The sequence below is a fragment of the Vicia villosa genome, linkage group LG7, assembly GCF_029867415.1.
Source record: "Vicia villosa cultivar HV-30 ecotype Madison, WI linkage group LG7, Vvil1.0, whole genome shotgun sequence".
Classification (NCBI taxonomy): Eukaryota; Viridiplantae; Streptophyta; class Magnoliopsida; order Fabales; family Fabaceae; genus Vicia; species Vicia villosa.
In genome coordinates this window covers 64,539,344-64,609,050 of record NC_081186.1, presented here as the reverse complement: position 1 = coordinate 64,609,050, position 69,707 = coordinate 64,539,344, and the positions used below count along the sequence as shown (strand labels likewise).

The following is a 69,707-nucleotide window of genomic DNA, read 5'->3' as shown; positions in this document are numbered from 1 at the left end:
TTAAGCATATAATGTGTATAGAGCTTTTCTTTTTTTATGCCATAAATAATATCTAATTTAACTCACTTTTTTTAGGTACTCCCTTCTTTATATCAAGATAATAAAACTCATCTTTATATCCATTGGTTGGTAAGTATTTTTAATATGTATTTTGTATTTAGCTCATACTTGATAGCTTATTTATTTGTTAGCACAAATAAAAATATATGTTTTTAGTATATGAGGTTTTAAACAATTTATTTTAAATTATTTTCTTTTCTTATATATTTTTAAATTTTTTATTTATAAATATCAATAATTTGTTTATATTAATAGATAAATATAACAAAATTCTATTCCTTTTAAATTTAATGTAATTTTATTCAATTTGACAGAGTCGCAATTTGAATAATGAGAAAGGATGTGCAAATTTACAATGTCCAGGTTTTATTCAAACCGACCGATCAGTTATTATTGGTCAATCGTTCAATCAAACATCAGTTATTGATGGATTCTCTGTCGAAATTTCCATGGCTATCTTACAGGTAATTTCAAAATTATATCAATAATGTACTCACAAAAGTTAAATTATTAACCAACTATTAGCTTAACAATAACAATATTATACTCACAAAAGTTTATTGATACGAGCAGAATTCAAGCACAAAAGATTGGTGGATTTATATAAATGAGAAGAAAATTGGATACTATCCTTCATCATTATTTTCCAACATGACTTCGGCTAATCAAATAGTGTGGATAGGCAAAACAACAAATCCCACAAATACTACTAGCCCTCCCATGGGATCTGGAGTAAAACCTAATGGTGTTTTTGGCCATGCATGTCATTTTAAGAAGCTTGCATTTGTCAATAATTCTCGAATGCAACAATCAGTTACAAAAGATATGGGAGAAGTAAAAAGTTCCAATAGTCAATGCTACGATGCACGATACTATGAAGATGATACAAATGGATTAACACTTCAGTTTGGAGGACCGGGTGGAAATAATTGTGTGGTTTAAATCGATTATTATTGCTTTATTCATATTCTTTTAATGTAATTTTTTTATCTTACTTTTCTTTTAAGTTATTTGTTATGCAAAGAAAAATTATTCTTAATAAATTTCTCAAAATTTATCATTGAATCTTAACAAATACTCACATCTACAAGAAGCACGTGATAATGATTGTGTTGTGTATTTTAAATATTTCACACTATGTCTTTGTTTTTTTAATTAAAAAATAATATTGTGAATATTAGTTAAAATATAATAATAAAATCATTTTTATTATTTATTATTAAATTTTAATATTATTTTATTTAAATACGACATCCAATGGTTGATTGATGCTTCAAAGAGATTTGATGTAGAGTTGTCACATAATTTTTTAGATGAATTTTGGTTTTTTTTAATAAAACAACTTGTATTAATTCAAAAATATAGCAAAAAAAAAAAACAAGGCGATTGCTAAGATCCAACTGTCACAAAAGACAAAAAGGCTCGCTATGTGTTTTCTAAGTTTTCTTCTATACCAACCCCTATAGACTATCATATCAACAATATTGTCAACTATTTTTGTTTTATCAATAGTATTACCGTAACTCATATCATTACGGTATTTCTAGACTCCATATAAGGTTTCGGCAGCAATCAATTTCAAAATTGCAGGTGTCCATCCCTTCCCTTTTGTAGAGGAGATTAATCAAACTAATTCTCTTTCCCAGTCCAAAGAAACTCTCTTGATATGGATCCATTCAAGGATCGTAGCCCATATTTTCTTAAGGTCAAAGCATTCATAAAATAAATGATTCATAGTTTCATCAGCAGAACAAAAACAACAGCAACTGTCATTAACCATACCAAACTTTTTCAGACGATGCTTGGTGGCTAGTCTCCCATGGCAAGCAACACAAAGAGTCATCAAACTTTTTCCTTTTTAATTTTTCTTTCTCTTGCTTCAAATTCTTCCAGCATCCTTTCCTCGTCATGTTCTTGTAAATCACTTCTCAGCTCCAAACCTGCATCAATAGAACCCAAAGTGATTCGATTTGCTTCACAACTTGAACTAAACTTATAAAGTTCAATTCTTACTGAAAATCCCATACAACTATCACAATTTGCTTAAGTTTAAAACCGAAATTAGTCATACTAACACATGAAAATACCATAAATTTACTCCTACCAAACTCTCCCCAACTTAGAGTTTTATTTGTCCCTAAATAAAAGTACTCACCTAAGTGAAGTCAATGATATTCTTCAACAATCATGCAACAAGTTTTCATTTAAACACATTCGAATGGTTCAATTCAAAGGTCAATTCAAGGAAAATTCATCACACCATACACTCAGGATACGCATATGAAACAAACTTCAAAAATAAATTGCCACGGGAAGGTTCAAAACACTACATAATAACAATTAGACCATCACTAACACTCTCATCAAAAGATATGATGAATAGAAGAGGGGTTGAACACTCATCCAAACAATTAAATCCACAATTATTCATATCATACGTTCATCAAAAGTAGCATCGAATCTTGTGAAATCTGAAAATCGAAAGGTCTTTCTAGGGTTGTAATATGGTTTAGATTCAAAGAAGAAGAAGATATTTAAAGGGTATCCTATTCTAGGGAAGCATTCTACTCATCTCTTTTGTCATCTTCATTTTCTTTACCTTTGCAGTTCATTTTTCTCACCACTTTCACAGTTTGATTTTTTTTTAGTTTTTCCCTTTTTTTTTCTTGGAACTTCTTCTTGTTCAATTTCATTCAAACTGTCAAGCTTTTCTCTTTTCTTGCCCTTTTTCAACTTGTCCTATTTTTTTAGATTTCCTCTCCCCAACTTGGATTTCAACCTCTTATCTGATTTATGAATGCTCCCCTACTTTCTAAGAAGGTTTAAGGAAGAAAACACATCCCCAAAGATTGTGGTTAATGTTTTAACAACAAAATTTTCATTGAGACCAAGATTCAATTCTTTTGTCTTTTGAATTCCATCTCTTCTTTCTTGATCTCACGCTCAAAGAACGGTTGGCAAAGGATCAATTCACACAAAAGAAAATTAAGAACAGATTGGGATAAGCAAACTCTCAATTTGAAACAATTGTCTTAGTCACTTTAACAGATTTTCACAAGATAATGCACACATATGGTTTAGCATGATACAAAAATGTCAAAAAGATTGTTGGTCTCCTGCATTTTGTAAAAGATGGAAGGCTTTCCTCACAATGGTTAAAGGGCTAAACTGATCCAACCTTAATGTGTACCATACATAAACTTCCAATGGAATTTACTTGCAACTTAAGTTTCATATTCATATCAAGAGTTTGGGAATGACAGAATTTTACCTTTTTTATCGCTTTTCAAACAAAATATATCATTACCATTCAAATGCATGTTGCTCCATTGTTGATTATTTTCATTGCTCTCCACTTGAACTTGTCTTTGTGTTTTAGGTACTACTCATTCTAAATTGGGGCAAATAAAATTGCGAAACTGAAATACGAAATTTAAATAAAAGAGTTACGGTGACAATAAATACCACCCGAGTATAAACATCATAAATAAAAAGTGAAAAGAAATAACAACATAACATCAGTCAATAAAATAATAACAAATCTCCCATCCATATCACATCACCACATCGGGTCCATGTCTTCATCAAGGTTCTCCTCTAGCTGCTCCTGAGTCTGGTCGAGCTCATTTGGTTGATTTTCTTGGGCACCTGCACCCCCTTCGGAATAAGGGTTGGAATCCGGCCAACCACAATAAGTGAAGTAACTTTCCCTGGTTGGAAAAATTCTCTCCTCAAGAGTAACAAACATGTTCATGTATTGCAATTGCATAACATCATGCAGAAAAATATGATACTTCTGGTTGGCCTCAAACATAACAGAGTAGTAATGATGATCCACCAAAGGATCAAATGCAGGCGTGGCACTAGCGGCGGGGGTTGCAGAGGCAGACGGGCCAACATGAGAAGAAGCACCCGAGCTTGTTGTTCTTTCCAAAAGGGTTTTTCACAAAACCTGTCAATAAAAATACCATCAATAAAAGTGTTAGTAACATGATGTCTCTCACCGGAGCAATCTTCACCCGCAGCCTTACACAGTCCCATGATCAGACCAGGTAGGGGTAACACACATTTGGCATTAATGCCATGTTGTGTATCACTCAATGCTGCTCGCCATAATTCATTCGAAAGAATGAATGCAACATCAATAGTGTGGCTGGACATGATAACTCTGAGCAAAAATGCCACCTCTAGAGGGATAGTGGTCACATGTGTCCTAGGTCGGATGCTGTAGAGAATGATTGATAGTACTGCCCTGATGTTAATGTTCAAATCCTTCCTGTTATAATGCGAAGGATTTCCTTGTTTGCTGAGTTCCGGCCCTCTTCCTGGTATGCAGATCTTTCTTGTAATCTCATCCAGGTGTGGAGCACTCAAACATGTGTTGCCTGTATTAAAACCTCTCCTCCTTCGTCAGCTGTAGCGGTTCCCCCAAAAAATCATTAATGAATTCCTGGTCAAACAGTATAGTTCGGCCTCGCACATACATTTGATACGTGTATGCAACGGTCTCATATGTGAGCTTGATTGCATTTGCATAGAACTCTTTCACAATGTCGTAGTTGATTTCTTTATGCGGGTCTCACACGCGCTGCTAATTCTTGTGTGCAATATATGCCCATATGTTATTGTATGGACTCCCTCTTGTGTCTCTGATAACAGAGATCAAATTTTCCGCAAGGATGGTTTGGGGTCCCAAATCCTTGAACCGTTCAGCTTGGGCTGACCAAAACTGGAGTTTGATGGTGACTTTTGTGAGAGAAGCCTCAGAAACTTAGGGTTTCCATTGGAGTGGCCAAGTTCTGAGATGGAGTTCCAAATTTGAAAAAGACACAAATGAGAGTGGTTGTGAGAGGTTTTAATTTAAAAGGGCATCACTTTCCGTGCATCCGCGGCACGCCTTATAACTCCTGTGTCGCGCCAACTCTCTGTTTGGCTCTCGCGGCGTGGCCATAGACTCCCGCGGCGCGACTCTGCGAAGCTGAATGAAAGGTTTTTAAAAGTTGGGGTATTTCACCCCCTCATTTGTGCTTGATTCAAATTTTTCTATCAAAATAATTATACTGATGAAATGAAAATAAAATATATGCCCATATGGGCATATATTGCGAGGAAAAAGAAACAAGAGATAACCATCAACTCTGGGTTTAGTGCGAAAGAGATATAAGATAACCGTCAACTCTGGGTTGAGTGGGAAAAGATAACCGTCAACTCTGGGTTGAGAGGGAGAGAACAAAGATGTTCGTCGACTCGGGGTTGAGTGGGAAAGGATAAGAAATAACCGTCTACTCTGGGTTGAGTGGGAAAAGAAATTAACAAGGAATAACCGTCAACTCTGGGTTGAGTGGGAAAAGGATAAAGGATAACCGTCAACGCTGGGTTGAGTGGGAAAAGGAATCAATTCTGAATTGAGTGAAAGATAACCGTCAACTCTGGGTTGAGTTGGAAAGGAAAAAATAACCGTCAACTCTGGGTTGAGTGGGAAAAATAAAAGATAACCGTCAACTCTGGGTTGAGTGGGAAGGAGAAAAGATAACCGTCAACTCTGGGTTGAGTGGGAAAGGACAACGGATAACTGTCAACTCTGGGTTGAGTGGAAAAAGACAAAAGATAACCGTCAACTCTGGGTGAGAGGGAAAAGACGAGAGATAACCGTCAACTCTAGGTTGAGTGGGAAAAGACAAAACATACCGTCAACTCTGGGTGAGAGGGAAAAGGATAAAAGATAACCGTCAACTCTGGGTTGAGTGGGGAAAGAAACAAGATAACCGACAACTCTGGGTCGAGTGGGAAAGACAAAAGATAACCGTCAACTCTGGGTTGAGTGGGAAAAGATAAAAGAGAACCGTCAACTCTGGGTTGAGTGGGAAAAGGATAAAGGATAACCGTCAACTCTGGGTTGAGTGGGAAAAGACAAAAGATGACCGTCAACTCTGGGTTGAGTGGGAAAAAGAAAAGATAACCGTCAACTCTGGATTGAGTGGGAAAAGACAAAAGATAATCGTCAACTCTGGGTTGAGTGGGAGAGACAAGAAATAACCGTCAACTCTGGGTTGAGTGGGAAGGGAGAAAAGATAACCGTCAACTCTGAGTTGAGAGGGAAAAAGAAATCAACAAGGAATAACCGTCAACTCTGGGTTGAGTGGGAAAGACAAGACATAACCGTCAACTCTGGGTTGAGTGGGAAAGACAAGACATAACCGTCAACTCTGGGTTGAGTGGGAAAGACATAAAAATAACTGTCAACTCTGGGTTGAGTGGGAAAGAGAAATCAATAAGAAGTATCCGTCAACTCTGGGTGAGAAGGAAACAACAAAAGATAATCGTCAACTCTGGGTTGAGAGGGAAAGAAAGTCAAAAGATAACCGTCAACTCTGGGTTGAGTGGGAAAAGATAATTAACTCGGGGTTAAAACATGAAAGGAAAATCAACTCTGGGTTGAACACAAAACATCAACTCTGGGTTGAAAGAGAGGCAATAGTCTGAGCCAGGTAGGAAAACATGAGATACCAGTCTGACATGGGCTTGGAGAAAGATGAACATGATTGATTTTGGAAGATGACACCATAATGGTAACTCTGAATGATCCAGTGTAATATCAATTGAATGCTTGTAGGGAACTCATCTGATGAATAATTTGGCTTATGCTTCGCATGCACGGTTTGATTTTTTTATGCACTTATAGAGATGAAATGCAATGAATTCTATATGTAGTGTACTGATTGATTAGGGTTTCTGCTTTGATGTGGAATAGATTAGGTGGAGTTCTGAAACTCTGTTTGAGAATCAAGGTGGGGTGGATGCCCCTGATTTGTTGATGATTGGATCATGTGGGAGAAATGATAATGAAAATGCAATGATATGCATGATATATGTATGATTATGAATGGAATGATTGTTTCCAAGATACCAGGGATGGATAATAGGTACCCTTGTGGGAAGGTTATTACTTGTGGATAGTATTGGTGAAGGTGTTTGGCTCGACTCCTCGACACCTGTCTTGATATCTGACACTTGATTGAAGATGAAGAAAGGCATTGTTACTAGCCTGCCCCAGCTTGTATGCTTGAATCATGGAGATTGGCAATGGTCTGCCCCCGTGTTGATCATGGGATGAATGCCCCAGATTGAAATGAACTTTTCCACCAGATGGATGCTTCGGGTATTTTCTTTGTGGATGACCAACCTTTGCCTTTGTAAGACTACTAGATGGAATTTCAATGTCGAACTTTCCTTGGTATCGAGTACTTACTTTCTGATTAGAGACAATTCTGTTTTGAAAAAGATAATGAGAATGCGATGCACATGTTAATCTTAAAAGAAAAGTTTTATTTGTCAAAATGTTGCACTGATACTAACACAAATGACAAGCAACATTAGGAGTCAGTTTTGACATGATTTTACAGTTTGTATGCTTTCGGAACGAACCCTGCTTCAATTAGGACTTTTGAGGGTTGTAACATGGCCGGGTTCACGGTTTAAGAAACGAAGGATAAAGGCTCAAGTTCTACTTAACCCACCCCTTCTTCGTGATGTTCTCCAATCCTATGTTCAGCTAGTTCGACACGAGTATTCGCCTTTCAGGAAGGATTGTGATGGATAAGGATCCTTTGTGGCTTTGATGGAGGTGGCAGTCACCCTTTGGTGCTCTCGTTGATGGTTAAAACAACTTGTCTCTCGGAGGATTTTTATTTTGCTTTTGCCTTTTGCTTTCCCTAATTTTTTCCTGGACAAAAAGTTTCTTTTGATTGTCGTTTTCGTTGCCACTTGCTTCAAAGCTTTTCCTTCTTTTTGACTTAGCGGGCTATTGTTTCTTTCTTTTTTTTGATCATAATTCATAATTTTCTTTTCATTCTCTTTTTGTCTCGTTCGGGAACAAGTTGTATGGCTTTTATGATTGACTTGATGAAAAGGTTGTGACTGCCTTATTCTAAGTGAATGAGAGACATCCATTGTGGATTGTGCTATTCTTCTTTGTTGCGAGAGATAGAATATGATTGATCCTCTGATGGAATACTTGAAAGTTGAGCGCTCGGTCGCACTAACTGAAGACTACCCTGCCCCTGGTTAAGATTGAGGGTTTTGTATTTTTGACAAGAAACTCCTACTCCTTAGGCTCAAAGGGGTTGACGAGGGTTTCACTCCCTTATAACTCCAGTGTTTGGGAATTGAAACAATGCCTGTACATCGTCAGCAGGATCTTTTTTCTAAAAGCATACAGTTAGTAGTTCATGTATTTTGATTTTCATCATTCTCCTTTTTTAGTTGCTTTAGACAAATGAGTTGAATATCATTGAACATAATGACAAAAATGAAATGATTTGCGAAAAACATGTATATTGCATTATTTTTATTTATTCAAACAGAATGAGTTTGTTACAATGAAAAGTACTTGATAACAACAAAAGTAATACAAGTGAGAATCCTTGAGAAATCCGAACAATGACAAGATTGGCCTTATTATGATGTAAATGAGATGTTCTTTGTCAAACACAAAGTCTTTAGGCTCCATTGGTGGAAGGTGCTCCCATGAGGAGGCATGGGTTTGTTTGATAATAGCTTGATCTTGTTTGTAATTCCCCATGATTCTTTGCCTGTTGTCTCTTGTCATGTATCAGTATCGAGGAATCGTCTTGACTGATCTGATGGAGAGAAAGGATGTAAGAGTCTTGGTAACCATGGATGCACATGCATGAATGCAAAATGTTAATGATGATGCAAATGCAACATAAATCAGGATCAAGGATCAAGGCCTCTTGGATAACATCTTCTCATGGTCAATAAGATATGGTCGAATCCTCCAGATTCAGAGGTTCGACGTTGCTTTCTGGATAAATAGCCTGTGCATAAGTCAAAGATGGTCGAATCCTCTAGATTCAGAGGTTCGACGTTGATTTTGGTAGATAACTGATGTAGAACTTCCGTATAAGTCAAATGAGGTTGAATCCTCCAGATTCAGAGGTTCAACGTTGATTCTGATAGATAACTGATGTAGAACTTCTGTATAAGTCAAATGTCCCAGGATCAAAGGTTCGACGCCTTTTTGAATACCAGGAGAACCAATAGTCACCAACAGAACATGTACCTGCACCTGTATAGAATATGATTCCCTCCCCACTCACATGTGTAGTCTAGGTCAGGGTAAGGTCATGAAATGCAGTATACGGTCCTCCCGAAGGTAAGCACCGTCACAGCGCGGATGCGGGTGACGAGAATACCTCCGTTTGAAACCACTACTCTGCTCGTAGTTACATAATTCATCCTGAGGCGTACACCTCGAGACAAACCATGCTCCCACTCTATCCTAGTGTTCCTATGGTTCACGCATAGCCTGGGTATTGGACCTTTTACCTCATAGAACATCCCACCCAACCTGCAAACAGAGAAAATATGTGGTCCCCACGGGGACCCATAATATAGTCCAAAATGCGAGAAAATAAACATGATATGCAAGCATAAAGTAAACAATGCAAAACATAAACAATATATAAGCACACCCAATAAATAAACAACAAACAAAGGCTGGGATCGACTTGCTAAGAATGGACCAACACAGGTCTATCACATCCCCAGCAGAGTCGCCAGCTGTCGCACGCTCACGAAATGATGAACAAAGTCGCCACCAATATATTTATCCCATCGAGGGAAAGGAATATCAGAAAACCTAGAATAAAGAAAGGATAAGAAAAGGTCTTGCGACCAGAGATAGGGTACGGGAGTCGGTTACGCGAGGGGAAGGTACTAGCACCCTGTTAGGAGTGAATTAATGGTATTTTCATGTGTTACATTAACTACCTTTTGAGCTAAAAGTGAATAGATCTTATGATTTTTAAGGATTTTATAGTTAGAATTGAACTTTCGAGGTTCGATGTTAATTGTAGAACGACTTGCGTCACTTTGGGTGTTATTTGTGCAGATATTGAAGTTAAGAAGCAAAGACGAAGGAACACGCAAGCGTAGAAGTTCTGAAGAAATGGAATCACAAAGAATTGAGTTAAAGCAAGTGGCAAGCCGCGCTAAATCAGAGGCGAGACGCGAAACCCTTCTGTCTTGGGTTCGCGTCGCGCCAGCCCGTGTTGCGCCGCGGTGACTACGTTATAAAGAAAAAGGCTATAAATACAAGCCCTAATCTTCATTAACCATAACTTTTGATAACTTTTAGAGGAGAGACTTTTGTGAGCAAAATTCAGAGAGCAATCCTAATCCAGAACAGCAAACAACATCCGACGGAGAATTCAACATCAATTGAAGACATTCCCTTGATGAGGATGAATCCATCCATGAAACCTTGTTTGTTCTTCATGTCTATGGAGAGCTAAATCATTCTTGTTGAGTTTAAGGTAGTAGTTAACTTATGAATATACAATACCGTTGATTAATTCTTATGAACAATTGTTTGAATTTATTATCAATAAGAAACCTTGTTTTTATCTTAAATCATTGTGGAGTCTTTGATCGAAAGAAAGGACTCTAACTTTTGCCCTAGGTTACTATATTGATTCAATCCCAATTTGTAGAGATGGAATTGTGATTGGGTTTTCATAATTATCGTTCTTCATTACTATTATCGATATTGATATTTAGAGAGATCGAATCTCATACCGGTAAAATTTTATCTAATTTGATTTGCACACATGGAATCATATTTGAGGATAAGTGAAGATAATATTTCAAATGATTGTTCGAATAAGGATTAATTAATAAATTGTATAGGAATAGGTTGATGAACCCTAGAACTCAACATATTCGTTTACCATTGTTAATCATCTTTAAGCTTTTTATCAGTCAATTATTATTCTGTTAGATGCAATTTGAGAACAAACAAACAAACTCAACTATTTTTCTCACTCAAAATAAACAACTATAGAACGGCAGTAATATTAAACCAATCTCTGTGGATACGATATATACCGAAAATATTTACCCAAAAATACTTTCAACAAATTGGCGCCGTCCCTCACGCCCATCGTACTCGATGGTATCCACCTATGTTTGTTGCTATCTAAAGGGTGTGTAAATCTATAGCTTAATGCAGAAGGAATGCATGCAAATGAAAGAAGAGGAAATACGGGGAAAAAAGGTTTTTAAATAGTTGTGCTCGCTTAGGCCCCGCGACCTAATGCCTACGTATTCTTTTCAGGAATCAAAGCGTCGTAGTTCGGCTCACATGTTTTTGTTTGTTTTTGTGTTTTTTAGTGGACGGAGTTACATTCGCAATCTAGCGTCAGGATAGCAGCTCGTTGAGTGGAGTCTTATGCGTTACTAGTCTGCGATTGAATGGAAGCAACATTTCCGATTAAAGGGAAAGAATGCCCTAAAGGCAAGAGAGAGAAGAGATGATTGGTTTGTGTTTTTTAGGTGTAATTCCATGATGGACAAAACCCACTACAAGGCTTCGCATCACTTCCTTACTTTGTTTAGGCCTGAGCCTTTAATAAATGTTTTAAAATGTTTTTGGTTGGGTGTCTTATAGGGGAAATTTATTTGTGACTTGAATCATGCCTTAAAAGTTTAAGTGTTTAGAAATTAGAGAAATACATCAAAGCCTACGTCTCAATCATTTCTCTAAATAGTGGGTAAGAACATACATCGAGGCCTATGCCTTAATCATTTCTCCCACTAAGTAGAAAAGAACATGCATCGGGGCCTATGCCCCAATCATTTCTTTCCCACTATGAAAAAAATAGTTATGATTATACCTTTTTTTAGATGTTTTAAAGTTGAAAAGAAAAAGGGAAGACAAACTAGCCTAAAACGAAGTAACTAACCTAAGGTTATGATTATACCTAAGTGTTAGGATTTTAAGGGAAAGAAGACTAAGCCTAATATGATGGAGATTACAAGACCTAAAATCTAATGGAATGAGATTACAAGTGAGAGATCAAAATTACAAGCAAAAATCAAGTAATACAATGCTACAAAAAATTACACACAAGCATGAAATCACAAGTCTAAAATATAGTACAAAAATGGACTAGCAATACTATTATTTTTTATGACTTTTTTATGGAAGAGAATGAAGAATTCTAATTAAGCAAAGAGAATTAAAAGAATTAGCCTAAACTAATATTTTTTTTATGAGCATTTTTACGTCAAAAATTGTATTAAAGCCTAGAAACTAATAGGAGAAAATATGATTTTATTGGATTTTATTATGAAAAGAAAACTAATTCTAATAAGAAATTACATTGGCTCAGGGGGTGCAAAACTGAATCATGGTGGTGAATAGCAATGGCGCTGGGCCCAGCCAGAGGAGGCTCAAAGGGCGTTTTTGTTGCTCGTTTGCATTCTGATTTGCCAAAAATGGTTGTAACGGGCCTAAGGGGGTGCGCTGGTATGCTGGCCCAAAGATTGATCCATGTTCAGATTTTACTATTAACAAATTAATTATTTTCTATATCATATTTTTTTTTGATTTAATCAATTAAGACCCTTAAATTCGATTAATCTCAATTAATATCAATTTAAGCTCAACTAATACTGATTAATTCAATTAACCACCTTGATTAAAAAACAAAAATGAAAGGGGATAAGTTAGAGTTGTGTGAGTGTCGTTTCAGCTTCTACGAGCTCGTCTTTCTCTTACTCTCGTATCTTCTCTCTCGCCGGAAACCGCTCCGCCGCGTCGGAGGCGGCGGAGCTCGACCAAATCCCTAATTGGAGCCCTATCCTCACTCTATGGTCTACCCTGAACCTTAATTCAACCTCAATTTCACTCGTACACGGCTTCAACAATCTCAAATCAGAAAAGGGATCAAGAACCCTAAATGTAAAAAATCGTGCATAGAAGTATAGGAACGAGTGAAGATTGCGTTCAAACATGTATCGAGTATCACGAATCAATTATCAAGCAACCTATGAAGACGCAGCAAGTTAAGGCTTACCTGGATGTGAGCTGAAGATGATTGTTGAGGAAACCCAGAGACGAGGTAATAACGTGCATCCAATTATCTTCTTCTTCTTCTTCTTCTTGCTTCCAATTCTGAGTTTTGTTGCGACACGCGGATGATTGATTGTTGCAGTGATATTGTTGTGATGATGAAGATCGAAATGTTGTCACGAGATTGAAGAAGATTGATGACCATGTATAGAACGCTGAAGATTTGCGGTTGAAGAAGATCGCTGTGTGAAGCTTGTTGATTTGTTACGATACCAAGATGAATTGAAGATTTTGTTCTGGTTTTCTGGTGAATTGAATGGAGAGTAGAATGAGAGAGGTTCTTTGTTTGATTTCTGTTATTGCAGGTGCAGAGAATCGGTTGAAGATAATGGATTGTGATGAATCTGATAGATGAAGAAAGTGGTGAAAATGAGGTCGTGAATGAAGCAGAGAAATGGTGGAGGATTGAAGGTGGTGGAGATGAATGAGAATGGTGGAGAAGATGGTGTCCAAGCTCAAAAATGGTGGAGCAATGAGAGTTCAGTGAAGAATGGTGTGAGGATTGAAGAGATTGAGAGGTGGTAATGGAGAGTAAAATCGTGGAGAGCCTGCATTTGAAGGAGGGAATTGCTTATATAACATTAGAGTAACTGGTTTCCAATTTAGTTAAGCTTCTCTTTTTTCTGTTAGATTTCAGTTAGGTGGTTGGAATTCTGTTATGAATCTGTTAGGTGGTTGAAAGTTAGTTAGAAATTGGTTAGAAGTTAGTACTAGGTTGTTGGATGTTAGAAGTTTCTGTTATGGTTAGTTTGAAATGGTTAGGAATTAAGTTAGTAAGTGAGTCTAAATATATGTTGAAGCAACTGTTTTCTTTTTTTGTTTTATGATGTTTGTGTATGGATGTGGTTTGAAGCCAACTGTTTATGGAATGAACTTGATTGGTTTTTGCTCTGATTTTATGGAATGAACTTGATTGGTTTTTGCTCTGATTTTATGGAATGCAGTATGGACATAGAGTCTTTGGTATGAATTGAACTGATTTGTGATGTTGGTTTATTGCAGGGATGAATATGATTTTATGGAGCAAGGTTGAGGATGCATGGCTGAATCTTGGGTTGTTACACTTATCACGACATGAGGTTGCATACAGAATGTGGGCAGTTCGGAGAAGATACGAAGACATGTCGTAGTGAAGATGAATGATCATGAAGAGGACATTGAAGCATATAGAAAACACTAGGTTTTTAGGGAGAAAAGTCTAGGATTCAACTTTGGTAAAACAATGTTGGTTTTGATGAAACTTTGTAATTTTTTCTTTTTGTAATTTAATGAACATGGATTGTGTAGACTCTTGAACAAAGGATTTTGATGAAACCTTGTAAAATTTTTCCTTTGTAATTTAATGAGCAAAGTATTTTGAATTTTGGGGTTGGAAATGGAGAGTATTTGTGGTAGAATCTTAAATTTTGCAATGAGGAATGGGCTTTGATGGATGCATATGTTTTTTTGTGTCTCTTGAACCATAAGTTGAATGCTTTGCAATTCACTCCACAAAATAACTTGACTTCACCCTTCCTCCCTTAATTCATGATCTCTATACCATACCAAGGCCTTGAGGTATCATTGCCAATGAACATGGAAATAAAGAAAGAAGTAGGATTAGGATAATCTTGAAATAAAAATCCAATGAACCTCAACAAACTCGAATACCATGGATGAGAAACCCTAATTCAATTATCCCTGATCTCATGCCAAATTTAATGATTAATGAATGCATGAATCATGTTAATTCCCTAATGAGATGTATAGAGATGGATGCGAAGCTTAAGCCCTATATAAGTAAAATTAGATGGACAAATTCTGAGGTGCAGCACTAGCAACTCTTTTTCAGTGGTAGCATATTTGATTTGAGCATCATTTAAAACTTTGCTCGCATAGTGTATGACATGAAAAAATTTGTCCTTTCTTTGTCCTAGCACCGCACCTATGGCATAATCACTTGCATCACACATAAGTTCAAAATCACTTTTCTAGCTGGATGCAACGATCACAGGTGCGGTTACTAGCTTATCTTTCAATTCATTAAAAACTTTTAAACAAGATTCATCAAAAAGAAAACACGTACCTTTGTTGAGTAAGTTACTCAAGGGCTTGGCAATCTTTGAAAAGTCTTTGATGAATCGCCTATAGAATCCAGCATGACCCAAAAAGCTCCTTATTTCTTTGATGTTTATTGGAGGTGGAGGGTTTGAGATGACCTTCACATTGGCTTGGTCCACTTCAAGTCCTCTTGAAGATACCTTATGACCTAATACAATTCCTTTTGTCACCATGAAATGACATTTCTCCCAATTTAAAATCAAATTGGTCTCAATGCACCTTCCAAGTGCCACATCCAGATTGTTCAAGCATAATGACTCTCTGAATACCGAAAAATCATACATAAACACTTCAATACTCTTTTCAATGAGATTTGAGAATATGGCTTGCATGCAACGTTGAAAGGTTGCAGAGGCCTTACATAATTCAAATGACATTCTCCTGTAAGAAAAAAATTCCGAACGGACATGTAAAAGCTGTTTTTCATGGTCTTCTGGGTTCACCACAATCTGATTATACCCCGAATAGCCATCCAAGAAACAATAACAATTCTCCACTAATAATCTCTCAATCATTTGATCCATGAATGGTAAAGGAAAATGATTTTTTTTTCTTGTAGCTTTGTTGAGTCTACAATAATCAATACACATTCTCCACCCTATGACAATTCTTGCAGGTATCAGTTCATTCTTCTCGTTACGAATGACAGTCACTCCACCTTTCTTTGGAACAACTTGCACTGGACTTACCCAAGTACTGTCAGAGATTGGATATATAATTTTGTCCTCCAATAGTTTCACAACTTATTTTCTCACTACCTCTTTCATAGTGGGGTTTAATCTTCGTTGCGGTTGAGCTAGCGACTTGAATTCTTCTTCTAACATGATCTCGTGCATGCAATAGGCGGGACTTATACCTTTTAGATCAGCTAAGACCCACCCAATTTCTTCTTTGTTTTTCTTGAGAACTTGGATAAATCTTTATTCTTCTTGTGTTGTCAACTTGGTGCCAATGACGATCGGCTTTTGAACTTCCTCATCTAAAAAGACATATTTCAGATGAGATGGGAGCATCTTCAACTAAATTTTCGGCTCCTTGACTTCTTTATTTACTTGTAACTCTTCAATCTTCTCCTTTTTAGTATTCGTTCCTCCACCTTTTTCAAGCTCTTTTTAGAATACCTCAATTTCTTTTTCTTCTTCTTGAGTGAGCACATTAAAAGAGTCGACAAGAGATCTTTCTAATGGGCTAGAGATATGAATTTTATTTGCAACTTCCATAACAGCTTCTTCGGTAACATCTAGTCTAAAACAGTAATGTTTGTCTTTAGGTTATTTCACTGCCTCGAAAAGATTAAAGCACACCTCTTCATCTTGCACTCTCAACTTCATTATACCATCATCAATATCTATCATCATTCTCGCGGTTTTCATGAACGGTCTTCCAGGAATTATCGGTGACTCATTATCTTCTTCCATATCAATCACAACAAAATCTATCAAAAACAAAAGTTTGTTAACTTCCACTAACATGTCTTGCACAACTCCGCGAGGGAGAGTAGTAGACTTGTCGGCCAATTGTAAAGTCATTCTTGTTGACTTCATCTCGATGTTACCCAATCTCTTCACTATTGACAATGGAATTAGATATGGAATTAGATTGATACTTGAACCTAGGTCGATCAATCCATTACCAATATATTGATTACCAATTGTAACGGGTAAAGTGACTCTACCCGGATCTCTTACCTTTTGAGAGTGTGTGACACTCTGGCGCTACATTATGCGTCGAGGAAAACGACTTCTTCCTCCGCTGGTCTTTTCTTCTTAGTCAAGATATCCTTCATAAACTTTGCATACTTTCGCATTTGAGCAATTGCTTTGGAGAATGGAATATTAATATGTAATTGCCTAAAAATTTCCATAAAACTTGCATATTTCCTAGCATTATCCTTCTTTGACCGGGCGTAGGGATATGGTAGACTTTGAATTGGGACCACATTATCCGCAATCTTCTCCGTAGCACTTTTTCTTCTTACCTTATTCCTTTTCTCCAGTTCCTCCATTTTCTTCTTAGTAGTTTCTTTTTCTTCTTCTTCAATAATTTCATCTTCCTCATCTTCCTTCTCTTGGTTTTCAACTATAACCTCTGTTTCATCCTCACACCCATCTTTTTCAACTTCCCCATTACTTCCTTCAGGCCCGGTCCTAGTCACCACTGCTTTGCAATGTTCTTTAGGATTAGCTTGAGTATTGGCGAAGAAAGATGAACTCGATTGGTTCGCCGCAATTTGTTTAGCAAGTTGGACTACTTGAGTCTCAAGATTTTTTATGGACGCTTCTTATTTTTTGGCTGGTCATTGACATCTGCATGAATTGTGTCATAGTTTCTGAAACTCTGGTATGATAGAACCCGGATGTCGTATATGATGTCAAGACAACTGGTCTTTTATAAAAGCTGCAATTGTAGGATAGGATGATCTTCCATTTTAGTTTAACACTAGTGTGCTAAAGATCATAAGAATACTGAAACCATTTATGCATAATGATAGCTCAGTTACACAAACAGGTTTTGATATGGGGTGGTTCCGTAAAAGCACAACCTATGGAAGTATTCCCTGATGTCGTATTAGATGTTACGACATCTTATAACAGATTAATAAACCATTACAGAAAATAAATAACACACATAATTATTTACCCATTTTGGCATACAACAATACCTACTCTGGGGGCTACCAAGCCAAGAATGAGATTCACTATCAGTAGTCTTAATTTAAAGTTGAACTTCTCCATTCACGACTTCTCACTTAAACCCTACCCAATGAAATCTCTACCTAGGTTTGTCCTAGATATAGAATATCTCCATTCCACTCCCTATCACCTCAATGATGTTGTACAGTCTTCCTACCCAAGGATCTGTACCCACAAACTTATAACCTAGATTGTAATCATAATTCCACCACAATTCTAAATACCTATAATGGAGTTGCTTACAAGATTTCTCCAAGAACAAAACTGCACTCATTGCTTCACAACTTCTGAGTGAGTAAAATAAACCTCTTGCCTACAAGCTTCGAGGCACAAACCAGTGACCATCCCACAATCTGGGTGTTTCACTTACATGGTTAACCCTAAAGACTTCATCTTTCTAAAACCGGCTAGCTCGCTAAACTAGGTTACAAAGCTTCCTATTTATAACCTATTCCCAACTGGAATTGGGCCTTCAATCACAGCCTTATTTGCTGTGACAAATCAGCAGAAAACTTTTTCTAAAAGAAAGGTCTTCAATCATAAGTTTCCTAAATTATCTCCATAATTAGAAACTGCATAATCTTTAATATTATGACTTGATTCTCTTGAACTTTAAACCTCCACCACATAGGATTGCATAGTATTCCATAGAATATTCTGCATCTGTTGAGTACATACTGAATCTTCATATTCCAACTCAGCAGGCGGGATGTCATGAGTTTCTGCATATGAAATCTCATAAGACATGTTGTCACAGAACATGTCTCAATATTCCATAGAACATCTTGCTGTTGTACCTGTTTTGTACCTGTTTATATTTGTAAGTTCTATACATCCTATTACATATTGCTGCTAATACATTTTAGCCAAACATAAATGTCAGTCACATAATTCAGAGAATCAACAGTTTCATCCAACTTGGAAGGCCCCCCTGTTTACCCAGAAAAATGGTAAACAAGCGCTAGTTTCCTTTTTAAAGGTTACTTTTGCGGAGTCAACTAGAATACTCCAGGACTGATTGCTTTATTTGTTATATTATGTGTATCTGGTTTGTATTAAATGCAAATAGTGACTTTAACGTAAAAGTAAACACTGAAATTAAAGGCTTTAAAGTAAATCAAAGCAATAAAAAAGGCAGTAAATGTGCACTGAAAGATAAAATGTAATGTAAAATGATTGCATTAATTAAACTGGTACGCATACGTACATTCCAAACTTGCACTCGTTACTCGTTATTGCGCAGAGATTTGAGTTTACTTGTGTTTATGTAGAAAATGCGGACCTATTCCTATGGAACTTACTTAAATAGTAAAAATAAAATAACTACTACTAACGGTCGACTAGTTATCAGTCAACACGTGTCTTCGACATGCAAGATCTTCAATTGTGAGACCTCCACGCGTCCTGTGAGAACTGCCAGAAAACTGCTTGAAACTGCCTCTTAACTTCTAAAACCTCTCGACTTCCACTTCAGTTTCTGCAGCAAAATTCTTAAGTCTTCGCATACTTTTGGTCGAACGCTGAAGCCTCTGATAATCTTCCTAGTCGAACAACTTCGACTACTAAGCATTACTTAGTCGAACCGCTTCGACCCAAATGGCAATGTAGATATTTGACTGAGGCCCAATTACCAATTTAGGGCCTTTTACCAAATTGAGGCCCAATTACCAATTTTGGGCCCCAGTTGCCCATTTATTGGTAAGTCGAAATCCTAGGGTAACAAATTGCCCCCCAAGCGACTTCTTTCGGCTGACTTTAGGAAAGAGAAAAGATGGCGTTTCAGTTCTTTCTTGGGTTTCGACTTTTGTTAATTCCCATTACGCCATGATTACATTTCATTTTCCCAGGCGCTAATTATGACCTAAACGCTAGGTAATGGGCTATTAACTGCTCCCACTTTCTGAACCCAGTTTTCAAAGCGTTTCTTTGACATGACCTTTGATTTTACAACTTCTTTTTTGCACGATTTCTAATGACGTCACCACTAGCTTATATATATACAGCTTCTTTCTCCCTTTTCTTTCTTTCTCCTCGTTTTACTTCTCTTCTCATACGTTTCAGAAAGAATCGCCTCTTTTTCTTTAACCTTTACCCATTTCCTTCTTCTTCTTTCGCACACAACAATGGCAGCTACAACCACCAAAGCCATCATTTGGCAAAACCAAATGTTAATCCCTTTTCAGATTACTGATAAACTAATGGCTTTCTCAGGGCCATTACCAGACCACCGTTACCACCCAGAGCAAACCGCTGGTTTCTTTCCTTGTTTCCAAACCACCATGCCTGTGGCTTTCGACAAGCCACGTCCCCTCGACTTGAAGTTTATGGATCCTTCGCTTAGGGTGTTTCGTTCAACTCCAGCTCCTGGTAACAAGGAATACTTGGCTTGGCTTAACAAAGTTCAAGCGAAAAAACAACAAAGATGGGAAGAATTGGGCATTTTCGACGTCATACAATTATCCAGGACTGGTCATAGAGTTTGTCCTCCCATGCTACTTGCTTCGGTTTTCTTCTGGGAAGGTTCGACTAACACCTTCCACTTACCTTGTGGGATGATGACTCCCACTCTCTTCGACGTGGCTGCCATCACAGGACTTTCGCCATTGGGTGAGATCTTCGACCCAACTCTTCCCACAGAAATGAATTTCAACTTCACCAACGCTACCATTACCAAGTACAACAGAAGAAGTTTCTGACGAAGAGCATGTTGCTTTCCTCACCTACTGGTTATCATACTATCTGTTCTGTCCAGGATCAGTTCAGATTGCTAAAGCTTACATACCTTTGGCTATTCAAATTCATGAAGGTCGAAGAGTCTCTTTAGGTAAGCTTCTTCTCGCTTATCTTTACCATACTTTAAGCATAGCATCTCTAAGGATCAAACATCTTCATGAAACCCCAAAACAACTATCTCTGTTGGAACCTTATTGGCTCTTACAACATTGGTTGAATGCCACCTTCGAGTCACATGTTGGCTATACCGTCTCCCGCTCTGTTCTGGAGATCATGTATGATAGGAGGGTCGAAGGTATCAAACTTGCTTTTCAAACTCCTCAAGATGAATCTAACAGGCCTAACCTTCTCAAATATGTGAGATTGTTTTCTGAATGTAAAACATTCATAGCTTCTATGGCCCCTTTCTCCAACAGATGTTTTGGGCAAACTTGGTTTAAAGCTGTTTTCCCTGGAAGTACTCCAACCCTTCGAGCTCACTTAAATGCTATTTGGGCTGCTTTTCTGACTCCAACGCTTCTCTCTCACCGCATTGAGTCGACAGGCAAGTGCTATGGGTTTGTAAGCTACCAACCAAATTTGGTCTCTCGACAATTTGGTTTGAGCCAGATGCTACCCAAAATCCTGTATTCCCATGACAAAGACATTTGTTATTCTGGTCGACTGTTCACGGCTCGTCAACATCTTGACTGTTTAAAGTTTCATAATAAACAATCTCTGGAACATCCAACTTTCACCTTTCAAAACTCCTACTTCACAACTAAAGAGTTTAATGAGTGGTGGTCTGAATACTACCAACTATTTGATGTAGATTCTTTTACCAAGAAACTAAATATTGCATTCGACAAGTTGGAGAATCAACTCACGATAAGTAAGTACTTTTTCGTTTGCTTTCGTTTCCTTATTGTTAATAGCAATGTTCTAATTTCGAGCTTAGACCTTTCAGGGCCTGACCCTACCACTCAAATCGAAGTCTCTGCTCCTAAATCAGGTCGAAAACGTCCCAGTACATCAAGCAACACCACCACCAAGAAGAATAAAACTGTTAGAAAGGTATTTGTCTTGACCTTTACTCTTTCATCAATACTATTTCAACCTTTGTTGATTTTTCCTCTTTAGTTGATAGTCTCTGCTGACTCAGAGGAAACTACCTCTCCACCAAATCATGAAAGTGACATTTTTTCACAACCCCCGCTTCCGACTCCACCAAAGCAACGGAAAATTATTAAAAACATTCCCAACGTGGTCGTCGAACCTCAAACAGCTCCAACAATTTCTTCGTCTCAAATTCTTACTGAGGTAACTTAACATTCTTTTCCAATATATTGCTTTCAATATCTCTGTTTTCTAACACTTTTCTTGAATAGAATGCACCAACTGTCGACCATACTCAGGAGAAAATTGTCGAGGTTGCTGAAAAGATTGCTGAAGCTACTCCTGACTCCAATCCTTTTAGCCCTCAAAGGACTGATGCTTTTGGAAGCAACACTGATTCGGCTAACACTCCAGGTCAAAGTCGAACAGATCCTCAGGACAAACCCATTGTCGAACAGGCTCCTGCCACAAAAATTGCTGAAGATGTCCCTCGACCAGAACACAATGCAGCTTCTCAGTCAAAACATCATTCTATTGCTGACGATACTAACTCCATTAGTTCTCTTAGTCAGGAAGAGATTCTAGACTTGAAGAAGACTAATCCTTTGGAGGCTCTCTTTCGACTCCAGAAGCTGCGACCAAGCTCTTTTGAGATTCCGGCTCAATCGACCAATCCTGATGCTGAGATTGATGCTTCCCTTGTCGAAACTATATGCCAGCTGAAAGCCCATCTGAACGAACCTGAGTTTCTCGTTGTTCTTGAGAGTTCTGAACATCTTGGTGGAGAAATTCGTAAGATCCTAGATTTATTGATCAAAGCTTCTCTTCCACCAGTTGTTGTTCAATTCTTCTTTGATTTTGAGGCGTACTTCGACCAACTTTGAAGGGACCTTATGACGAAGAAGAACCTCACCCTTCAGGCAAAGAACAAAGAGCGTGAACTGGAGAGAGAATGGGATGCCAGCGCAGCTTCGACCAAAAAGGTTGAAGAATTTCAGGAGAAAACTTTAAAGTTTTCTGATAAGCAGGGAGAGATCAACAACAAGATTGTTGATTACAAAGCTCAAATTGATGACCTTAACAAAAAAATTCAAAGTCTTGAGCGAGAGAAAATCAGTTTGGCTCAAACTGAAAAGGTCCCTTCGCCTGAAATTATTAACCAAGAAGTCTTGAAAGGACTTGGTCATGGTGAAAATGCACTCAAGTTAGAAAGTAACATTCGACAGCATAAACAAAACCTGTCTCGACTTGACTCTAAAATTGATTTTGAGTCAATGAAGTTAGCCTATTTTAGGAACAATTTCCCTGCTTTGTAATTTCGTTCTTTGACTGACTGGCTATAATTTTGTAATGACCGCCAATATGCTTTGTAAGAACCTTTGTAATGATTGGCTAAATTTTAGCCATTTTAATATAGTCTCTTAGTTTTTTATTCTCTTATGTGAATTTCTTGAAGTGTGAGTTTATATCTTTTCAAAAAATATGCTTCAGCTTCACTTAAGCATTTCAACGACACACCTAATATCACATAGTTTAGAGCTCTGTATTTAATCTTTCGATCAGTCCCTCCGACTGGATTATTTAGGTATTGGACCAATGTGTTTCTCCAATCAGCATCAGTCATGTTGTCGATGGCAAAAATTTCCAAGGCATACAAATCTTTACTTTCAACATTATCATCTACCCCCTCGAATTTTGACGTCGACAATTGACCTAATTTGTCTAATACTTCATGGGTTTCTTTGTTCTTGATCTCGACCATATCTTCTAACTTGTCTTTAGACACTCTATACCCAGAAGCAATTTGTGCCAATTCATTGGCAATGTAATTGTTAAATCTTGGTACATGCAAGATCTCAACATGTTCGAATTTTTCTAATAAGCGTATCACAATTGCATAATACATTATTAGATTTTCTTTGATGCATTTATACTCTTTTTTGATTTGTCGAATCACTAGCTCAGAGTCACCTCGAATCTCAACTCGTTTTGCCCCTAAATCTATTAAGGCTTTCAAACCAGTTATCAAGGCTTCATATTCGACCTCATTGTTAGAGCATACTTCTTTCATTTTGTAATGGAACTTTGTTGGAAGTCCTTTGGGAGAAATAAGCAAGACTCCAATGCCTGAACCATTTTTGTGACTAGAACCATCAAAAAACAGTTTCCAGTTAGTTCGTTCGACTTGATTTACAGACAATTCGACTAACCCATGGTCGACTATAAAATCAGCCACAACTTGTCCTTTCATAACTTTTAATGGAACATATGTCAAGGAAAACTCATTTAGCGCTAAGGCCCACTTACCAATTCGACTATGCAAAATTGGTTTAGACAACATATGTTTAATGATATCAAAATTAGAGGACACATACACATCAACAGGCTTTATATATTGCTTAAGTTTGCTACATGAAAAATACAAGCATAAGCATAATTTTTCAATATCATTATACCTAGTTTCAGCATCTACTAGGGTTCGACTTAGATAATATATAGCTCTTTCGACGCCATTATCATCTTCTTGGGCCAACATACTCCCAATTGTCGAGCCTGATGCAGCTATGTACAATTTCATACTTTTTGTCCTATTGGGGGTAACAAAATAGGAGGCTTAGTTAAATAAGCTTTTATTTGGTCGAATGCCTGTTGATGTTCTTGCTCCCATTTGAAATGATCTTGGTTCTTGAGCTTCACAAGTGGTGAAAAGATCTTCGTTTTGCCACTTAGATTTGAGATGAATCTCCTCAAGAAATTAATCTTCCCCAACAATGACTACATTTGTTTCTTTGTTTCTGGCGCCTTTAGCTCCAAGATTGCTTTCGTCTTATTTTGGTTTATCTCAATGCCTTTCTTATGAACCATGAAGCCCAAGAAATCCCCTGCATGTACACCAAAAGCACATTTTAAAGGGTTCATTTTGAGTCCATATTTCCTCATTCGTTCAAAAGATTGTCGAAGATGGTCTAAGTGACCATTTTCAGAGTTAGATTTTATTACAATATCATCAATATAAACCTGCATAAACTTGTTAATAAAATCATGAAACATGGAATTCATGGCTCGTGGGTATGTAGCTCCAGCATTTTTTAAACCAGAAGGCATTACTACCCATTCATAAGTTCCTAAAGCACCTGGGCATCGAAACGCCGTCTTAGGTACATCTTCGTCAGCTATAAAAATTTGGTTATAACCTGAATATCCATCCAATAAGCTGAGGTATTCAAATCCGGCTGCAGAGTCGACTAACATTTCAGCAACCGACATGGGATATTCATCTTTAGGAGTAGCCTTATTTAAATCTCTGAAATCTATGCATACACGAAGGCTACCATTCTTCTTTATGACAGGCACTATATTAGCTAACCATTCGACATACCTCGCAGTTCGAATAAATTTGCTTTTTAGCAATCTTTCAATTTCTATTTTGATTTTTTCCATAACCTCTGGCGCAAATCTCCTAGGAAGCTGCTTGATAGGTTTCTTCCCTGGGTTTAGTGGTAGTCGATGCTCCACCACATGTCGACTTAAACCAGGCATTTCATTGTAATCCCATGCAAAATAATCTTTGTATTCTTTCAAAAGTCGAATCAACTTGGTCTTTAGGTCACTTGTAAGCCTTGTACTTACATAAGTAGGCCTTTTAATGATTCCATCACCTAAATTAATTTCCTCAAGAGGGTCTTGAGCTTGCATCCTTTTTACCGATCCTGATGGATCCATTTCGAAACCTAAAGGTTCGTCATTGTATATCCCGTCGAGTCTTTCGACTTGGTGATCGACTTCTTGATTGTTTTCATTTTTTACCATCATCATGGCCTCAACAGCCATATTTTTCTCTAATTCGGCTTCTAAAGCCGCTCTTTCTTTGTTTTCGGCCAAATAAGCCGTTATTCGAGCCAGGTATTCTGACTCAGTGGTCATCATCTTTGACCGTTGTCCTCTGTTCTGGAGGACTTTCATGGTTCAATGGTTCATTAGGATCTTCTTTATTCCAAATGAAACCATAATTTGGATCTAAGTTCAGATACTTAGACACACTTTCATCAGAAGGATATACATATTCTACTTTGTAGCAAGGAGCTACATTTGCCAAATGCTGGTCGAAGTGTCTGCGACCACTTTCAGTTTTGTAATAACTTTGGTCAGCTTCAATATTCTCCACTATACCATCTGGTCTCCAAATGGCCACACGCTGATGTAAGGTGGAAGGAACTGCCCCAATACCATGGATCCATTCCCGACCCAGGAGCAATTTAAAATTTGCCTGAGATGCGATCACCATGAAGACGGTTGACCTGACAGACGAACCAACAGCTAGTTTTACTTGAATTACTCCAAGTATTCCACTTGTCTTGCCCTCATAATTCGACAGTACCATATTATGGGGTCTTAAGTCTTTATCAGACTTTCCTACTTTCTGGAGTGAGGAATATGGCATTAAGTTTACAGCAGCCCCACCATCAACAAACACTTTGTTTATAGGCACTCCATCCACTTTTGCCCTTATGAATAGGGGCTTCAAATGATACATCATTCCTCGACCTGGCCTCTCAAACACAGCCTTTTGATCTTCTACCACTCCTTTTCCCATTACATAGTAACAAACAGGTGTTTCTTCCACATTCTCGTCAGGAAGAAAATCATCTTCGTTCTCAGATACCTCAGATACTTTGTCGAACTCCGCTGGAAGTACAGAGACAATTCCACAGTCGATTAGCAACTCATCTGACTCTATGTCAAAGTTGTCATCGACCTCTTCGTCCGACAGTGGAGAATACTCAGGCTCTTTTTTTGTATTGAGGACCGGAGCATCATCGTCAACCAATTCTTTAATCAGTTTCTTTCCTAGGATCATCCCAGCAGCTAATCTTTCATTTGCTATTTTAGTCTGCTCCTCAGTCAACTTCCTGTGAAAAGGTTTTGACTGATAGTGAGAAAATCCTGCCTGCACCATTTTCGAACCTTCTTGTCCATTCTTGTGGCTTCTTTGGTAACGCCTCCACTGCGTTCGAGTCATGGGGTTCTTTCCTTTGTAGTTTGGAGATATGTAATCCTTTCTTTTAGATCCACTATCCGTCCAAGAACCTTCAGCATTGGTTCCATCGCCTTGAATATGCCATTCTGGGCGTTTACCTCTGAAGTTAATGGGTTTCACCCATTTGTCTTCAGGGACATCCGTTTTGGGACGGAAAGTCCTTGGTTTTTCAAACATCTTCCTGTATTCTCCAGCCCTTCGACCATTGTTTTCTCCTGTATACATGAATTGACGATTCTTGCCTCGACGAGGGTCGAACCTTACTTTGTTTGCAGCATCGACATTGAAAACAGCATCACACCTTGGGCATAATCCAACTTGAGAGTTGTTATTGTGGCATCTCTCAAGGAATTTCAAAAGACTTTCTTTTGGTTCAGGATAAACCATGTTCAAAACTTTGCCATCAGTAGCGCCGTTTTGCTTTCCAACGAAACCATCAGTAGTCTCGACCATCATCACATCAGCAAGCTCAGTATAGTGAGCCTCTTCGACTTGCAAAGGATCAGTATCAACTTGCATTGATGACTTTGGCTTTTCTCCAAACTGTAACCTTCCTTCTTTCAAAGCTTTTTGTACCAAATCCCTGAAAAGGACACATTGAGAAGTTTTATGACCCAAGAAATTATGAAATTTACAAAATCCTCTTTTTTTCTTTTGTTCAAGAGGAGGATTTTTAAGTCCTGGGGGTACTATGATTTGTCTGTCAGAAACCAACAAATCAAATATTTCATCACATTTTGTTATATCAAATGAATACGTTTTACTAGAAAATTTTTCATTTTTACTTTCAATCAGATTTTTATCTTTTGAGGGCTTGAGCAATTTACAGATATATGGTGGCCTTGGCTTTAACTCAGCCACGTTGACCTCTCCCTCTTCGTATTCATTGTCGCTATTAGAGTCGAACTCACTTGTAGTAACATAAGCTATTTTCTCTTTCTTATGATATTTACTAGCTCTGGCTTTTTCAGCTTTTAGCCTTTTGACCTGGCGTACTCTATCTGCCAGTTGTGCCATATCTCTCAAATGTTGGGTGTCTAATTTCTTCCTTATGGAATAATCTAACCCCCCTGCAGCCATTTCGACTAACTCATGTTCAGGAATTTGTGTAAAACATCTAGCTTTCAGTAACCTAAAACGGTTTAGATAGTCGTCGACTGGTTCTGCACCCTTTCGCCTAACTCCAGCTAATTCTTTCAAACTAATTTTCGACTGTCCCATATAAAATTGTTCATGAAACAATCGTTCCAATTGGTTCCATGAGAACAAAGATTGGGGAGATAAAGTCGTGAACCAAGTAAATGCATTTTTCGTTAAAGAACTTGGAAAATACTTCATCTTTAGATTTTCATTGTTTGCTATTTCTCCAACCTCTGTCTGGAACCTAGCAATGTGTTCAACTGTCGACTCGCCAGTCTCACCAGCAAATTTGGTGAATTTTGGAACTTTCCAACCCTTAGGCAATTCTGTTTGCCTTACATATTCTGACAATGGGGAAACGAAATTTGGTCTATGCAAACCTACATTTATTCCATTCTGAACTAAAATTTGTTCAACTATATTAGAGATATTATTGTGTCCAACATTGACATCTTGCTGGATGTTCCTAAGAACCTGGTCAGCATCTTGATGCCTTTGTATTATTCTAGGGATCTCTTGCTCAATTTGATCTCCTTGTCCTATAGGTTCGACCCCTCTCACATTCGACCCTTGAGTAGTTGAAAGGTTTGGTTGTGGGGGCGCTCCAAAGAAATCTGCAATTCTGGCCATCTGTCCAGCCAATATTTCATAACTTTGATTCGTGTTATTTATCATGGGAGTAAAAACAATTCCCATTTGTTGAGTAAGGGCATTCACCATTTCATGATTACTTTCGTCCATTTGTTGTCGAATTGACAACATTGACGTGGTACTTAAAGATGGCAAAGTCTGGTGATTATATCCTATGCCTATAGGTCGACCCCCTGGATTTGATGTGCTTGTAGCCATCATGCTGTCAGAATATAATGAAGGATTTGTGTGCAAACCTTGCATCATAGACGTGGGCATTTCAAACTGAGGGTTAAAACCTGGTGGAGGTAGCATTCCCTGAAACAGCGGTCGTAATGGATTAAACGGTGACCGTACATTTGTTGGTGATGATACCAATATTGATGCCGTCGATCCACCAGTATTTGTTGTTCCAACTGGGGACGAATCTGCGGCATTTTGTGGTGTTGCTCCGGTTAGAACTCCTCTATGATTTCCAGAAAGATCAGAATTATTTGTATTAACTTCAGCCATGTTAGTTAATTTCCGACCACTTCTTAATATCATACATAACTATTATATTAACAAAAACAAACAGCAATTGACGGGTCCCACTGGGCGTGCCAATTTGTTTACCCAGAAAAATGGTAAACAAGCGCTAGTTTCCTTTTTAAAGGTTACTTTTGCGGAGTCAACTAGAATACTCCAGGACTGATTGCTTTATTTGTTATATTATGTGTATCTGGTTTGTATTAAATGCAAATAGTGACTTTAACGTAAAAGTAAACACTGAAATTAAAGGCTTTAAAGTAAATCAAAGCAATAAAAAAGGCAGTAAATGTGCACTGAAAGATAAAATGTAATGTAAAATGATTGCATTAATTAAACTGGTACGCATACGTACATTCCAAAGTTGCACTCGTTATTCGTTATTGCGCAGAGATTTGAGTTTACTTGTGTTTATGTAGAAAATGCGGACCCCTAACTATTCCTATGGAACTTACTTAAATAGTAAAAATAAAATAACTACTACTAACGGTCGACTAGTTATCAGTCAACACGTGTCTTCGACATGCAAGATCTTCAATTGTGAGACCTCCACGCGTCCTGTGAGAACTGCCAGAAAACTGCTTGAAACTGCCTCTTAACTTCTAAAACCTCTCGACTTCCACTTCAGTTTCTGCAGCAAAATTCTTAAGTCTTCGCATACTTTTGGTCGAACGCTGAAGCCTCTGATAATCTTCCTAGTCGAACAACTTCGACTACTAAGCATTACTTAGTCGAACCGCTTCGACCCAAATGGCAATGTAGATATTTGATTGAGGCCCAATTACCAATTTAGGGCCTTTTTACCAAATTGAGGCCCAATTACCAATTTTGGGCCCCAGTTGCCCATTTATTGGTAAGTCGAAATCCTAGGGTAACACCCCCTTGTTGCTTTTGTTGCGGTTGAGTATAAGGTTAAAAGGAATTTTGTTGGTAACCTTGGTTATTAGATCCTTGTTGATATCCTTGGTTGTTGTTCCTATGTTGATAACCTTGTTGGTATGGTGGAGGATTTTGATATTGACTTTGCCTTTGGTCCTGATTGTTGTTCATATAATTAACTTCTTATTCCAGAACCGGTGGGAAAAATCCAGTTTGATGATCGCCTTTGCACAACTCACCACATGCTACCTGATAAGTATTAGAAACTCCATTTATCTCCTTGATTTGTTGTGGTAGCTTAGACATTTGTTGTGTCGAAAGTTCCACTTGTCATGTTAATAACTTATTTTGCGCAAGAAGAGCATCATTATTGTTCAACTCTAAAATTCCAGGTTTCTTATCTCTGAAGGTGCGATCATGGTTGCCTTGGCGGTCATTTAAAGCCATTCGCTCAATAATCTGAGTAGCTTCAACGGGTGTTGTTGCACCCCAAAATTTGCCCACTTATTTACTCCCTAATTGGCCCTCACATCACATTCATGTACATACTTCATATAGGCCATTCATCCAAGACATCCACTCATATCATTGATATCGCCCAAGAAAATTGACAAGAAAAGAGCTTCTGTTGAAGAAATTCTTGATCAAAAAAAGAGAAGATTTGAAGTCTGATTGTATGGTATCATCCCCATTAAAGTCCTCCTGAAATTAGGGTTTCACAATCCTCAACTCAAGGCATTGATTGGAGAATGTAAGCTTGAAGTTCATCTGGTCTTCCCAAATCAAGGTTTTGACCAAAGTCAACGCAGGTGACTTTTTGGTCAACGTTTAATCAGAAGATGATTTTTGTGTATGAAAATATGGTTGCCTTGAAGAAATTTGTGTTGATTGAAAATTGATTGAGAATTGGATTGAAAGCTGATTAATCGGGAGAATTCATCTAGAACCGGAAAAATCAGGACAATTGACTTTTTGGTCAAAGTCAAGGTCAACTTCCCAATTTTGAGTGTTGGTGGTAAATCAGTCTAGGAAAATCAAAGAAAATAAATAAAAACAAAAGTGAATCAAAATTACCAAATTTGGAAGTTAGTTGGAAGTTGAAATTTCTAAAAATGGAAAGTTGGACACTTAGGAAATTTTTGGAGGTTTGAGAATGGTTAAGTGCGGGACTTTCGTGATGTTTATCGCTGCGATTCGGTCTTTAATTCAAGATATCTCAAACTATAAAGTTGTTCAGCTCTTGCCAAGCTAAAACTTCATAGTTAAAGGTTTTGTTAGTAGAGGCTCGGATCAAAAGTTATGTGCACGAGAACTCGAGAAGTTAGCGGTTCATCAATAAAACGGATGCTGAGTACATAGCAAAAGTCTTAGTAATGCACAATGGCCAGGAAGCTTACTTTGAGCTCGTTTTCAGTATGGTTGCAAATATTTAATCGGATCGAGGTCAACTACAAAGTTTCTCCTCCCGTGGAAATCTATAACTTTGAAGAAGGAAGTATTGCCGAAAGGTGCTCGGATGCGAAGATATAGAGCCTGGAAGTTGGCATTCCAACAGATCTATCAAGCATAGCAGTTGACAGATTTTTTTAGAAGCCACATGAATGATTAGGTGTGGAACTTTGAGGGTAATTTTCAGATTGAACAAGGTCCCGATTCAAAACGAGTTCAACTGTAAAGTTGTTCTCCTCAATGATGTTTGTAACTTTTCTCAAGGAATTAAGTTCGGATAAGGTTCGAGTCAAGAGATATAAAGAAGAGAAGTCGGTGTCTCACTAGGCATGTTGGTACTTGGATTCTGCTAGGAATGTTCTAAACGTTTTAGATGCCGGACTTCGAAGCCAAATCGCGCGAAGATTCGAACCTTAATTGGGAGGGTGACCAACGTGAAAGCTACTCCATCATGTTCCGTCATTCTACTAAGTACAACTACTTATCGTTTGGTTCAGTGTATACCGAAATTCAAGCGTTGCAAGTGGAGCATTCGATGCTGCAGAAACTCTAATGTTTAGCAAAAGTTTGTGTGCATACCATTCAGTCACGGAGAGCAAAGTTCAAGAGCACTTTCGAACACGTCGCAAGCGACCTCTCCATAAAGTTTCAACATGGAATCGATTCTATCATGTCTGGCCTTTGACATGAGTCCAAGAAGGGAGCATTTAAGTGCCTGAATAACAAGCTAGAGAGTTTCAAACATTGCTACTCGGAATAGCTAACAACGCAAGTCCGGTTCGGTGATACAGAAATGTTGAGTCAATAATGATTAAACTCTTTGAGGACAATTTCACGCTGCCATGACCATCATTCAAAAAACCTTCCAACAACCAATACTATTCAATTGTGTTTCCTCTTTACAACGGTACCGATTTCGAGTTATTTGGTAATGCAAAGAAAGAGTTATGCATGCATGTACCAAAGAGATTAATGCATGAACTTAAGGCATAGTGATTCAAATAGATTTTAGTCTGGTGCAAAGGCTTCACGTGAAAGATGTGGCAGTGTGATTATTAAGCATCAGAGGCATAACATTGCATTATTCCATTGGGTAATGAAAAGTCAGCATGCACGAAGAAAAAAGGCACATGTGCTTCAAACTTATGCATTAAGTTTGGAAGGGAAAATACTACAATACTCATGCAACACACGATAACTCCCATGCAGTCTCACGATATAAATCTCACAACCACGCTTCATTTCCCTCTCCTCACTCTCAAAACTCTCTTCATTCTCTTCTCTCTCTCACGTCATCTTCACGTAACAAACCTCTAACCGTTTTCAACCTCCATCAACCTCCAACCTTCATCATCACTATCACCAACAATCCTCCATAACCATCACCAACAATCCTCCATAACCATCATTATCCTCGACCTCAATTACTCCCTGATCTCCATCGCCGTGTTCAAGAACATGTTAGACGCTGGCCTAAAGATCTAGAGGGGGGGTGAATAGATCTCACTAAGTTTTTAAGGATTTTTCTACTGACTCGAGCGAAAGCGGTTCTGAATCGACTTGCGTCTATTCTGGACCGCTATTGCAAAGGTCGTATGTGTTTCAAAACCAAAGAGTAAGTGGAATTGATGGTGAAGTAATATGATAGCTAAACAGTACGTTTTACAACTGAAAACCAATTAACTTCTAGATTGACAATTTTGATTTTCAATGCAGTAAGATTGGATTAAGCAAAAACACAAACACTTGGTGATACGTTCAAATTGATAGTGATTCAAGTTGTGGTGAATTGTGATGTTTGTGCAGAACTTTAATTCACAATTTTAACACTCGAATCGTTGATCAATTTTGCACTTATAACCAATTATGAACAGAAAGTAAAAGAGAAAGTAAAAGCGACAAGAACACGATATTTGTTTAGGCAGTTCGTCGATCGTCCTCGCTACGACTACGTCTGCCCCCAATTCCAAATTGAAATTGGGTAATCTTTCATTAATGTTGAAAGTAGTATATACAAAGAAGATAACAAAGCGATAAACGATAAACCAATTATGTCGATCCTTTGAATCTTCTTCCCCCTTAATCTTGAGCCAGATCAAGGTTATCCAAGAGCTTCACTTTGATTCCCTTCTGCAGTGTCTTGATTCCTTGAACTCCCCGTTCCTCAATCGTTACACTCAGCCGAATCCTCAATGAACGCCTCTTGATAAAAACCCCCAAGAACCACCCGTCGTGGAGGACAAAACCCGCAGATTTTATTCACCAACAAACCCCACAAACCTTCACCCACTGGGAATCTTCAATTCCGTTCCATGGACGTTATCGAACTCATCACTAACCCGCAACGCAAGAATGATTATGTGTAATTGTGTTGGAGATGATGAAGAACGGAGATGAGAAGCGTTTATGTATCTTTCAGTCGTTGGTGTTTTTTGAATAATTACCCTTGCACAATATATATGATTGCATAACAGTTAGAACCAAGAAAAACTGATTTTTGAACTTTCTTGATCAGTTAGGTCGACCACTTGTAGTGCTTAGGTCGACCTAACAGAGCTTGCAGAATTTTGCTCCCAGTTAGGTCGACCTGTTGAAGGAGTAGGTCGACCAGAATCCTCTTCTGATGCATTTTGGGGACATTTTCACAGATTAGGTCGACCTAGTTGCCATGTAGGTCGACCTAGCAGACTGATATGAAGATTTCTTTATTTTGAGTCGACCTAAATGGTCTGTGAGTCGACCTAGCAGAGGTATATGGATTTTCCTTCATTTTAGGTCGACCTAGGTTGACAGTAGGTCGACCTAACTGCTGATTTTCTGCATTTTTCATGTCCAGCTTGTGTTGAGTCGACTTATATGCATAGTGGATCACCTTGTGCTTTCATGAGTGATCAAATTCCTCCTTGTTGTTTGAATGCTCATGTGAGTTTGCCATAAATCAAAAACATCTTTGAGTGTAATCTTGTATTCACATACTCCCCCTTTTTGATGATGGCAAACCAATAGTCAAAAGCTTTGGTAGTAAGTGACACAGACTCAACAAGGCTCCCCCGTACATCCGGCATCTATCTCTCAACAGGGCAATCTCTCAACAAAGCTCCCCCGTACGCTCAGCATCTATCTCCCCCTTTGTCAACATCAAAAAGAGAAAACAGGAGAATAGAAGAGTAACAAGAGAACCATAGATAATAATGCTAGCATGTATAGTATAGTAGGTAAAAGGTAGTTAATGGTAGAATGAGACACATATGTGAGCAGGAGCAGTTTTTATGCATGAGGTCACTATAAGCATGTTAATTGATAGCATATTATAGTATCAATAATATTTTTGGAAGTGAACACCAATTGCGTTACCGCTTTTTCAATATGACGCCTGGCTTGATGATGAGCTACCTTTATGCTAAAAAAAATTGTTAGCAAGACAAATAGATATATACATAACGTAAAGAAATAATATTAAGAGAAAACAAACGTAATTAGCCCAAATTAGAGATATCGAGTATCCCTAATTCCCTACGAATGTTGAAATATTGCTCCGTTGCTAGCGGTTTGGTGAAGATGTCAGCTAGTTGCTTCTTGCTTTCTACATGTTCAAAAGTAACGTCTCCTTTCTCTACATGATCTCGTAGAAAGTGATGCCTTATTTCAATATGTTTGGTACGTGAGTGTAAGACAGGATTTTTACTCAAGTTTATGGCGCTTGTGTTGTCGCACATGATAGGTATGTGATCAAGCTTAATGCCAAAGTCAAGAAGTTGTTGCTTGAGCCATAATGTTTGTGCACAGCAGCTTCCAGCAGCTACATATTCTGCCTCAGCAGTGGATAATGCAACCGATACTTGTTTCTTACTATGCCAACTTATTAATGAGTTTGAGAATAGATGACACGTTCCACTGGTGCTTTTTCTATCGGATTTGCAGCCAGCAAAATCTGAATCGGAGAATCCTACCAAATGACACTCATTTCCTTTTGGATACCATAGACCATATGTAGTAGTTCCACGTAAATATCGCAGAATTCTTTTGACAGCTTTCAAGTGAGATTCTTTTGGACAAGATTGATATCTTGCACACATACACACACTAAACATAATGTCTGGTCTTGAGGCAGTAAGATACAATAGTGAGCCTATCATACCTCGGTATAATTTCACGTCAACCTCTTTACCTTTCTCATCTTTGTCTAGATTTGTATTGGTTGCCATAGGTGTGTCAATTTCCTTTGCTTCACTCATTCCAAATCTTTTGAGCAGCTCCGTACAATATTTAGTTTGATTCACAAACGTTCCATGACTGAGTTGCTTGATTTGTAGGCCAAGGAAGAAATTTAGCTCACCCATGAGACTCATCTCAAATTCACTCTGCATAAGCTTAGAAAAGTCTTTGACAAGTTTTGCATTAGTGGACCCAAATATAATATCATCTACATAAATTTGGACTAAGAGAATATCCTTATCTTTTCTTTTAATAAAGAGAGTAGTATCAACTTTACCTCTAGAGTACCCTTGACTAAGGAGAAATTTGCTCAAACGTTCGTACCAAGCCCGAGGGGCTTGTTTAAGGCCGTATAGAGCACGTTTCAGCTTATAAACATGAGTTGGATACATGTAATTCTCAAAGCCGGGTGGCTGAGCAACATAGACTTCTTCATTTATATAGCCATTTAGAAAGGCACTCTTAACACCCATTTGGAATAGTTTGAAGTCTTTAGAACACGCATAAGCAAGTAAGAGGCGAATAGCTTCGAGACGTGCTACAGGAGCGTATGTCTCTTCATAATCAATACCTTCCTCTTGATTGTAACCTTGAGCAACTAATCTAGCTTTGTTTCTAGTAATAACACCGTTTTCATCAAGTTTGTTACGAAAAACCCATCTAGTGCCTATTACTTGATGATCTCCCGGATGAGGGACTAAGTCCCAAACATCATTCCGTTTAAATTGGTTTAATTCTTCTTGCATGGCCATTAGCCAATGCTCATCAAGTAATGCGTCCTTAGCGTTTTTCGGCTCAACTTGTGAAACAAAAGCAAAATGATGGCAGAAGTTACTTATCTTTGAGCGTGTTGTAACGCCCCTTGAGATGTCTCCTATTATATTGTCAATTGGATGGTCTTTCACGTTTGTCCAGGCCTTGGGAAGTTCTTCATTGTTTGAGATGCTTTCTTTTTCATTTTCATTGTGAGACTCATCTTTCTCTCTCTCAGCATCTTTCTTTACAATACTCTCATCCTCATCTTCCTTATCCTTGACAATGTCTTCAGTGGATGGGCCTGCACCATTAAATGAAAGACCTTTCTCGACATATTTTGCATAAGATTCATCAAAAGAAACGTGTACTGACTCTTCTACTATAAGTAATCTCTTATTATATATTCGATATGCTTTGCTAGATTGTGAGTAACCAAGGAATATGCCCTCATCAGCTTTAGCATCGAATTTGCCAAGATTATCCTTACCATTGTTCAAAACAAAACACTTGCAACCGAATACATGGAGATGAGATACATTTGGTTTTCTACCCTTTAGTAATTCATAGGGAGTTTTGTTCAGTATAGGACGTATTGTTATCCTATTCAAAACATAACATGCTGTACTAATTGTGTAACACCCTGGATTTCCGCTTACCCCGCAGGGCTTCCGGCCTACCAAGCATGTCACCAGCTTAATCAATAATCCCCCTAGGTCCGCTTATCGGCTGCCCAGGAAATATTGTTTTTGCCTCCCGCAGGAATCGAACCATGTACCTAGGGGATAAGTACATATTCATAGCAATTCCTGCTACCAATTGATATGAATATGTACTTATCCCCTAGGTACAAGTGGTAGCAGGAATTGCTATGAATATGTACTTATCCCCTAGGTACATGGTTCGATTCCTGCGGGAGGCAAAAACAATATTTCCTGGGCAGCCGATAAGCGGACCTAGGGGGGATTATTGATTAAGCTGGTGACATGCTTGGTAGGCCGGAATCCCTGCGGGGTAAGCGGAAATCCAGGGTGTTATATTGTCAAGTGGTAGCAGGAATTGCTATGAATATGTACTTATCCCCTAGGTACATGGTTCGATTCCTGCGGGAGGCAAAAACAATATTTCCTGGGCAGCCGGTAAGCGGACCTAGGGGGGATTATTGATTAAGCTGGTGACATGCTTGGTAGGCCGGAAGCCCTGCGGGGTAAGCGGAAATCCAGGGTGTTACATTAATGTAACACCCCAAATTCTACCCAACGTTTACGATAAAATAATCAGAGTAATTTCAAAATTCAACAATCATTGGGATATCACATTCCACCTAAACACAAAACTCAATTGCACATTTGCAAAAAAGAGATACATAACACCTATAAGGATAAATTCACACCTGGTATAGTCTCAACTCAATCAACTTTCAATTAAAAAAAACCACGCAGCGGATTATTCAACATAATTCCAACATTAACGAAAACTTAAAACCGTCTTAGCATCTTTCAAGATAAACAACATAATCAAAACAATTCTTTTAAAATAAAACAACTGAAACAGCAAAAGAAATCATTCAAGCGTTCATTATCCCCGAGTGCTACGTATCAGAGCAATGAAACCCTCACGAACTAAACGATAACGGCTACTCTCCTTGATTACCTGCATGTTACCAACAGAGAGTAACATTCAAACAGAAGGGGTGAGATATCAAAAATTATAAACAAAAGTATGATAATTAATAAATTAGATTCGAATCATACAATATTCACAACTTCACAACATTCACCACACAACCATTCAATATTCAACGTAAACAACTTCATCGACATGATTCAAATGTGACTCCAACTGATGCAAATGCATGTGGTACCATTTGGAGTAAAACTCCCAACTTAAACATTATGCCAGATTATTAGGGCATTTCAACTTAATCAGATTGCCATTACGGCCAACTTAAACGGGTGCCAATCTCGGCCAACTTAATCAATGCGAATGTATGCGACTTATGAATGATATTCAATCAACAACAGCACAACACAACTCGAACACCAACAACAAAATCAGCAACTTGAACCGCAACTTAAACAACATTCAACTTTGGCTATTTAAGCCTACAACAAAAATTTGTCCGAATCCGGGACAATTCAACTTAATCGACTGTACCTGCGAGTCCACGCATTCAATTTAAATTTAACATGATAAACACAATTCACGTATCTACTCGTATACACGAACTACCTCGTAAATTTCGGTTCGTTTCCGAGTAATTATTAACTAGCTCCTACAAATTTTATTATACTAATATAATAATATCCCTGTGTTCAAAATTATACTGTGAACAAAATTTCCACTCTATTATTACATATATCAGTATCTATTATTGACCTGCTATCACTATTTCATGTTTCTACTAAATTATAAATTAACTAGTTTCTATACACTACTGGTACCACTTTTCTACTAGTATATTTAATTTCTCATTATGTCATATTATATTAAATCAACTAACACTCATTAAATCAACTATTATTATAATACTATCAAATCCATCTACTAGTAGTCTTCTAGTTCAATTATAAATATATATTAAAACTAAGTTTTCATTCAAATATTCATACTATATACTATTTATATATTATATCATTATACATACCTGCTACTATTAATGCATTAGAAACAAGTCTCCATTCCAATGATTCAAGTAATAGAATATATATATGTTTTCACGAAATGACCACACAGTAAAACCAAGAAGCAACACAACCGGTCCCACCTATAGCTAGGCCTTGTTTGGATATCCCTTAACAGTCTTGAATTTCACCTTACCCATTAGGATTCAACCAAACACAACTCAGCCACTTAAACTATATTTTGTTCCATCGATGCAACTCAGTATCAAACCCAGAAAATCAATTTCAATTTAACACAAAAAAACGCAGCAATCAACAATAATTTCATGAACACATAAGCAAATATTATACAACCCAGAATCCCATCTAAAAACCATCATACAATCTATTATAGTAATCAAACCCCACCCTTACCTGATTGGATTGAAGAGAGCTCTAAACACTCCACTCGGTCGAATTTCGCGGATCTAACAGGACCCTAATTCTGCAATTGATAAACTAATATTAATTTTCTAGTTTTTTTTTATACTAATTCCATGGAAATCAATTGATTTTACCTGGTGTTTTTCTCCTGGTTGAAACTAGCCTTCAGACCCTCGGTTCCTCTTTCTGCTCTTCAGTTTCTACGTGAATTTTCTCTGCTAGGGTACTGAGTTATTTTGTTTTGTTTACCACTACTTCCCACTAACTCTTTCTACGGGCCACTTAAATAATGGGTTTCTAAATTCATTTTGGGTTCACTAAATAATACACCTATTTCTACTACTACACCCACTTTTATTTATTTTAATAAGTTCTACTAAAATTAATACTAGATCTAATATTAATTTCTCGGCTAATCTTACCAGACTATCAATTTAACAACTTACACCGCATATTCAACATAATCAACAATTAAGAAGAAATAATATTCGATAATATTTAATTGAAATATTTAATTAAATACAGGCGTTACAACTCTCCCCCACTTAAGAGATTTTCGTCCTCGAAAATTTACCTGATTCAAACAACTCGGGGTAGGAGTCTCGCATCTTGCTCTCCAATTCCCACGTTATGCTTTCCCCAGCTGCTCCCAACCAAACAACTTTCACCAATGAAATCTCTTTTCCTCTCAAAGTCTTCATTTCCCGATCCGCGATCCTTACGGGCTTAGTTTCCACAGTGAGATTATCTCGCACTTGTATGTCATCCATCTGTACTACATGAGACGGATCTTGAATGTACTTTCGGAGTTGTGACACATGAAACACATCGTGCAAATTAGAAAGAGTTGGCGGCAATGCCACTCGGTAGGCAACTTTTCCCACTCTGTCCAGAATCTGATAGGGACCGATAAAACGAGGAGTGAGCTTCTTAGACTTCAAGGCTCTCCCCACACCAGTCACGGGTGTGACTCTCAAAAACACATGGTCACCAGCTTGAAATTCCAAATCCTTCCTTCTTTTGTCATGATAGCTCTTCTGTCTACTCTGGGAAACTTTCATCTTTTCTCGAATTAACTTCACTTTCTCCGTAGTTTCTCGAACAATCTCTGGTCCAAGTACTACACTTTCTCCAGATTCATGCCAACATAACGGAGTCCTACACCTCCGACCATACAACGCTTCAAAAGGAGCCATTCCAATACTAGAATGTTGACTATTATTATAAGTAAATTCGATCAATGGAAGATAGGTATCCCACGAACCTCCTTGCTCGAGAACACATGCTCTCAACAAATCCTCCAACGATTGAATAGTCCTCTCTGTCTGACCATCTGTCTGCGGATGATACGCCGAACTCAATCTCAACTTAGAACCCAAACTTTCTTGCAAACTCTTCCAAAAATCAGAAGTAAATCTCGGATCTCTATCTGACACAATACACAGAGGAACGCCATGCAACTTCACAATCACTCTGGTGTAGATCTCTGCCAACTTTGCAACTGGATATGTGATGTTAATAGGTATAAAATGAGCTGACTTTGTAAGCCTATCAACAATCACCCATATCGAATCATATCCTCTTGCAGTATTAGGTAACCCCGTCACGAAATCCATCGAAATGCTATCCCATTTCCATTCTGGAATTTCTAAAGGCTGCATCAACCCCGCAGGCTTCTGGTGTTCAACTTTCGATTTTTGACAAGTCAAACACGCATACACAAACCGTGCCACATCTTCCTTCATTCCTGGCCACCAAAATATCTTCTTTAAATCCTGATACATTTTAGTAGCTCCAGGATGGATACTCAAGTTACTCCTGTGACCTTCTTCTAGAATCATTCTCCTCATATCATCATCCTCAGGAATACAAATTCGATCCTGCAGTCTTAACACACCATGCATATCTATCTTAAAGTCACTTTTCTCTGATTGGCCACAACCAGCCATGATGTCCACTAGCTTCACATCCAACTTCTGAGCCTCCTTGATATTATCCAGAAAATCATTATTAACCTTAAGCATCCCCAACTTAATACTTTGCGGTGTTACTTCACAAACTAAACTCATATCTCGGAACTGCTCAATCAATTCCAACTCCTTAACCATCATAGTTGACATATGCAAGGTCTTTCGGCTTAAAGCATCAGCCACAACATTAGCTTTACCTGGATGATAATTCAAACTAAAATCATAATCTTTCAGCAATTCTAACCACCTTCGCTGCCTCATATTCAGCTCTCTCTGATCAAATAGATACTTTAGACTCTTATGGTCACTATAAACTTCAAATCTAGAACCATAAAGATGATGTCTCCAAATTTTTAGCACAAACACAACTGCAGCAAGCTCCAAATCATGCGTAGGGTAGTTCTTTTCATGAATTCTCAACTGCCTCGACGCATAAGCAATAACCTTATCATTCTGCATAAGCACACCACCTAAACCCATGAGAGAAGCATCACAATATACTACAAAAGGTTCTCCCGGATTAGGTAACGTCAAAACCGGAGCCATCGTCAATCTCTTCTTCAATTCTACAAAGCTCTCTTTGCATTGTGTATCCCACACAAAAGCTCTACCTTTACAAGTCAACTTGGTCAACGGAAGTGCCAACTTAGAGAACCCTTCGATAAACCGTCTGTAGTAACCGGCTAAACCCAAGAAACTTCTAATCTCAGTAGCTGACTTTGGAGATTCCCATTGCAACACAGCATCTACCTTAGATGGATCTACAGCAATGCCACTACCAGATATGACATGACCAAGAAAGCTGACTTCTTTCAACCAGAATTCACACTTGGACAGCTTTGCATACAACTTTCTTCCTTTCAGCACTTGCAACACCGTCCTCAAATGATCCACATGCTCTTCTTCTGACTTAGAATATATCAAGATGTCGTCTATGAACACTACGACAAACTGATCCAAATATTCTCGGAAGATACGGTTGTGTATTTCTAAGTGTTTAACCATGTCAATTTGACCTATAACTTGGATTGCATTTACGCAATAGCCTTAGGTTCTTTTCGTACATATAATTAGAGATGTGTAGAGGTCCTAAGACCTGGAGTTGGAATTTTTTAAACATTTCTTCTTATTTCACTTGAATTTTCCTTTCCATGTGTAAATACTTGCTATTTTGTTAACGATTGTGTCGTGACTTTTGCATGTGACTTGTAATCTTTGTGTGAACCTTTGGGTATAATCCCATGATTGTTTGGACACCTCTTAGAGGTTGTTTTCTACTGATTGCTATCTTGTGTTCACAATATTCTAAATTCATCTATGATTTGAACTTTGTTTGGGCTAGTTTAACATAGTTTTGTTCGCTTCTTTTGCTAAATACTCATGTATGTTTTCTTATCCCGTCTTGTTGGAGTTGTAACTCCATTTCATGTTATCTATGGATTACCATGTTCCCTTAGACTCTTCCTTCTTTGTTAAGAGCAATTGAGGTAGGTTAGGATTGTTATCCTCGACCTTAGGGCCATTCTTATTTGTTAGCATTAGGTTAGAAATGTAAGTTCCCCTCTTGCATAAAACATAAAATCAATAAAACACAATAAAATACATTAATAAACAGTGGAGATAATAAAAAGGAATGGAAACTCTCGTCCCTCTTGTTTAAGGGGATCACTTGAGTGGAGATTCCTAAACCTAAAAAACACAAACCCAGAGTTGATTGAGTCTTCCTTGTTTAAGGTTCACTCGAGACGCTTGGCATACTTTTCTCTTGCTTTTAAGAGCATGTTACCTCCACTCCAATCCCAGCGTGAGTCTCCAAAGATCGAGTGGCGGAGTGTGATGTAACTGTTCACTAAAAAATACCAACAAATCCTACAAAACATAGAAAATCTTGAGCAGAACTACGGTGCTCTGATTCTTCATAAGAGGATACGTAGGCATAGATGCAACTCTAGCGAGCACAATAATTATTAAAAAACTCTAGGTTTAATCATGCATTGCATTAGTGATAGATACACCCTTTAGATAGAAACAAACATAGGTGGATACCATCGAGTACGATGGGCGTGAGGGGTGCTAGCACCTTCCCCTTGCATAACCGACTCCCGTACCCTATTTCTCTGGTCGAAAGACCTTGTTCTTATTCTTAGTTAGGTTTGCTGGTGTTCCTTTCCTTATAGGATAGATATGTTAGTGGAGACTCTGATTTCATTTTTCGCGGTAGCGACAAGTGTCTTAGACATAAGAGAATCACCAACTGTGGCATCCATAAGTGTTTTGTTAACTGGACTGAGACCATTTCGGAACATGTGAATTTGATCAACCTCTGCAAAACCATGTCCTTTGCACTTCCTCAGCATAGCCTTGTATCTCTCCTACGCTTCATTCAACGATTCACTACTACCTTGAGAAAATACCGTAATTGCTGTTTTTGCATCGAAGAACCGATTTTGAGAGTAAAATCTTTCCAAGAAATTTTCTTCCAAGGTATTCCAATCAGTCATAACAGCTTCAGGCGGATCAAGATACCAATCCTTTGCTTTAGATAGAAAAGAGTGTGGGAACAATATCTTAAACATTGTTTCTTCATAAGCTTGAGCAACCCCGTAGTACCCGCTAACTCATAGAATCGAGTGAGATGAGTATATTGGTCTTCATGATCCAATCCAGCGAAGGGACTAGCACAAATCAACTGTTGAATACCCGTTTTTAATTCGGATCTCCGCCCGTTGGCGGAAGTTCTGGCGAACTGAGGATTCAGTCTTAGACTATTTGCACACGGAGCGGTAGCAGCCATGGTAACAACCGTGGGTTGTGTAACACCAATGATTACAGTTTATTAATTTAATTAAGATTTAAATTAAATAATTGGAATTTAGTATTTTAATTGGAAAATGATGGAATATGAGATATTGGGCTTATGGTGTGATGTTAGTAAAAGAGGGGTGCTATATTGGTTAGGCCTTTTACTAAGTTGTGATATTTTATTTTATTTTATTTTCATAAAATAAGAAAGAAGGGAACCATTTGGGGAGAAAGGAAGAACACGTGAAAAGAAGAGAAGAGAAAGAGGCAAGAACGTGAAACCGGAAGGAGAGCATCCAAGAGATTCATCGAGGTAAGGGGGGACTCTTCCTTTTAGTATCTCTTATGTGATCTTAGGTGATAGGTAGATTGATGTATGGTTTGGTTCAATTAGATATTGGGATTGTTAGGTTAGGGTGTTATAATTTGGATTGAATTGATGATGATTGTGTGAACTATTTGGTTAATAATGCGTTAAATGATGTTTTTGTGGTGTGTAATTGAATATATGATGATTGCATGCCTGCATGTGATGTCTGGAATCGTTTTTGGGTGAAAGGGGAGTGAAATCGCAGGGTCTGTCGCAGACTTGGGGTTTGCTGAAATCGCAGGTCCCCTGAGCGGAGGGGGGTCCGCTGAGCGGAGGTCCCAACGTAGTTCGCCTCTGTTTGACGTCGCTTGAGGTCTGCTGAGCGGGGGTCTGAAGGGTTTCGCTTCTGCCTTGCTCCGCTGAGCGAACCTTGTTGTGTGTGAATTTTTCCAAACTTCAAAATAACGTATCCTTTGATCCGTGAATCATTTCTTAGTGCCGTTTTGGGCGTTGTGCAAGTAATTAAATGTTTTATATGATGAACGATGAATATTGGTATTATCCGACCTTATTTCTTTAAAACTCGATTTAATTACTTGATAAGAATTGAACAATTGTGTGCATATGAGATAGGTGTGACAATGTGTTTGATGTGATGATGAATTGGTGGGATTTGTTATTATGATTGTGATGGATGCATGAATATTTGAATGATGTTGAAAACATGTACATACTTATTCGGTGATGTGGTGTTGAGATGAGTTGCTCATCGTGATTTAGTGTGTTTTAAGTATGTTATATGTGTTTCATTCATTCATATGCATTGATGTTGGATCCCGGTGATGTTTGGATCGTTGGTGGACATATTTCCCATTGTGTGGAAATTGTGTCGGTGGGCCGTATCTCGATGAGGCGTAGATCGGTTAGGTGGATTGATTCCACGGTTTATTGGTACCACATGCATAGTGTCAGTTGTGTCATATGCATTTTGTCATAATATGATTGTATGGATTTCTGTAGTATGTGTTGTAATCTATTATTGTGTGAATTAATAATGGATGTGAATCTGAATATGTATAATTGGGTGAACGGTATATTATGATGCTTGTTGCTTATGAATTGCATAATATTTACTAATTGAGAATGAGACTCACCCTTACATGTTGTCATTTTCAGATTGAGGAGTAGCGACATTAGTGCTTGGTGAGGATGACTCATAGAGTTTATCCGTTTATGTTGGGTCGTGTCGGTCATGCTCTGATCTGTAACACTGGGGAACGATAGTTGTAGAAGTTTTTATGAACTTATCCATTTTATTTGATGTTGAAATATGATTCCATTTAGTTGTATTTGATGATGTTTAGTATTCCGCTGTGATAAACATGATTATGTTTTGGTGAACCGCTTCCTAATGAAGCATGACTTTGACCTTAGTTGATTTAATTGTTTTGAACAGTTGTGGCACCCTTGTGCATATGTTTTTACTCTGATTAATTATTAAAATTGCCGCGGGGTTTAGAAGGGTGTTACAATAGTGGTATCAGAGCATAGTCGGTCGTTTGAGTCAGAGTCTTAGTGTCAGTTAATCCCTCGTATGCGAATAGTGTAAGGTTGACACTATCGATACTTCTTGTTCTAATGAATATTGTTTGATATTTAGCAGAACAATGGCTGGAAGAGGAGGAAGAAACGACGATGCAATTGCTGAGGCTCTGGGCATGATTGCTGGTGTACTGGGAGGGAATGCCAATGGGGCTGGTATTGGTGCTGACAGGCAGCTGAACAGTTTTCAGCGGAACAATCCTCCGTTGTTCAAGGGCACACATGATCCTGAAGGTGCTCAGAAATGGCTTAAGGAGATCGAGAGGATTTTCAGAGTCATCGATTGTGCTGAGAACCTGAAAGTGAGGTATGGTACTCATATGTTGTCCGAAGAAGCTGATGACTGGTGGATGGCTACCAGGGCTGAATTGGATGCTGATGGTGTAGCTATGTCCTGGGCTGTGTTCAAGAGGGAGTTTCTGAGGAGGTATTTTCCTGAAGACGTTCGAGGCAGGAAAGAGATTGAATTTTTGGAGCTGACTCAGGGTAATATGACGGTACCAGAGTATGCTTCGAAATTTGTCGAGTTGGCGAAGTACTACGTTCACTACAACAATGACGAGGCTAGTGAATTCTCAAAGTGCATCAAGTTCGAGAATGGTCTTCGTGATGAGATCAAGCAAGGAATTAGGTACCAGAGAATTCGGCGATTTGTCGATTTGGTGGACTGTAGTAGGATCTTCGAGGAGGATAACCTTAAGCTGAAGTCATCTCACTCTCGCGAGTTGGTTGACAAGAAAGGTAAGAAGCCTATGGATAGAGGTAAGCCGTATGGTAGAGGAAATCCTAGAGCTGGGGATTGGAAGAGGCCTAGTGGGGGAGATTCTGGTGCTCTCGTTAGGTGCTACAACTGTGGAGAGACTGGGCATAGAAGGAATGAGTGCAAGGGTGGAGAGAAGAAATGCTTCAAGTGTGGTAAGGCGGGTCATATTGCTTCAGATTGTAGGATGAAGATTGTGACTTGCTACAATTGCGGCGAAGAGGGTCACATCAGTCCGCACTGCACTAAACCGAAGAAGGATCAGGTTGGTGGAAAAGTCTTTGCCTTGTCTGGGTCAGAGACTACTTTAGAAGATCGTCTAATTAAAGGTACGTGTTTTATCCATGACACACCTTTAGTTGCTATTATAGATATTGGAGCGACTCATTCGTTCATTTCAATGGATTGTGCTAAACGATTGGGATTAGAAATATCTGTTATTCATGGAAGTATGATTATTGACACTCCTGCGTCGGGTTCAGTAACTACTTCTTCTGCTTGTTTGAACTGTCCTGTTGACATATTTGGTAGAAAGTTTGGAATGGATTTAGTATGCCTTCCTCTTGAAGGACTTGACGTCATTTTAGGGATGAACTGGTTGCAATTTAACCGAGTTCATATCAATTGTTTTACGAAGACGGATATCTTTCCTAAAGAAGTTAGTGTTGAGGATTTGACTATGTCAGTCAAATAGATGAATTTAGCTGTCAATGATGGAGCAGTGGTATTTATGTTGTGTTCTTCGATGGAGGTGACAGGGGGCGATAATTCTGGTGAGCTACGGGTAGTGAATGAATATCCAGAAGTGTTTCCAGAAGATGTTAGTGAGTTGCCACCTGAAAGAGAAGTGGAGTTCGCTATAGAATTGATTCCTGGAACTAGTCCTGTGTCGATGGCACCGTACCGCATGTCGGCATCAGAATTGGCTGAACTGAAGAAACAGTTAGAAGAATTGTTGGAGAAGAAGTTTATTCGTCCTAGTGTGTCACCGTGGGGTGCGCCGGTACTGTTGGTTAAGAAGAAAGAAGGTTCGATGAGGCTGTGTGTTGATTATAGACAACTGAACAAAGTGACAATCAAAAATCGATATCCTTTGCCAAGGATTGATGATTTGATGGACCAGTTGGTTGGAGCTTGTGTGTTTAGCAAGATTGATCTGAGGTCTGGGTATCACCAAATTCGTGTGAAGGCGGAAGATATTCAGAAGACGGCATTCCGAACGAGGTATGGACATTATGAATATTCTGTTTTGCCATTTGGTGTTACTAATGCACCTGGTGTTTTCATGGAGTATATGAACAGGATATTTCACCCGTATCTTGACAAGTTCGTGGTTGTGTTCATTGACGACATTCTAATTTACTCGAAGAGTGATGAAGAACATGCAGAGCATCTAAGAGTGGTGTTGGAGTTATTGAAAGAGAAGAAGTTGTATGCGAAATTGTCTAAATGTGAATTCTGGTTGAAGGAAGTAAGTTTTCTTGGCCACATAATTTCGAAGAACGGTATCGCAGTGGATCCTATGAAGGTAGAAGCTGTATCTCAGTGGGAGACGCCGAAGAATGCTTCAGAGATTCGTAGTTTTCTTGGTCTGGCAGGTTACTATAGAAAGTTCATTGAGGGATTTTCGAAGTTGGCATTACCAATGACTAAGTTAACAAGAAAAGGACAAGTATTTGTATGGGATTCAGAATGTGAAAAAGGTTTTCAAGAATTGAAGAAAAGATTGACAAGTGCTCCGATCTTAATTTTTCCTAATCCAGCAAAGTCTTTTAACGTGTACTGTGATGCTTCACTGATGGGTTTAGGTGGTGTTTTGATGCAAGATAAGCAGGTAGTGGCCTATGCTTCAAGACAGTTGAAAATTCATGAGAAGAATTATCCGACTCATGATTTGGGATTGGCGGCTGTCGTGTTTGTGTTGAAGTTGTGGAGACATTATCTCTATGGTTCTCGATTTGAGGTATTCAGCGATCATAAGAGTCTGAAGTATCTCTTCGATCAGAAAGAACTCAATATGAGGCAGAGAAGATGGTTAGAATTTCTGAAAGATTATGATTTCGGTTTGAATTACCATCCTGGTAAAGCAAATGTTGTTGCTGATGCATTGAGCAGGAAGTCTTTGCATATGTCTATGCTAATGGTGCGAGAATTGGATTTAATTGAGCAATTCCGAGATTTGAGTTTGGTATGCAAAAGTACTTCTAATAGCGTCAAGTTGGGGATGTTAAAGTTGACTAATAGTATCCTTGAAGAAATTAGAAACGGACAGAAATCTGACGTTGGCTTGGTAGATAAGTTGACATTGATTAACCAAGGTCGAGGAGGTGAATTCCGAATTGACGAGAATGGTGTCATAAGGTTTGGAGACCAAGTGTGTGTACCCGATGTTGCTGAGATCAGAAAGAGTATTTTGGAAGAAGGACACCGGAGTGGATTGAGCATTCATCCTGGTGCTACCAAGATGTATCATGATTTGAAGAAGCTATTTTGGTGGCTTGGAATAAAGAAGGAAATTGCTGAGTTTGTTTATGCTTGCTTAATTTGTTAAAAGTCGAAAATTGAGCATCAGAAATCGTCTGGATTGATGGAACCGTTGTTTGTTCCCGATTGGAAGTGGGATGGAATTTCTATGGACTTTGTATCTGGTTTACCTAGAACGAGCAAGAATTGTGATTCTATCTGGGTTATTGTAGACCGGTTGACAAAATCTGCTCACTTTATTCCAATAAGAATGGATTATCCGATGGAGAAGTTGGCTCAGTTGTATGTTGAGAAGATAGTGAGTTTGCATGGTGTTCCGGCTAGTATTGTGTCGGATAGAGATCCGAGATTTACTTCTAAGTTCTGGACAGGATTGCAGGATGCCTTAGGTACTAAGTTGAGGTTGAGTTCTGCTTATCATCCGCAGACAGATGGTCAGACGGAGAGGACGATTCAATCGTTAGAGGATTTGCTACGAGCTTGTGTATTTGAAAAAGGTGGTGCTTGGGATAGTTATTTACCTTTGGTTGAGTTTACCTACAACAATAGTTATCATTCGAGTATTGGTATGGCTCCGTTTGAAGCATTGTATGGTAGGAGATGTAGAACACCTTTGTGTTGGTACGAATCTGGAGAAAACACGGTGGTTGGACCGGAGATTGTGCAACAAACTACAGAAAAGATCAAGATGATTCAGGAAAAGATGAGAGCTTCTCAGAGTCTTCAGAAGAGTTACCATGACAAGAGAAGGAAGGATATTGAATTTAAGGAAGGAGATCATGTATTCATGCGAGTTACTCCGATGACTGGTATTGGGAGAGCCTTGAAGTCGAAGAAGTTAACTCCGCGTTTCATTGGTCCATTTCAGATTACTAAGAAGATTGGAAAGGTTGCTTATCAGGTTGCTTTACCGCCTGCACTCGCTAATTTGCATGATGTGTTCCACGTATCTCAGTTGAGGAAATACATTGCAGATCCGTCTCATGAGATTCAAGTAGATGATATACAGGTGCGAGATAATCTGACTGTAGAGACGTTACCTATGAGGATTGAAGATCGTAAAGTGAAGCAGTTGCGAGGTAAAGATATAGCAACGGTGAAAGTGGTTTGAGGAGGACCAGCCGGTGGAAATGTTACATGGGAGTTAGAGAGCCAAATGAAGGACTCTTACCCGGAACTTTTCGTCTAAGGTATGTTTTCGAGGACGAAAACTCTTTTAGTGGGGGAGAGTTGTAACACCCATGATTTCAGTTTATTAATTTAATTAAGATTTAAATTAAATAATTGGAATTTAGTATTTTAATTGGAAAATGATGGAATATGAGATATTGGGCTTATGGTGTGATGTTAGTAAAAGAGGGGTGCTATATTGGTTAGGCCTTTTACTAAGTTGTGATATTTTATTTTATTTTATTTTCATAAAATAAGAAAGAAGGGAACCATTTGGGGAGAAAGGAAGAACACGTGAAAAGAAGAGAAGAGAAAGAGGCAAGAACGTGAAACCGGAAGGAGAGCATCCAAGAGATTCATCGAGGTAAGGGGGGACTCTTCCTTTTAGTATCTCTTATGTGATCTTAGGTGATAGGTAGATTGATGTATGGTTTGGTTCAATTAGATATTGGGATTGTTAGGTTAGGGTGTTATAATGTGGATTGAATTGATGATGATTGTGTGAACTATTTGGTTAATAATGCGTTAAATGATGTTTTTGTGGTGTGTAATTGAATATATGATGATTGTATGCCTGTATGTGATGTCTGGAATCGTTTTTGGGTGAAAGGGGAGTGAAATCGCAGGGTCTGTCGCAGACTTGGGGTTTGTTGAAATCGCAGGTCCGCTGAGCGGAGGGGGGTCCGCTGAGCGGAGGTCCCAACGTAGTTCGCCTCTGTTTGACGTCGCTTGAGGTCCGCTGAGCGGGGGTCTGAAGGGTTTCGCTTCTGCCTTGCTCCGCTGAGCGAACCTTGTTGTGTGTGAATTTTTCCAAACTTCAAAATAACGTATCTTTTGATCCGTGAATCATTTCTTAGTGTCGTTTTGGGCGTTGTGCAAGTAATTAAATGTTTTATATGATGAACGATGAATATTGGTATTATCCGACCTTATTTCTTTAAAACTCGATTTAATTACTTGATAAGAATTGAACAATTGTGTGCATATGAGATAGGTGTGACAATGTGTTTGATGTGATGATGAATTGGTGGGATTTGTTATTATGATTGTGATGGATGCATGACTATTTGAATGATGTTGAAAACATGTACATACTTATTCGGTGATGTGGTGTTGAGATGAGTTGCTCATCGTGATTTAGTGTGTTTTAAGTATATTATATGTGTTTCATTCATTCATATGCATTGATGTTGGATCCCGGTGATGTTTGGATCGTTGGTGGACATATTTCCCATTGTGTGGAAATTGTGTCGGTGGGCCGTATCTCGATGAGGCGTAGATCGGTTAGGTGGATTGATTCCACGGTTTATTGGTACCACATGCATAGTGTCAGTTGTGTCATATGCATTTTGTCATAATATGATTGTATGGATTTTTGTAGTAGGTGTTGTAATCTATTATTGTGTGAATTAATAATGGATGTGAATCTGAATATGTATAATTGGGTGAACGGTATATTATGATGCTTGTTGCTTATGAATTGCATAATATTTACTAATTGAGAATGAGACTCACCCTTACATGTTGTCATTTTCAGATTGAGGAGTAGCGGCATTAGTGCTTGGTGAGGATGACTCATAGAGTTTATCCGTTTATGTTGGGTCGTGTCGGTCATGCTCTGATCTGTAACACTGGGGAACGATAGTTGTAGAAGTTTTTATGAACTTATCCATTTTATTTGATGTTGAAATATGATTCCATTTAGTTGTATTTGATGATGTTTAGTATTCCGCTGTGATAAACATGATTATGTTTTGGTGAACCGTTTCCTAATGAAGCATGACTTTGACCTTAGTTGATTTAATTGTTTTGAACAATTGTGGCACCCTTGTGCATATGTTTTTACTCTGATTAATTATTAAATTGCCGCGGGGTTTAGAAGGGTGTTACAGGTTGTATGATGACTTCTACTTCTTCCACAAAGATTTCTTCAAGGAATAATCCGTCCGCCGAATCATCAATTGTTTATGGATATTGTGACGATGTTGGGATTTCATTGTCTCGTTCTTTTGCTATCTTTGCTCTCTTTCGTGTTTTGCTGTTGAGTTTCCTAATAGTTCTTTCAATCTCCGGATAAAAAAGAAGTTGATCGTTGGGAACTTTACTGTGCATACACTGAATTCTGCAAAACTAACAAACGAGTGAAACGACAAGATTAAAATAAAGTAAAAGAAAACTCAAAATTACGAGACTATTGTAATGCGTGCAATATTGAAACCAATCCCCAGCAACGACGCAAATTTGTTGAAAGTATTTTTGGGTAAATATTTTCTATATATCGTATCCACAGGGATTGGTTTAACATCACTTTCGTTCTATGGTCAGATCACTTTCAGTGAGTAAAAATAGTTGGTTTTGTTGTATTATTCTATGTTTGCTTTTAAACCTAAACACTTATTAAAACTAGAATGCTGAAAATTAGTTAACAATGAGAGAGATATGTTGAGCTTTAGGGTTCATCAATCTATTCCTATGCACTTTCTTAATTAAATCATAAGTGAACCATCATTTGAATTATTATCTTCACTTATCCTCAAATTTAACTCATGTCTGATGATTAAGTGAGATAATCTTTCAGCGTTACGAGATTCGATCTCTCAGAATATCAATATCGATAAGAGTAGTAAAGCACGATAATTATGAAAACTCATTCATAATCCCATCTCTGTAAATTATGGCTGAATCAATACAGTAACCTAGGACAAAAGTTTGAACCTTTTCTTTCGATCAAAGATTTGACAATGATTTAACATAAAAACAAGGTTTCTTATTGATAATAAACTCAAACAATTGTTCATAGGAATTAATCAATGGTATTGCATGATCATAGGTTGACTACTACCTTAAACTCAACAAAAAAGGATTAGCTCTCCATAGATATGAAGAACACACAAGGTTTAATGGAGGTATTCATCTTAAGCAAAAAAAATTCTTTAACTGGTGTAGAATCCCCCTCCAATTGTTGCTCTCTATTTCAGAATCAGATTTCTCTCTCTATTTCATTCACCAAAAATTTCACACCCCTTATGACGGCAAAGGCTTATTTTTATACTAAAAGTTCATGATTCGCCGTGCCCGTGGCGCGACTCAGAATAATGCAGCGCGACCTCAAGATAAAGAGTTTTGCTCAGCGCATCCCCAGCTTCCCGCGGTGCGCCTTGCTTCTTTTTTCCTTTTTTCTTTTTCTTTCTCTTGCTTCCAATTCTTCCAGCATCCTTTCCTCGCCATGTTCTTGTAAATCACTTCCCAGCTCCAAACATGCATCAATAGCACCCAAAGTGATTCGATTTGCTTCACAACTTGAACTAAACTTATAAAGTTCAATTCTTACTGAAAAACCCATACAACTATCACAATTTACTTAAGTTTAGAATCGAAATTAGTCATACTAACACATGAAAATACCATAAATTTACTCCTAACAGTTAATCATGAGATGATATAGCTTCATTAATATAGTAACAATACGCACCACGAATGGAGAACCTATCATTCCTTTCATGCTTCCAAGTTAACTTATCCACCCAAACCGCTTCGGATAAAGGAATATTGAGAATCTTTTCCGTGACATCCCCCTACTAGAGAAGAAATCAAGTTTGGATTCCATTGTTTACCATTAGAATTAATCAAATCCCAAACTTTGACCTTTGCCACAACCGAGTTATTTGGCCAAGGATTATCCAATAAAGTATTGTCATACAACCAAATTTGACCCCAAACCGAAATATTCTCTCCAGAACTGATGCTCCATTCATAACCTCCTCGTAATACAAACTTAGAACTCCAGATGCTCTGCCACACAAATTTGGAATTGTGCCCAGTGGCGAAGCCAGAAAAGTTATAAAGTCTGGGCAAAAATTTAAATACTACAAATTTATTGTATATAATATATAAATAGTCATCAAACAAAATAAAAGAGATGAAAGATAACCTTACAATAAAGCGTTAAATAAAATCACGAGACAAATGTCCTTTCTGACACTTCTTTGTGGTGAATGTTCGAATAATATCAATATCATCAAATGACTTTAATATCTCCCGCTCGATATAGCATATCATCAAGTCATTGAACCACACGTCATCGATCTTATTGTTCAATTTAGACTTGATAATCTTCATTGCTGAAAAGGTTCTTTCCACGGATATTGTCGACACCGGTAATATGAAAGCTAATTTAATAAGTTTGTAAACCAATAAAAATACCAAATGTTTCTCAGTTTGGACCATCTTCATAGCCAAACTTTGAACATCTTCACAAGTGGAAAATGAAGCATTTCTTTTCACTTGAAGAACATAAGTTTCAAGTTAATCCCTCATTGTTCCATGATCATCGTCAGAAAATTCTTCTTGATAAATATCAACAAGACGAGCAAGCTTATCAACGTCATACTTGGAGGAAGAGTTCTTGGGATTAAAAAAAAATCAAACAATCAATAATAACAAGTCAAGCAATAACATGAGAAAAATCAATTATGGCAAGCTAAACTAAACAACCAAAACTAAAAATCAATTATTTCCTTCCATTCATAAATAAATTGTTTGATGTGGTATTGAAAATAAGATGTTAAAATAATCTAATACTATATAGGCTTAAATGCATTTTTGGTCTCTCTAATTTAGCGAGTTTTTGATTTTCGTCCCTGTAAGTTAATTTTTTTGGTTTGAGTCCATATATCTTACTTTTTGTTTGAGGTTTAGTCCCTAAAGTCAAAATCCGCAGCAAAATCCGCAGGTTTCCTGCGGAATTTGATTTTAGGGACTGAAACAGACGCGAAAGTAAAATATAGGGACTCAAACAAACAAAAAAAACTTACAGGAAAGAAAATCAAAAACTCGCTAACTTACATGAACCAAAAGTGCATTTAAGTCTACTATATATTATTATATTATCTATATGTCATTTATTTGTTTTGCTTATTTTAGTATTTGAAAAGCTTTAAAAAAATAATTCTAAATATATTATCTATATGTCATTTATTTGTTTTGTTTATTTTAGTATTTGAAAAGCTTTAAAAAAATAATTTTTAGAATTCTAACTATCCAGGTTTGTAAACAAACAGGTTTATTATCAATATATAGTACACATCTTAACATAAACTCTATTACCCACACATTAGTTACAGCTATGTATGCTAAATCAAAAAGAATTGACACAAGACATACATGTGGCAATAAGAAGAATTCTAAGGCACAAACAAATCAACTCTTTTTTGGTACTGTCTCAAAACATAGAAAGAAAATAATTCTTTAATTAGAATGTAGAAATAATCATAAAAATGGAACCGGAAGCCGACATTCAAATGTTTTCAATCAAATATTTTGCCGACACTCAAATATATTGTCCTCATCCACTATTATTTTTACTCTCTTTCTCATGAGTCATGCTTTTCCCCCAAATCTCTATCTCAAAATTATAAAAATCTCTCTCTCTGCACAATAAAAAATGAAAATAATAGTAGAATAGAAATAACAAACCTGTCATCTAAGAGGGAGAGATATGTCGTTGCGTTTTTCTTCCTTTGTACTTCTGCGTTTTATTTCCTTTCTTCTTCCTTCCCTCTTTAAGTTTACCATATTGTCTTTTTTTTAATTTTCTATTTACTTTTTTTTTTCTTCTCCAATCAAAAAATTTAGGGTTAATACCTATTTTGCCCCCTGCCATATAGGCGACATTTGAAAAACCCTCCTGCAATATATTATTTATTTTTTTTTTAATGTCCAAAAATTTGTCTTGGGTGGGAGTTGAACCCACACCCTTCCACTTAAGATATGCTTCGCCTGACCACTAGGCTGAATATTTAAACTTGTTATATATTTGTTTTTCATTTATCTTATACTATACTTACGGTATATATATATAATATATATTATACTTACGTTATATATATATAATAATATATATACTATACTTACGTTAAATATTTATGTTTTATATATAATAATAATATATTTACGTTAAATAATAATAATAATATATACTAAACCAATCCTGTAGCTATTTAAATAAATTAAAAATAAACTAAACTAATTATATTAATACATATTAATTAATTTAAAAATATTTAAATACATTTTTAAATACATATTAAAAATATTAAAATACATTTTTATTTAATAATTAAAATGTATGTTTTTATTTAATATTTAAATACATTTTATTTAATTTAATACGTTTTAATTGTATTTGTTTAATAAGTTTAAATATTAAATAAAAAATAATTAAATCTATTTTTATTTAATAATTAAAATGTATGTTTTTATTTAATATTTAAATACATTTTATTGAATTTAATACGTTTTAATTGTATTTGTTTAATAAGTTTAAATATTAAATAAAAAATATTTAAATACATTTTTATTTAATAATTAAAACGTATGTTAGAAAATAAATAACCTCAAAACTAATAATTAAATACATTTTTATTTAATATTTAAATAGTAAAAAGATTACAGAAAAAATAAATAAAAAAACAGAAAAATGAAAAAATGACGTTAATATAACAAAAATGAAAAAACGTTATTGTTTAAATTAAAATATAACAAAAATGAAAAAACAGAAAAATAAAAAAACAGTAAAATATAAACTAAAATAGTAATAATTATAACAAAAATATAACGTTATTGTTTAAATTAATATAAAATGATTAAATTAAATTAATTAACTTAAATATAACGTTAATAGTAAAATAATGTAAATTAAATTAAACTAATATTAATTAAAAAATATAAACTAAATTAAATTAATATAACTAGTATATAATTAGTTGTATATAATTATTAATTAAATGCAAATAATAAGTTGAATACTATAAGAATAATTAAATGTAATCATATATCAGCTTTGAACTTGCAGTCTAGTGGTTAGGTGCTTCATCTTGTAGTGGAAGGGATTGGGTTCAATTCCTATCTCGAACAAATTTTTAACATGTTTTCTTATATTAACCTAGGTATTAACCCAAAAATTTATTGGGCTAGAGCCTGAGCATATCCCGGCCTAGACCCAAGCTTCGCCCATGATTATGTCCAATAACATAATCCATAAAATACCAATTAGAGAAGTACCCGACCTTGTATAGACGAGAGACTAGGTTGTCAGGATTAATCATGAGACTCCAAGCTTGCTTACTAAGTATAGCATAATTGAATGTGCCGATATTCTTGAAACCCATGCCACCTACATTTTTGGGCATAGACAATCGATCCCAAGATAGCCAACAAATTCTTTTAGCTTTGTTTTTTTATGACTCCACTAGAAACGTTTATCATTTTCTCAATCTAATCGTTTAACGAGGAAGGAAGCAAAAATAAACTTATGATATAAGTCGAAATAGATTGAATAACATATTTTGTTAGAGTTTCCATCTCTACTTGAGATAGACTTCTGCTACTTTAAGAATTGATTTTTCTCCAAATTCTATCTTGAACAAACTTGAAAATAGCCTTTCCAATCATGTGAATTATAACAATGAATACTTAAATACTGATTTAGTTACAAATAATTTTATCTTTTAAATTATATCAATTAAAGAAAAGTTGTTTACAAGTAATTGTGTAAACACAATTTTTTATAATCATTTATATATAATTAGATATTATTTTGTTCTTATTTTAAGTCTCAAATAATGAATATTGAATCGGATTGGAAATATTTCTATTACTATGAATTACAAGTTACAACAATGAATATGGAATCGGTTAGTGTAATACATATGAATAAAATTTTTATTTTATTTTGATAATGAATATTAACTGAGAAAATCATAACCTAATACATGATGTAATTATTTATAAAATGTTTATATTGTTTTACATATACTTATATATTATTTTGTTTTAATATTGAATAAAATACGTATAATTTCCTTTTCCATAATTTACATTAATAAATATTGAATTCGTTAGATGTATTAATTTTGTATATTGTATTATGTATGTATAATTTTAAATAGTTTTTTAATAGGTGTGTCTCCATCTCTTATTTAATTATTTTTAATGGTTTTCTTTTTTTGTTGAAGTTTTTAAGAATAGTTAATTAAAATTTGTATATTTTTATTTGAAATTAGCTCAAATATATATAATCACACTTTAATGTCTAATTTTATTTTTTAATAATCAGAATTATTTGGCGACTTCAGTCTAAAAACACAACCCCTGCATTAATTAATATGATTCTAGATATCGTATCTTAATAAATATTAGAATAAAAATCCTGATTTACATCTTATTAAATTATAAGAAATAAATATTTATTAAGATATATTTAAAAATAACTTCAACTTAATTTATGAATGATTTGATTGGATAAATATGTAAATAAATTTACACAATCAGTGTATAAATATTGATATCTAATTTTTATAGATAATTAAAAATCTAAAGATATTTTTCTTTTCATTATCATATAACATATTTTTTAAAGGTTCATGTTAACGAGTGTCATAGAGATACTGGTTAAACATTTTAAATAAAGAAAATATTCAAGATTTAATGCATTCAATATACAGAATATTTTTTAAAAAAGTTAAATATTCATGTTTTCAATATATTGAATACATATATTTTAGATAAAAATATTTCTTTTTACTTTATTAAATTATGTTTAACTTAGCTTTTTAATCTCTTAACCAGTATTTCGGGAACACTAGTTAGCATTACCCTTTCCTAAATTAAGTATTGATAGTATTTCTTTTGCTTTGAACAATTTAGTATAAAAAGGAAAAGCCAAAAAAAAAAAAATAGTATAAATGTAAGTTTTATCATTCACTCTTTCTTCAAAACAAGACACTATTTCTCTTATTTTACTGAAAAAGTAGAGGGAAATTGGAAAATGATCATTATATTGTTATTTATCTTTTGTTTGGTGGATATTCCTGATGTTTTTTTTTTTTTGACATGATAAAATAAAATGGATAATGGAATGAGAACACAAAACTGATAAAAAAATAGATCAGTAAATGTTGTCATATGAATTTTAATAATAAATACTAAAATAATAATTCAATTACGAATAATTTTATTTAAAGAATTGTTTAAATTAAAAAAAAATTGCAAGTAGTTGTGTATGTAGTGTTTTTATAATCTTTTATAAATAATTAGATATTATTTTTTTCTAATATTAAATCTTAAATAATGATATTGAGATGCTTGGAAATAATTTCTTTTACTATAAAATTACAGCAATAAATATGTAATTTGTTATTTTAATACTTATGACTAATATTTTTATTTTATTTTAATAACGAATCTTGAATGGAAAAAGCTTAATCAATTACATGGTATATATAATTATGTATGTAGAATTTTCTATATTATTTTATTAATACTTAGATATTATTTTGTTTTAATATTTAACTGGTTACGTATATTTTCCTTTTCCAATGATTTACAGTAATAAATATTGAATTCGTTAGATGTACTAATTTTGTATTATTTATATAAAAAATTTATATAGTTTTATGAATAGGTTATTTAATTATTTTGAATGAGTTTTGGTCCATTTTGTGAAGAGATTAATTATTATACAATATCATTGTAAAAAGTTTTATACTGTTAATTTATCACTATCATCCATTTATATTATTTTATAGGTGATCAAAATAAAAGTCAAACTTCTTTCAATATTTAAAATTTATAATTATTTAAATGTGAAAATATTTTGTGAATCCAACTTGATATATTTCAATTAAATTCTTTTTTGATTAGTTAATTAAATTTATTTATTATATTTTTATATAGATATTGTATAGTAATATAAAAATGTGTTACAAATCTTCATTTATATCTAATTAAATTGTAAGGAATAAATATTTATTAAGATATATTTAAAAATAATCTAAAAATAATTTATGAATGATTTGATTGGATGAATATGTTAACAATTTCACAAAATCCGTTGGATTGTACAAATATTGATATCTAATTCTCATAGATAATTAAAATTCTGAAAATATTTCTTTTTTAAGATCATATAATTAATTTCCTAAATTAAGTATTGATAGTATTTAGTATAAAAAGAGACCATGTGTTGTGTAAGTTTTATTATTCTCTTCTCTCTTTCCTGAAAACAAGACACTACTTCTCGAGTTTTTCTTTATTTGATTGGAAAGTAAAGGGAAAATGATCGGTATATTGGTATTTCTCTTTTGTTTGGTGAATAGTCCTCTTGTTCATGGCACAAGAGATATACTTCAAGAGGTTTCAACAGGGTCGGAGACGATCACAAATGTAAATAATAATATCCTTCATATAAATATTCTCATGTTTTCTTTTCTTTTTTTAATAAAAATTTGATCTTTTTGTTTGAATGTTGTACTGATATTAATTTGAACTAATTATTAATCTTTTAAATATACAGTATGCAGGAGCAATCCTCAGACCAAGTATGAGTGGCACTGCTTTCTATGGAGTTAGAGGAACTGTTAGTGTTTATAATCCAAAAGTTGACCAAGAACAAATGAGTGTTGCATCTATGTTCATTGCAAATCAAGATTCAAATAATTTTGATGCAATTTCAGTTGGATGGCATGTGAGTTTAAAGTTATATAGTTATTATATTTTTTTTAAGCATATAATGTGTATAGAAATTTTTATTTATTATACCATAAATAATATCTAATTTAACTTATATTTTTATTAGGTGCTCCCTTCATTATATCAAGATAGTAAAACTCATCTTTATATCGCTTGGACGGTAAGTATTTCTTACTGTGTATTTTGTTGTGTATTTTGTATTTTGCTAATACTTGATAGCTTATAAATTTGTTAGCATATATGTTTTTAGTATATAAGACTTTTAAAATGTTATTTTGATTTTTTTTATTTTTTTATTTTTTAACTTTTATTTATAAATATTGATAATTTATTTATATTAATATATAAATATAAATAAAAAAACTGTGTTTCTTTTAAATTTGAGGTGACTTTATTCAAATTGACAGAGTAATAATTTCGAGAAAGGATGTACAAATTTACAGTGTCCTGGTTTTATTCAAACCGATAAATCAATTATTATTGGGAAATCATTCAATCAAACATCAACTATTGATAAATTTCCTGTCGAGCTTTCCTTGGCTATCTTACAGGTAATATCAAAATTATATTATTTTAAAAGTTATAATTAAAAACAAGTTAAATTATTAACCAACTATTGGCTTAACAATAACAATAGTATACTCACAAAAGTTTATTAATATGAGCAGGATTCAAGCACAAAAAATTGGTGGATTTATATAAATGAGAAGAAAATTGGATACTATCCTTCATCATTATTCTCCAACATGACTTTGGCTAATCAAATAGTATGGATAGGCAAAACAACAAATCCCACAAATACTCCTAGCCCTCCCATGGGATATGGAGTAAAACCTAATGGTGTTTTTGGCCATGCATGTCATTTTAAGAAGCTTGCATTTGTCAATAATTCTCGAATGCAACAATCAGTTACAAAAGATATGGGAGAAGTAAGAAGTTCTAATAATCAATGCTATGATGCTCGATACTATGAAGATGGTACAAATGGATTAACACTAGAGTTTGGAGGACCGGGTGGAAATAACTGTGAGGTCAATGCTGGATGCTCGATACAATTATTGTTGGATGCTCGAATCTATTATTTCTTTCTTCTTTTTCTTCTAATGTAATTTTTATCTTTATTTCCTTAATGTTATTTATTATGCAAAAGAATTCTTCTTAGTAAATTTATGGTTTAATTGCAACTTTAGTCCCCTATTTTGTCTTTTTCTTGATTTTGATTTCTTTATTTTAAAAATTACTATTTTAGTTATCTTTTTAAGTTTTCTGTGCAATTTTTGTCCCTCTATTTTGCCTTTATCTGCAAAATTAGTCTCTACTCCTGTATCTTTTTCAATAGAAAATTCAAAAGGGGGACAAAATCGTGGTTTTAAAATGAGGGGACTAAAATTGAAAAAAAATAAAATACGGAGGCCAAAGTTACAATTAAGCCTAAATTTATCTACAAAATTTATCATTGAATCTTAACAAATATATCCATATGAAGTCTAACTCAAGTGGCCGATTAAGTTTTTGAAAATAGTAATTGCCATTTGGGACACAGACAAAAAAATTTCAACAATCCATACTACATTGTAATAAAAACAATATATATATATATATATATATATATATATATATATATATATATATATATATATATATATATATATATATATATATATAGATTGAAAAAAAGATACAAATTGATTTATAATTGTATGAATAATTTTATGGTGTTTTTTAAACATTTTACACTATATTAAATATAATCATAAAATGGTTTAAATATTGGTTTAAATATAATCATAAAATGGTTTAAGTATGGGTTAAAATATTGGTTTAAATATAATCATAATACGACATCAAATGATTGATTGATACTTCAAAGAAATTTGATGTATAGTTGTCTCATAATTTTGATGAACTTTTGTTACGAATAGTAAAATTAATTTAAATATTTATTTTGATTTTAGAAATCAACTTAAAAATAAATTGTATTGTAAATAAATAAAAAAATTACGTTAACCTCAGTTAAACCGACTCTACGTTGAGGCTAATACCGAAGCCAAGCTAAAAAAAACATTCCAAAAGTCAATAAAAATTGCATTGCATTGACCTGGTAGAGGTTAAAGTCAAACTCCAAAAATTAACAAAATTTATTAACTTCAGCTACACTAAGGTTAAAGTTTTTTTTTTTTAATAAGCAATTGATTATAAGATATCGCACTAGGGGTGCAACCCTTACATCGAAGAAACACTAAATTGTTTTGATACAAAGTAAAGGAAACTTGTACCAATCATAAAAATTTATCCTACTAGGAAGCTCCTTGTTGCTAGCCCATCTCCAAGAGAAAAACATAATGTTTGATATCACCTCTTCAAAGCTAAAAGTTTCATCTTCAAACACCACATTATTCCTCATAATCCAAATGCACCAAATTAATGCTATCCAAGTAGAATTTAGGACGACTTTAATGTTGGTGTTTTTCACCTTTTGTTGGATACTCCCAAAACTCTTGAACTCCTCTAAAGAAAGCTTCAAATCATTCCCCAACCACATGTAAATTTTAACCCAAACCACCTTTGTAGCTTGGCAATGGAAAAAAATATGTTCCAACGTTTCCGGATGGTTTGAACAAAAAACGCAATCAACGGAAGAAAGAATAGACACACCTCTATTGACGAGTAAGTCTTTTAGAGGTAACCTATTGATGAAAAATCTCCAAGCAAAAATCTTGATCTTTTCCGGAATGTTGATCTTCCAAATGACTTCCAACAACTTAGTGGTTGTGATTGGCCAAGCTAGCTCCTTTGCATTTGAGACCAAATGCGACACACTAGAAACCGAGAAAATGATAACTTCCAATGAAAATCATCCGGAGCCATCAAGTCCGGCACCTTCCCTAGAAGAACCATTTTCAAGTCACTAAGCTCCTCACCAACAATCAAATCCGAAGCGGAGGTGATGGTGGAAGGATCCATCGGATCCGAAGAGTTCAACACATCCGCCCCAAAAATGTCTTCTAATTTCCAAGTGATCTCTCCTTGATTAGAAGAGTAAATATCACTCACCGAACAAAGGTTATTGGTAGTTCTAGCAAACAAAAGCGGAAAAGTGGCTCTAAGCGGATGATCACCCACCCAACAACTATACCAAAAAAGTATGTTGTTTCCTTGCTTAAACTCACACTTAACCCATTCATTAAATCCTTGATCCAAATCGTCCTCTTTGAAGTCATTAAGAACAATGTCTCTCCACCAACGGGAATCATCCCCATTTAAAAGATCCTTGCTTGAAGCCAACACCTTACTCTTAGGATTGTGGTATCTCAAAAGTAAGAATTTACTCCAAATTGCATTATCTTCCTTTAAAATTCTCCACTTCCATTTAAGAAGAAGGGATTTGTTCATATCTCCCACATCTCTAATTCCTAAGCCTCCTTTCTCTTTAGGCTTGCACACATTCTCCCACTTCACCCAATGAATACATCTAGATTTAGTATTCCCGCACCACAAAAAATTGCTAAGGAGACTTCTTATGGCTTGAATGATTTTGTTTGGCGCTTTGTAAAATGAAAGTGTAAAAATAGGAATAGCATTAAGCACGGAGCCAATGAGAGTAGCCCTCCCACCAATGGATATGTTTCTTCCTTTCCATGTAGAAAGTCTTGTTTTAATGTTATCTATCACCTCTTGCCACACCTTCTTCTTGTGCGCGCCTCCACCCACCCAAATACCAAGGAATTTAAATGGGAAACAACCTTTTCTACATGCAAGAAAGGTGGTTGCCGAATTAAAAAACCAATCACCTACATGCTTCCCAAATAAGTAGCTTTTATGGAAATTGATTTTCAAATCGGATGCCAATTCAAAACCTCTCAATAACACTTTTAAACTCCAAAGGTTGTCAAATGTAGGTTCTCCTAGAATGATGGTGTCATCCGCAAATTGGAGAATGTCCACAATGTCATCGACCCCATACTTGAAAGGTTTAAAGTCACCCACCTCCACAGATTTTTTGGTTAAAGCCGTCAAACCTTCCATAGCAAGAACAAACAAGAAGGGAGACATAGGATCTCCTTGACGCAAGCCTCTTTGAACCTTGAATTCTCTAGTTGCGCTTCCATTTACCATCACGGACATGTAATTGGTAAAGATGCTAGCTTCCATCCATTTCATCCATCTTTTGCCAAAACCCATTTTCACCAAAATCCACCTTAAATAATTCCAAGATATTGAGTCATACGCCTTTTCGAAGTCCACTTTAAGAAGTAAACACCCCTTCTTCTTCCTCTTCGCCCAATCAAGAATTTCATTAACCATAAGCACTCCATCCATCATACTTCTACCCGGAACAAAAGCGGTTTGATTATTGGAGACCAATTTATCCACTATACATCTCATTCTAGCCGCTAGCATCTTTGCAATGATCTTATAAATACTCCCCACTAAGCAAATGAGACGATATTCGGACAAATCTTGCGGATTCTTCTTTTTAGGAATTAGAGCAAGAAAAGACGAGGTAATGGATTTAACAAGGGTACCTTTGTGATAAAAGTCGTTGCAACACTTCATAAAGTCTTCTTTAATGATGATCCAATTCCTTTTGTAGAACTCCAAAGAGAAACCATCCGGCCCCGGACTTTTGTTGCCATCACAAGACCAAATAGCTTCCTTCACTTCATCTTCTTCAAACGGTCTCTATAAAGCCGATGCTTCATCCAACGACAAAGTGTTGAGATTGATCCCTCTAAGTTCCGGTCTTAACAAACAATCTTCTTTGAATAACTTCTCAAAGTGCTTGAATGTGTGCTCTTTAATTTCATCAACACCCTCTAGTCTTCCCTCCGTAGCTTCAATAGAACAAATGACATTCCTTCTTCTCCTTTCCTTTAAAGAATTGTGAAAAAAACGAGTGTTGTCGTCACCTTCGGAAAGCCAAAGTTGTCTCGACTTCAATCTAAGAAAACCTTCCCGCTTATTTATGTTATCCCAAAAATCCTCTGCTACTTTAAATCTTTTAGTAACTACGTCATCCGGAACATTACCTGCAAAATGAACAAACATGTTATCTAAAGAGTGCATCTCCGTCGCATCACTATTGATTTTGAGATCAATCCACCCATAGACACTCTTGTTCCACCAAACAATCCGGTTTTTAAGAGTTTTCAACTTTTCGACCAAACAATAATCACCTCTTCCTTTGACTACTAACTTCTCCCATTCCTCCTTCACAAAGATATCAAAATCTTCATGTTTGAACCACATATTATTGAACTTGAAAGGTTTTGGGCCCCAATTCTTTCTATTGTCTTTCAACCAAATAGGCGTGTGATCGGACACATCCCTCTCGCCTATGTATTGTCCCTCCACCTTCCAATCCTCAACGAAACAATCCGATAGAAGAAATCTATCAATCCTACTCATAGACTTTCCATTGCTTCTAATCCAAGTGAACTTGCCTCCTATCGTAGGAAGATCCACCAACTCCATTTCCTCTATGAAATCTTTGAAAACCATTATCTCCCTCCTATAGTTATGACTTGAACTCCCAACTCTTTCTTCTACCGATGTAATAGAATTAAAATCTCCTCCAATGCACCACGAGCCCTTAACATTACAATTTTTGAACTCACAAATCCTCTCCCACGATCTCTTCCTCATGTTCACATCACAAGAAGCATAAACATTCACAAAGTAAATGAGTTTACCTTCCTTTTCCGCACAAAGACCTAAGAATCCCTCACCGCGAAAACTAAAAACAAGGTTGAGAAAATCCTTCTTCCACATAGTGAGGATGCCACCCGACGCACCATTAGCATCCAAAAAAGACCACTCCACTTGATTATCACCCCACATTTCTTTCACTACATTACTCTCCAATCCACTTAGTTTCGTCTCTTGTATAAAACAAACATCAACGTCTCCTTTTTGTATGTGATAACCTACTCTCTTCCTCTTGGCCCGACTACCTCCTCCTCTTAAGTTTAGAGAAAAAATAATCATTGGATAGAATGGTTATTGGTCCCCTTCAACTCCTCTCCCCCTTTGTTATCCCTCACTTCCATCTCCTTTATTTTAACTATTGGATCAAAACTGTCTGAAATATTCTTAATGCCTAGCTTGACCATAGAATTCCACAGCCCCTCCGCCACCTTATTCAACACACCATTTGAAATTCTTCTGTTGCAAACTTACATGCCTTTGCAATAGCATACCAAACTTACATGCCTTTAACTCATCTAAAGTTTTAGATCCTTGATCATCTATTATGCAACTTAAGAACCCAAATTTCACTTCTTAAAAAACTTGGGATTTAGAATATAGGCTAAAAGTGAGAAATCCAAAACGAATCTATTAATTAAGCATCACTGAATGGTAACACCAACATGTTTCAAGCCTTTTCTAGAAGAATAAAACATATAGTTCCAAAGACAAAATATAACTATAGGTACCGACAGTATTTTTTATGCATGTCACTTGTGTTGAAATTCATTAAAGAGTTGGAAGAAGTAATGACTGATGATGTTAAAATTTGTTAATGTTTTCATTAATAGGAGAAAAGTGGAAATGCTGATGAAGAGAACCTTCACGCATAATCCTTCCGGCGTACCTTTCCAATAAACTTTAGAATCATATTAATAGGTAAATGATTCAATCAAGTGGAGAGAAAATAGTGGGAGTGAGTTACTTAGTCAAAATTAGGTTTTGATGAGTGATTCATTATTAATTAATAATAATAATTAGGCTTAAATGCATTTTTGGTCCCGGTAAGTTAGTGAGTTTTTTATTTTTCGTTCTTGTAAGTATTTTTTCTTCTGAGTCCCTCCCTATATTTCGCTTTCGCGTTCGTTTTAATCCCTAAAATTAAAATCCGCAGGAAAATTCGTATGAAAATCCGCATAAAAATCCGCAGGAAACCTGCAGATTTTCTTGCGGATTTTGGCTTTAGGGACTAAACCAAAAGCAAAAAGTAAGATATAGGGACCTAGACCAAAAAAAAACTTACAGTGACGAAAATAAAAAACTCGCTAACTTACAGGGACCAAAAGTGCATCTAAGTCTAATTATTAATTCCACTAAAATTAACTCCCATAAAAATATGATGACCCTTTCAATTCACGATAAGTTTCCAACAATGCGCCACTTGAATTTAAAGGTGATATTAAAAGTAACATCAAAAAGTTTCTAAGATTGTGCATAAGCAAAGGTGTCTACGACTTGAACCTTTGTGTAGCAAGTAGAATTCCGATTTAACAAGAGTGACACAAATGTCTTGAACTCTATCTCAGACATCAGACTCACACACAACCTTTGTTAAGGTGTATTCCAATCGTCCGTGCTTTAATGGTCATGCACGTGTATCCCAGTTTAGTGAAGGCTCTAGAAATTCTGCCTCAAAATTCCATAGGAACTGACCTCAGTTCCACAATTACATAGGTGAGTCTATCAAGAGTACTCTTGTAGCCTAGGTACTCCCTCATATAGAGTATATATCTCATTAAGAGTTTCTATTATCTCGTCCTCTTATTGCTTTAAGATTCATGCTTTTCTTATTTACTCTAGCATGATCGCCTCATATTACTCACAACTTGTTATTACCCATTAAACTTATTTCTTGGGATTTCCAATCATTTAGGCCGGGTTACCATTATGAGCAACTCATATTACTATAGGCATTAGTCTCATCTTATATGATGTACCATAGACTTTGTCTTTAGCTAATCCTTTCGTCAACGGATCTGCTAAATTTTCATCAGTGCGTACATGATCCACTCTTACAGATCCTTTAGAGATACAGTCTCTAACAGTGTTGTGCTTTCTTCTAATTTGACGTCTTTTAACATTATAATAACGGTTCTCGATTTTAGCAATAGTCGTGGCACTATCGTAATGAATCAACAAAACTGGCATATGTTTACCCATAAGAGAATCTCAGCTAGCAAGCATTTTAACCAACTTGCTTCTTCACTAGCATTTGTTAATGCTATCATTTCAGACTCCATCGTGGACTGAGCCAGGATAGTTTGTTTCTTTGATTTCAAAGATACAGCTCCTCCAGCTATGTTGAATACATAGCCACTAGTAGCTTTGGAATCATCTGATAAGGTATTCCAATTTGCATCACTATATCCTTCAAGTACAGCAGGAAATCTTTGATAGTGCAAACCAAGATTCATTGTCTTTTTAAGGTACTGTATGACTCGCTCAATAGCTTTCTAATGCTCATTACTCGGTCTACTCGTAAACATGCACAGTAATCCTATGACATATGCAATGTCTGGTCTAGTACAATCAGTTGCATACCTAAAACTGCCAATGATGCTTGCATATTCTGTTTGTTTAACACTTTCACCATTGTTCTTAAACAGTTTCATGCTTGGATCGTATGGTGTGCTCGCTGGTTTACAGTCAAAGTAATTATATTTCTTTAAGATCTTTTCCACGTAATGTGATTGATCCAAAGAAAATCCTTGCCCAGATCTTGTGATCTTGATACCAAGAATCACACTCGCTTCTCTGAGGCCTTTCATATCAAAGTTGTTGCACAACAATGATTTCATATCACTAAAAGCCTGAATGTTTGTCCAAATATGAGTAGATCGTCTACATATAGACATGATAGTGCAAATACGATTCTCAGATTTGTAATAAACGCATTTTTCACTTTCATTCACTTTGTACCCATTTAAATTCATTAAGTTATCAAACTTTTCATTCCATTGCTTAAGAGCTTCCATACAAAGACTTATCTAACTTGCAGGCCTTGTTTTCTTGTCCATGGATCACAAACCCTTCT

At 36.2% G+C, this 69,707-nt stretch overlaps 3 protein-coding genes and 2 long non-coding RNA genes across 6 annotated transcripts in view; 3 read left to right on the top strand and 2 right to left on the bottom strand.

Annotated features, from left to right (window-relative positions):
* The window catches only part of LOC131619218 (protein neprosin-like), a 1,436-nt gene extending 434 nt beyond the window's left edge, over window positions 1-1,002 (top strand). The window contains exons 3-5 of the mRNA XM_058890341.1: window positions 76-129; window positions 375-524; window positions 634-1,002. Coding sequence (XP_058746324.1) covers window positions 76-129; window positions 375-524; window positions 634-1,002 — 573 coding nt within the window. The remainder of the gene's footprint in view (window positions 1-75; window positions 130-374; window positions 525-633) is intronic.
* An 11,521-nt stretch (window positions 1,003-12,523) lies between these two features.
* On the top strand, window positions 12,524-14,389 carry LOC131617321 (uncharacterized). 2 transcript variants are annotated; one of them, XR_009288543.1, is made up of 3 exons: window positions 12,575-12,986; window positions 13,080-13,602; window positions 14,000-14,389. It is a non-coding gene; the product is annotated as an uncharacterized LOC131617321 (long non-coding RNA). The 2 variants fall into 2 exon arrangements; XR_009288544.1 differs by lacking the exon at window positions 14,000-14,389 and having other exon boundaries at window positions 12,524-12,986; window positions 13,080-13,891.
* A 23,301-nt stretch (window positions 14,390-37,690) lies between these two features.
* Window positions 37,691-39,501, bottom strand: LOC131617320 (uncharacterized). The gene is made up of 3 exons (XR_009288542.1): window positions 39,432-39,501; window positions 39,289-39,358; window positions 37,691-37,903 (listed from the first exon to the last, which is right to left on the bottom strand). It is a non-coding gene; the product is annotated as an uncharacterized LOC131617320 (long non-coding RNA).
* Window positions 39,502-60,511: 21,010 nt separating this feature from the next.
* On the top strand, window positions 60,512-62,087 carry LOC131619217 (protein neprosin-like). The gene is made up of 6 exons (XM_058890340.1): window positions 60,512-60,619; window positions 60,750-60,920; window positions 61,032-61,085; window positions 61,333-61,476; window positions 61,594-61,956; window positions 62,076-62,087. The coding sequence occupies exons 1-6, from the start codon at window positions 60,512-60,514 to the stop codon at window positions 62,085-62,087; spliced, it is 852 nt and encodes a 283-aa protein (XP_058746323.1).
* Window positions 62,088-65,608: 3,521 nt separating this feature from the next.
* Window positions 65,609-66,913, bottom strand: LOC131619216 (uncharacterized). Its single transcript, XM_058890339.1, has one exon. It carries the CDS (start codon window positions 66,911-66,913, stop codon window positions 65,609-65,611), a length of 1,305 nt encoding a protein of 434 aa, XP_058746322.1.
* Between the last annotated feature and the right edge of the window lie 2,794 nt (window positions 66,914-69,707).

Coding starts and splice junctions, on each gene's coding strand:
- LOC131619217 (XM_058890340.1), top strand. CDS start 60,512: ATGATCGGTATATTGGTATTTCTCTTTTGTTTGGTGAATAGTCCTCTT. Junction 60,921..61,031: donor CAATTTCAGTTGGATGGCAT/GTGAGTTTAAAG, acceptor TATTTTTATTAG/GTGCTCCCTTCATTATATCA. Junction 61,477..61,593: donor TTTCCTTGGCTATCTTACAG/GTAATATCAAAA, acceptor TAATATGAGCAG/GATTCAAGCACAAAAAATTG.
- LOC131619216 (XM_058890339.1), bottom strand. CDS start 66,913: ATGATTATTTTTTCTCTAAACTTAAGAGGAGGAGGTAGTCGGGCCAAG.